This window comes from Anabrus simplex, chromosome 6 (genome assembly GCF_040414725.1).
Source record: "Anabrus simplex isolate iqAnaSimp1 chromosome 6, ASM4041472v1, whole genome shotgun sequence".
NCBI lineage: Eukaryota > Metazoa > Arthropoda > Insecta > Orthoptera > Tettigoniidae > Anabrus > Anabrus simplex.
The window spans coordinates 15,347,624-15,419,712 of record NC_090270.1 but is presented as its reverse complement, the minus strand read 5'-3'; positions in this window follow the sequence as shown (position 1 = coordinate 15,419,712).

Here is a 72,089-nt window from a genome sequence, read left to right as displayed (position 1 = left end):
GAGTGACTTATTCTCGTAGATAACTTGTCCTTCTCCACTCACCTCACATAATCCTACTACCGAAGCTGAATAAATACCTATTCAAATGAATTTAATTACGTCACAACTGAAGTTGTGTCCGGTTTCAATTTAAGTCTAACCTCACCCACAAGTGAGGATGAATAAGCTGGTTACTATCTGATCTACCACTAAAAATGTATGTTGGACCCTCAGCAAAATCTGCCATAACTAGCCTAGATGTCAGTGAAGAGGCATACTAGTGAAGTAGTTTCCAGTTGCTTTCCTCACTGGACCAGTAGTATAGTACGTGAGATTGAATCAAGGTGCAGTAAGGCTAATGCAGTGAGCTCGCAGTTGCGATCAACAATATTCTGTGAGAAGGAAGTCAGCTTCCGGACTAAACTATCTTTACATCGGTCTGTTTACATGAAAACTTTGCTTTACGGGAGCGAAAGCTGGGTCGACTCAGGATATCTTATTCGTAAGTGAGAAGTAACAGATATTAAAGTAGCGAGAATAACAAACATGTGGGAACAATGGTAGGAGGTTAGTCGGAATGAGGAGATAAAGGCTAAGTTAGAAATGAACTCGAGGGATGAAGCTGTACACATAACGGGCTTCAGTGGTGCGGTCACGTGATGCAAATGGAGGAGGATAGGTTACCTAGGAGAATCATGGACTCTGTTATGGAGGATAAGATATGTAGAGGGAGACGAAGACGACGATGCTTAGACTCAGTCTCTAACGATTTAAAGATAATAGAGGAATGTGGTGACGTTTAGTAAATTCGCAGAGGCTTGCAAACTGAACCCTGAAAGGCATAACGGTCTATAATGATGATGCATGTATGTATGTTTTTATTATTAATATCCCTGGAAAATTTTCCAATTTCCTGGAGTCAGCAGGTCTGTCTATATAAATATCATCCATTTTTAAGACCGGATGCCCTTCCCGACGCCAACCTATGCAAGAGGATTTATTGACTAATGTGTGTTTCGGTGAAATTGATGCGATTGGTCTGGTTGATGATATATAACCCAAATAAACAAAAACACCTAGTCCCAGAACCATACGAATAAACGATATACAGTTTGAAGCTCGAATCAGCCAAAAATCTAACCCCTGCCCTCTGAAAGGAAGGCCTCTACGCTGACCATCACCCAAGCATTATTATTATTATTATTATTATTATTATTATTATTATTATTATTATTATTATTATTATTATTATTATTTATTATTATTATTATTATTATTATTATTATTATTATTATTATTATTATTATTATTATTATTATTATTATTATTTATAATTCGCTGGGGCCATCAAGGACCACGTGAAGTCTTGTTGCATTTGACACTGAACTTGGCTTTCCCTCATTCTTTGTGAGTGGGCCTGCTTGCGCTCCTCTGTCCAAGGGGCACCGTGTCTTCTCTTCGGTTGCTCGTCTCGGTTTAGCCCGTTCGTCAATATTTTCTTGCGAAGAGATCTCTGTTAAGGGCGTCTTCAGCTGAGATATGTAGAATTTGCAGGTCTTCTTTGGTATTTCTAAACCAGGGAATTGTGGTTTTGGGGTTTGAATCAAAAAAGTGAAAGATTTCTTTAGTTAACTTTCTTCCGTCCATTCTTTTCAGATGACCGTAAAATCGTGCCCGTCTTTTTATGATTGTGTCAGTAATTTTCTCTATTTTGTTGTAGACTTCCTTGTTGGATCTCTTTTGATGGATTCCATTTCTGTACTTTGATCCCAAGATTCCTCTCACAATTTTGCGTTCTCTTTTCTCCAGTTCTTCAAGGAGTCCTTTGTTGGCATCTAGAGACAGGGTTTCGGCTGCATATAGAACTACTTGCTTCAGAACTGTTTCATAATGACGTATCTAGGTGTTTTGGGAAAGGCATTTTTTGTTGTAGATTGTGCGGGATGTTTGGTAGGCTATTTCCAGATTGCGTACTCGTTCCTGAAGTGCTTCTTTGTCCAGTCCATTTTTAATGATGATCTCACCCAGGTATTATTATTATTATTATTATTATTATTATTATTATTATTATTATTATTATTATTATTATTATTATTATTATTATTATTATTATTATTGTCCCGAGGTATCTGTGGAACAGCAGAGGTGAAAGAAGGTGCGGGGGTGAACAGGTCCCAAAATACGAAATTAAAGTTAAGATCAAATTTAACAAGGTTATATTTTCTTTTAAAGATTAAGAAATAAAAATAGAACCGGTACTCAGTAGCCGAAACACAATTCGAAAATGAACAATTACAATGATTACAGGATTTTGGCTCCGAGAGCCAGACACACAATTCTTTAGCTATAAGCCCAACCTTACGATATACAGAATTCAACAAAGGGGCAGAAGACCCCAATCATGCCTAGGAGCACTTGCTCCTCTGTAGACGGTAAAGCCTCCTCGAGGCATACAACAACTCAATTTCAAGAAAGAGCAACTCGCTCTCAAAATTTAAGCCTATCAAAGGCCACACCAAACTCCACATTCAAGTTGTCCTCCAAGGACATGAAAACAGGGGTAAAAATACCCAACCTACTGAGGCCTATCAAGTAAAGAAACAGAAATATTACATGGCCTCGACAATACCAATTTGAAAGGAGGCGAAGCTGCACTCCTAATACATTTTGTTTAAAACCTACTTGGTACTAGGCCGTTAATGCAAGGGCTAATCCCATACTAAAGAGGTGACTTATATGAGAAGACAATTTACATTACGCTAGACTGGAAGAAACGGTTGAGAAAATAAGTTCACCTCAAAGCAATATGAGTGGGAGCTCGAGAGGGTTAAGCACTCTCTATCCCAATATGTAGTTTAAAAGATAGAATAGATACTAAGTGTCTTTACATTTTAAGGGAAAGTTACATGGTAAGGCTTCGGACCTGCCCCGAGAGTTAAACTGCTGAGCTAGCAAGAAAAGAAGTTATTAAAAGGCCATTACCTTGTGGTTGAACTGCTGCCCGAAGAAAGAGGCGCTTCCCGCCCCCTGCTACGTACTTTACACACTGAAAGATGTTACTGAAGTGGCCCGGAGACCCGAAAATCAGCAGTTTATATACTCTCGCGGAAAGTTCGAGGCGTTTCAGGAATGAGAACACCCTCCCACAAGAATTTTATTGGTTAGGGTTAAGCAACATATCCAAGTTGGAGAAGATACACCTGATTGGTCATAAATTAATTAAAGAAATTCGGGATTGGCTAAATTCAAATCTGGCGGAAAGAAAGGGTTAATATTGCCAACATAAACAATAGCTGAAAGAAATTTAACAAGGAACAAACTTATGAACACAAACTTTCTTCAAAAGCCTGGATCGAAGAATTAGACATTCAATTGTGAAGCACAAGTTGCTTTGTTTCTCAGCTGTAAATATGTATATATGTATATTACTGATTATGTCTGTATAAGCCATACGCTAAATAATAATCTTCAAAAGCACAGTTCTTTCACTTCGCACTAGGGTGCATAATTGTATTTCTTCAGTAGTGCCATCTGGAAGAGAATGTCCACACTTCTTACTACAGGCAAAACAAAAATACATCGACAACGACCCAGTTCAGAAACTTCAAAATTTACAAGTAGTGACATCTTCTGAGAAACTAGAAAATTAACACAGTAGATAAAGTTCAGACTTCCTCCAGTAGAGGAGTTTCAACTGGCGCAAAGTTTGAATTAGCGGCATGGAGGTGTACCACCCGGTACAATTATTATTATTATTATTATTATTATTATTATTATTATTATTATTATTATTATTATTATTATTATTATTATTATTATTATTTATACCGGGCGAGTTGCCGTGCGGTTAGGGGCGCGCTGCTGTGAGCTTGCGTCCGGAAGATAGTGGGTTCGATCCCCACTGTCGTCAGCCCTCATGATGGTTTTCCGTGGTCTCCCTTTTCCATACCAGGCTGTACCTTAAATTTGGCCACAGCCACTTCCTTCCCTCTCCTAGCTCCTAGATCTTCCCTATCCGAGCGTCGCAATAAAACCTATCTGTGTCGGTGGGACGTAGGGTCAATTGAAAAGAAATCGACCTATAGTGATGTCTTGTGGAGATACGCTGAGATCCTTCTTAATAGACTATGAATTTCTAAAGCGTAACTATAGATAGCACTTTCCTGTTTGAGGTTGCCTCCTAGGAACCTATGTTGGAACCTTCATTTACTTAAATTTAGAGAGAAATTCAATATTTATGTGTTGGCACCTCCTTCTCTTTGGTCACTTTCGTGGGTTGCTCCAACTGATCTTTATTCAACCAACCATAGCCGAATCTGCCATTACAAAAGGAAAGGCATGGTAGAGATTATCGTGACTGTGGGATCATCGACCGTAGTTCGCACCTCCCTTAAGACAGCTGGTGTGCTGGGACAACGAGCAAGGTAGGCTTTTTCATACTCTAGAAGAATCTAGTGGCATCGGAAAGATAACAGCGTTCTCTCATAATGTAAAATTTAGGGTTCTGCCGTCACTACTTTAGGTTTAATGTGAGGAATTTATTTCTGTACCATGTAGGCTGTCTAGTTTCCTCCTCAAGTAGCGAATGCAACCACCCTAATGAGTCTAATGCCATAGAAGGATTTTCAAAATGTATCCGTATTGTCGGCTGTTAATTTTCTTTCCTTGTAGTCAGAGGGTAGGATGAGGGTATCTTCTGTTTTACAGGGCCTCGTACCCCTTTAAGTATAACGGTTGTGCGATGCTAGGGGATTGCTCAGTTGCTTAAGCATCCGCCTTCTATGTGTGTGTTGACCTATTTTCCAAATTATCAATTGCTGTTCTTTTATGTAATTGATCTTGTTCTTGGAATATATTTTTAGCATGAGCTTAGCTCGTGATTTGTTGAGCCATCTAGCGTCTCAATGCATAACTATAACAATTACAGAGAAGGCTGATGAAACCGATACGGTGGGATATTTCTTTCTTAATTTTTGAGTCGATACATAGGCTATGTGCCACCAAGAGTACGAATCAATTTCATATCAAAATAAACTGTGCTATGAGACTCGCTTCTGCTGAAACTGCCGCCCTATCTCCATTACAAACTCCACTGGTGACTGTAGTGGACTTAACCACTTTGTTACGGTAGGCCGGCTTGTTCTTTCGCAGATATATAGTTCCTTATCCAATATTAATGAAAATAATATTGTTAGAGGCACTCAGAACACAAGTGATACAAGTCCACTGCAACTGTGAATGGAACAGCCAATGTAATAGGAAAAAGAAATATAATCTGACACATCCATTTGTGTTCTGACATTCTTACCTACACTATAGAGGAATGCATACCCGAGAAAAGTTTCAAGGCTAGAGTTAAATATGGGAAAATAAACTATGGACTTGTATAACTTGTCCACTGAAAATGTTAAAATATGTCACATGGAAATAGGATCAGTATATATTCGAATGCATGAATTTCTCTTCCGATACAATTTGAACAATGAGAAATTATAATCATAATACTCTGTGAACTGTATAAAATGCCATTTTTCTCACAACGTGGAGAATTCTAACAAGCTGTGCCTGTTGGGCATTTGGCACCATGGAGAAGAGATAGTAAACTGGAGGAATGAATGGTAGTAAATCCAGTAGTCTTGTTCCTTTGCCTCACATCACACTGCAAACAAGCGCTACATGTTTTACGAAGCAGGTGACCGAGAAAATGCAACCGGTACGATAGATGCAGAAGTACGCTACATCAGAACTCTCAGCATAGAGACACCAAAGGCGCTATTCAGAACTAAAAACTGTTTTCTCAAGACCATTCCAACTGATCAATTCACCAAGGTATTTGAAATCCCTGACGGTCTCTATTTGGTTCCCCCAATTTCAAATATTTTGGAGGATTCTTAATGTTGGTTATTATTTTGGTCATTCCATAGGTGACTTTGAGGCCTGTCTTCTCTGCTTGCTTCAGCAGTTCGATGGGCTGCTCCTTAGCCTTAATTAATGTACAGCCCCAGAATTTGCCTGGTGTGAAAATGGGAAGGCTACCAACGGTGAGGTTTGAACCCACTATCTCCCGAATACTGAATGCTGGCCGCACTTTAAGCGACTGCAGCTATCGAGTTCGGTATATTTATTTCGAGGCAAGTGAAAATGTTTTTGTGTGTCTGTTAAGCTTTTATTTACATAATTGGGTTATTTTCTTTGCTCCGCACTCCTGCAGTATGAGAGTAAAACAAGGATTATTTTGGGCGTGTGGCCTCCAGAGTGTCCAGGTGCACGTCTCCCAGAATGGGGCTCTAAGTATGATGAATTTTAATGCTAAAAACGATATACACACCCAAAACCTGAGCCAATAACGAAGTCGAGAATTGAACCAAGGGCGCCTGGACCAAAGGCCAGAATGCTAATTATTTAGCCATGCAGTCGGACAGCAAAGAAATACATATATATTAAAGAAATTATAACAGTAAATATCTAAATTAGTAACCTCTAAATTTTTACTAGAGTTAAGATGGTGCTTTAAACTAGTTTCGAAAACGAGTAGTGAAGACTTTTTCCTCCTAATATTCTGGCTGTTTATTGCACAGACCAACAGAATAATGCCAAAATGAATTACTTTAATATTCATTTGAAACGCTAACTGCGCAGTGGATATTATTCACATCTCCTGTATTAAACTTGCGAATTACTGAATTTATTTTACACTTGTTAGTACAGAGCTCTTCTCAGGCACTTTATCGATAGTTTACACTGTTATCTGTGTGAAGTTAATTTTTTATATTTATTTATTGTGGTGTGGATTCATATTTTACGAATCCGTTGGTAAATGTACATTTATTTCTATCTGTCTCTTTCAGGTTTGAGATTATATAATTTCGGGTTAAACTGCACCCTTGTGGCGGCCCAGATTGTCTTGGAAGTAGCTGATCCTTTCAAATACAAACAAGTTTAAACTTGCAAGCATAGTTCTGTACACGTTTCCCTCTGTCGTTGAGACTTTCACCAGTCAGCTCAAAGACCTAGAAAACTGTGCCTTCAACACGAATGTCGGTCATTTTGGACATTTCCCTCTTCACAATTTCCCAAACCCTATAGAGATGTAGGTTGAACGTGGATTTAAACGCCATCTAGAGTGACACAATTCATGTCAGCGACCCCGAGAACTATGGATTCGACACTAATATGAGTCGTTTTTAACTTTTACATGTCAACCCCTCCCCAACGAGTGTATGGGGGTGTCTTACGTACCCCTCTCACTCCCCCCCCCCAGTATTTTCTTCAGATAGTAAATAGATGTATACCAATATTGGTTTAAAGCTATGTTGGAACATTGACACATACATACATACATACATACATACATACATACATACATACATACATACATACATACATACATACATACATACGTACTGTACCACGAAAGCCTAGGACCTGGTCCATAGTTATCAAAAGAAATGTTGTTCCAGCATATAAGATCCGTCCGACGTACGAACATCTAAGTAAAAGAATGTTCCAGTATGTAGCAGACTCCACGAGTGCGCTAGGCGGAGTCAAGTGACGTCACCTGTCGTTCAAAGCTCACCTCCCCTAGAGATATTTCTCGAAAATATCTTTCTTTTCACAAGTTTTCAACGCCTGTACTAATTTTAATGGAACAAACGCTAAATTGTAGCGGACGTCATGAAAACTAACCTCTATAAATTCCAAATTAATCCATCCTATGGTTGCTGAGTTACAATGATTTAAAATCTAACAGAAATTACGCACTCACGGTCACATGACCGAGAGAAACTACCCCTCCCAGCGCCAGCTATATATGCCACTGGGTCAAGGCTAACAGGTAGTTGTGTGTTGAGTTGAGTTCAGTTCATTGCAAGCAGTCCAGTCTAGCAGTGCAGTATGTGTATGAGTAAGAGAGAGGGGAGACTGGCCCTCACATAGTATGTTCGTGCAGTCTCGAAGACAGTACTTTTCGTCGTGTTTCGCGGAGACGAAATTACGGGCTAGTAAATCGCCATCGTACTTGAAAAAAAAAGACGTCGCACCGTAAGTAATCTATTGTGCCGCGACTACGATATAACTTACAGACATTTCAAAGTATACCACGTACGAAATCAGTGAAGTTCGAAGTTATATATTGGACATTCACAACATGACGTGTGGACTTAATTAATTGCACACAAAATTAAATTACCAACAGAAACTGTCGTGTACAGTAACTTTTACTACCCTAGAACTTATTTTCTAACATAGCACATCCTTGGACTATGTCTTTTTATTTATGTGCCATATTAGGACATGACGTGTTACAGTGATAAACTTAGTGAAAGTTAAGAACTTTTCTAAAATAAGATAGTCCTATCAACATTAGAGAATCAGTGTTATCTGTCAGGACAACGATTTAAAGACTGTGGTTAGAGACGGTCATGAGAAATATTACGTGTTTGCACTGTGTTGGACGTTCTCAGTGACAGTTTAAAATAGTGGGGTTTTTTTGCAACAAGGACTGTGATCACTCATTGGACGTCCTAAAATTAACATAGTATCTGTAAATACTACTTGCATGTTCCGTGTGTTAAGATCATTTCCACGAGCAGCAGAAATCCTCAGAAAATTCTACAAGATCCAACTACCTTCAACATCATTTCATCTATGACGTCATCGTGGTTTCTTCGTGGAACTTCAAGTTCGAGTCATCCTCCGCACCCGCGGAATGTTCCAGAATCTCATCAGTATTCGTAAGCCAAGTTTTTTAATAAGTGAGTAGTCGCAAACTGACTTTCTATTTGTTTCCTTTCTTTACCAATCGTGAACAGTGGTTTACCCAGTACTGCGTGTGACGATACTTCTTGGTTTTCCACCATTACTCAAAATTCATCTTTTAATGATAAATCTATTTCACATAAGAAAGACTCTAGGAAGTGTTCTATGTTTCAAGGCTCACAAACTGAGAAACTCTCAACAGAAGTTCAAATTCTTATTTTCAATTATAAGTGTGTTCATGTCATGTCATAATACTTAGAAAGACTTTAGGTGAAAAACTGATACTTTAAGTTTTCGCAAAAGACTATTGGATCTGTGAGATTTATTTATTTTCACAAATTGCAATCAAGAAGATTTACGTTAACCCTTTTGATTTCAACAAATTATTTGCATTCTATATCGACATTGCAGGGTGGTGAATTGATTAACATTATTAATAAATTGTTTGAAAAAGGGTATAACCATCTGTTATTCGCCCTGCGAGTCTATCATGCTCTGTACCGGCTCCAAAAACCAACGTCTACCACCTGAGATCCTTCTCATGCCTTACGCCCCGAACTTTTACATACATACTGAAGCATACAGTTCATGGACCAATAGTATGGATTTTAGTATTAGATATTGGGATTACCTGAGGCTACCAAGGAAGTCATTGTCTTATAGTTTATTTCATAAAAGATTCCAGAAGAAGCGTTCTCGTGGGAAGAGAGCTAGAGCATCATTATGAAAATTTCCAGAGACTCATTAAGGTAATATATGGCCCAAGCGAAGCCTCTTAAGGGAGATCGGGGACGCTCCCCAGATCGCGGCAAATAAACCTTTGGAGGGAAGAAGGAATTAATTTAATAGCTCTGGCTACGGGAGAGATGCATTTGATCTGATACAAGAATTGCAACCTGCATAATTTATGCTAAATTTTGATATGCAACATGGCTGTAATCATAAATGCATTCGTTAAGTAGTGTACTTGACGTGCTTTGTGCGGGAGAACTTCGAGTCGCGGGCGCGCGTATCCTACGCGCGATCAAGCGACGTGGCTACGCCAACCTGATTATAAATGCAGGTCCGCCTGGCACGTCAGCCTCATTCTCTGACCGTAAGGCTGCTTGAACGAGGTCGTCACGCTGCGAGTCGGCATCGAGAACAACGTCTTATCTTCGAGCTGCACATACAGCTGGCACTACTGAATCGGGAAGAAATTACCCCTGCATCAAGCCAGTACGAGCTTCTATATAATCATTGCGAGGAAGCCACAACGGGAGCTGAAGCTGGCACGACGTCGGGAATCGATCCAGGAACGTTGGGCGTACCTGATCAGCGCGACGTCGAAGGGTTCATCTTCCAACCGTCTAAGGAGCTTCAAGAAGGATTCACGCCAGATAGACTGTCTCCAATCGTCCGCCGGTATCTGCTGCAAGCGTCGCAGATTCTCATGATGTGGTAAATTGAGTTGTCCACAGGAAGGGCCGCTCCGTCATGTCTTCAATCATATAAGGTCAGAGCTTTCCGATTCTGTTTCAAGCATGTCATTTAAATTTAGATAGGAACAGGGGGGCCGTCAGCCAACAGGTTAGTTTATGGTAGGAAAATTCTTGGTAATAAATAGCTATGCCTCAAGTTCGAACCCAGTACATTAATGTAGGTAGTAGGTTGTATATTCCTTGTTGGTGTGATTAGATTTCATTTCGATAGTATTATATTGGTGTACGTGTAATCTTCATGGGTCAGGTAGAACTCCCTTGGTCATGTTAGGTATGTCTGACAGACAGGCACTGTTTATAGTGTAGCGTTAAGAATATGTCTCTGCAGACGTAGGTTGTGTATTTGAGATCAGGATTTACCCCGTAACTCACCTAGCTTATCCGACAGGGTGGGCGTGTCCGTATGTTTGAGAGATTTGGGCATTATGCATGTAGCTGACTGTATGAATTGATATGAGAGAGCCTCAGCACAGATTAAGAGTGTATTAGATGCATATGAGGTGCCTTATTATGGCTATGTGATGATAGCTTACTGAATTGTGCCTTTGTATTATTAAGGATGAGCCCATTGGAGGCGGAAATGAGATTTGTTGTATTGCTTGTGGCATTGAGATGAGGGCGTGTAGCCCATGGGTATCCACCTAAGTTATCTTTTATGCCCTCATTGCTACCCAGATACCCTGATTCATGTTCTACTGAGCTGCAGATTGTGGATACGCCCCGCGAGGTAAGACATGTGCTGTACATACATCTTTTCTTGGATGAATTGGTCACTATAATGTTCTTGGTTCGAATTCGGCATTTGCCTGACTGGAATCAAAAGCATTATAGGGCACAGTACATACATACATACATACATACATACATACATACATACATACATACATACATACATACATACATACATACATACATACATACATACATACATACATACATACATACATACATACATACATACATACATACATACATACATACATACATACATACATACATACATACATACATACATACATACATACATACATACATACATACATACATACATACATTTTTATTCAGAACATATAGATAAGGTACTTGAATGCACCAGATTATGAATAATTTTGTACCTCATTACCAATGATGACTTCTGGCGTAGGTTATCAACTGAAATAACATTACATAGCCTATATAATGGGTCAGAAGGCAATTTCGAAGGTATTTGCAGTGAAACAACTTAAGCAAATAGTAATTTAATTTCGTGTGGCTATTTCTAGCCGAGTGCAGCCCTTGTAAGGCAGACCCTCCGATGAGGGTGGGCGGCATCTGCCATTTGTACGTAACTGCGTGTTATTGTGGTGGAGGATAGTGTTTTGTGTGGTGTGTGAGTTGCAGGGATGTTGGGGACAGCACAAACACCCAGCCCCCGGGCCATTGGAATTAACCAATTAAGGTTAAAATCCCCGACCTGGCCGGGAATCGAACCCGGGACCCTCTGAACCGAAGGCCAGTACGCTGACCATTCAGCCAACGAGTCGGAGAAGCAAATAGTTATTTAGTTCAACACGCCCTTTCATGATATTACTTATCATATAAGTAATATAGCTCGTAATGTGTGCATGGAAAGCACCTTTCAATAAATCACATGAATACTTATATTTCAGTCTGTTTTGGGCCGTTACCTGTGATCGGTTTGTCACAGATAGATTCGACCTGATTATTCCATTGTCATTGATCCATCTATAAAAGGCCCAATAAATTTACTTGCCTTAAGTCGAGGTATTAACTGTCCAAAAATGTAAATTGTGAATCTAACTAAATAATCAACTTAGGTTTATGAAATAATACTGTATATAATTGTTTTGTCAAATTAAATGCTAGTCGATTTATAGGGAGCTATATTTCAATTAAACTGCGACATGATTCATATTTTGTTCGCGTTCTTGAATGTCATGGGTATGGAATATATTGAGGACATCAGGTAAATATGATAATCTACCTCCATAATACAAGTTACCAATATTGTTAGTAAGGATACAAAATGAATGGCCCTAACACTGAACCCTGCGGGACGCCGAATGAGACAGTTTGGTAAAACTATTAGTGTTCGGGTGTTCATATAATTGGCAACCAAACTATTGTGATAGGTGTTTGGCATCACGTAACAGTGATCTGTACATTAATCAAGGACAAGGCGTCAACCTTTCCAGTCCTCGTAATTTCCTATCACATCATCGCCAAAAGACTTTACTGAGAACCTTACATTCTGACAGCCTCACTTATAACAACAATAAAATGAATTGCAATGATGAATGCGTTTCTGAACCGATGTTTCGAAGAATACCAAATGAAAATAAAAAATTGCATCTACGTTGACTCTTAAGTTTGAGCGGCATATGATGTAATTTCTCTGTGACTCACTTATTAACACCTAAACCGATAAACAACATAGCCACATGCCGCTTTTTCACAGTGATAACATCATTTGAACAGAATTTTAAATGACTGGTGGTCATTATAATGACGTGCAGTGCAATATGCTTCATTTGTTCGCCTCAACGCTGGTCGATATCACACAGACTGACAACTCCACTGGAGGTCGCTACATTACAGCCTCAGTTTGCGTAAAGTAAACCCACTGTGGTTGGTGACATATAATACACTCACGGTAACTTCTCCAGGCAGCCTGAACGCGGGATAACAAGCAAGGGCCCATAACAAACTCTCTGACTGCTTATGCAGAACGTTGCATTAAGGAAGAGAACGAAACAAATCCGAACACTGTGTATGTAAATAGTTCATAAATTCAAGTTGTTAGAGGTGCGAACATCACTGTCAACTCTGAAATGTACCCTATCCGTGTCCGGCTCGATGGCTAAATGGTCAGCGTGCTAGCCTTTGATCAAAAGGTCCCGGGTCCGATTCCCGGCAGGTTTGGGAATTTTGACTATAATTCGTTACTTCCCATGGCATGGAGGCTGGGTGTATGTGTCGTCTTCATCTTCATTTTACCGGGCGAGTTGGCCGTGCGCGAAGAGGCGCGCGGCTGTGAGCTTGCATCCGGGAGATAGTAGGTTCGAATCCCACTATCGGCAGCCCTGAAAATGGTTTTTCGTGGTTTGCCATTTTCACACCAGGCAAATGCTGGGGCTGTACCTTAATTAAGGCCACGGCCGCTTCCTTACAACTCCTCGGCCTTTCCTATCCCATCGTCGCCATAAGACCTATCTGTGTCGGTGCGACGTAAAGCCCCTAGCAAAAAAATAGCATCTTCATTTTATCCTTAGCATGACGTGCAGGTCGCCTACGGGAAACTAATAAAAAGGACCTGCATCTGGAGAGCCGAACTTGTCCTCTCACACTCTCATGCCGAAATGCAAATATTTTCCCCTCTTCTACCACAATCCTAGACAGCGTTTTACAGGCTATGGTAGAAAAAACTTCATTGCACCACGGTAACTAGTTCCCCTGATAAACTGCGTGTGAACACTGAGTCCGTGACAAGTGCTCTAGATCCAGATCAGACTGCTAACACGGTTGTGAGGATATTGTCCACATGATGAACACAGTGAACTGTGACGTACCCCATGTAATTGTGTAAGCTTTGGTCTTGAGTTCACGTTAACTTGTTACCTTTCAGTTGCTGTAACACGCTGCACTTGCTTGTATCTTGTTTCCTGTCCGACCAGCCTTGATCGGCTCTGGTTCTCTTCCCCCACGAGACCGAGACGATCGTAAAAGGCGATTAAAAAGTGCCCCAGTCGCTCTGAACTTTGAACCATGAGGTTCTTAGCTGAGTCCTGGCATTTTCTACTTACTTGTGCCAGGCTCCTCACTTTCATCTATCCTATCCGATCCCACATGGTCAACTCTTCTTCTTTTCCTACCCCGACGGTATTAGGTTTCCGAGGCCTAGGGAGTCTTTCATTTTCACCCCCTTCTTGGCCCTTATCCTTCTTTGGCCGATACCTTCATTTTTCGAAGTGTCGGACCCCTTCCATTACTTCTGTCAGATTAGTTTTCTATAGAAAATTCTTGCGTAGATGTATTTCCTCTTAAAACAATAATCACCACCACCACCACCACCACCGATATGTTCTTCGGCTGACATCTATCTGGAATTAGCGCCATCGATTTAGCGTAGACAATTTTGTGTATACAGAAATCCGACACCGTGATAACCAGTGTTTGTCATCCTCTTCTTCTATATACAGTAGGTACAAATGGCGCCGAGTTGTAAACGAGTCTCCACTCTCTAACTGGCGTTTTGTCTACGCCACAGCAAAGCTCCTTACACACGCTAACGTCACCGAAGGCTGCATACGTTTTCTCATAGTACGTATCTTGCGAATATTCATTGCCATAAAATTATTTGCTAAATCAACAACCATTTTGGTGGACGTAAACCTTAATAGTTATGGCTATCTTGTGACACGGCATGGGAATGTTGTGTGCTCGATAAGCTGCCATATTGTTGGACGTAGATCTTGTTAGGTAGGGCCATCCTGTGACGCGGCATGGGAATGTTGTGTGCTCGAGAAGCTGCCATAGTTTTGGACGTAGAACTTGTTAGGTATGGTCACCTTGTGACACGGCATGGGAATGTTGTGTGCTCGATCAGCTGCCATATTGTTGGACGTAGATCGTGATAGGTAGGGCCATCCTGTGACGCGGCATGGGAATGCTGTGTGCTCGATAAGCTGCCATATTGTTGGACGTAGATCTTGATAGGTAGGGTCATCTTGTGACACGGCATGGGAATGTTGTGTGCTCGATCAGCTGCCATATTGTTGGACGTAGATCTTGTTAGGTAGGGTCATCTTGTGACACGGCATGGGAATGTTGTATGCTCGATCAGCTGCCATATTGTTGGACGTAGATCTTGTTAGGTAGGGCCATCCTGTGACGCGGCATGGGAATGCTGTGTGCTCGATAAGCTGCCATATTGTTTGACGTAGATCTTGATAGGTAAGGCCATCCTGTGACGTGGCATGGGAATGCTGTGTGCTCGATAAGCTGCCATATTGTTGGACGTAGATCTTGTTAGGTATGGTCACCTTGTGACACGGCATGGGAATGTTGTGTGCTCGATCAGCTGCCATATTGTTGGACGTAGATCGTGATAGGTAGGGCCATCCTGTGACGCGGCATGGGAATGTTGTGTGCTCGATAAGCTGCCATATTGTTGGACGTAGATCTTGTTAGGTAGGGCAATCCTGTGACGCGGCATGGGAATGTTGTGTGCTCGATAAGCTGCCATATTGTTGGATGTAGATCTTGTTAGGTAGGGTCATCTTGTGACACGGCATGGGAATGTTGTATGCTCGATCAGCTGCCATATTGTTGGACGGAGTTCTTGATGCTACATATTTCTTTTGATACATCTGGTCTGTGGGTGGAGTGAATGGATGCATTGTCTGTACCCGTTACATGTCTTCAGAGGGTACTAAGAGGGGAACAACGAAAGAAAATGTATCCGCTGTCTGGATTTCTAAGCCCAAAAACCCAGCTAATACAACTGTTTCCTCACCTTGGTGTGCTTTGCCGACACCTTCGTTCTTCAATCGTCGGAACTCTTCCTTGTACTCATTCGAATTAATAAGAAACGGATGCGTGCTCCAGCTTATTCTTATTCTTCTTCCTGCACATTTTAAAACTAAGTACACCTTACAAGTCTGCCACACACGTTCGTTAAGTAATGTAATGACGTTTTGTTCCCGAGGCCGTGGCAATCACTCTTCAATAATAAGCAGTACATTTGATGTAAATGGACCATTGCGTTAATCGATCTTTCGCAGGTAATGTTATGACGCTGACGGCATAAATCCACGGGGGAAGGGATGACTGCGCCATGACCGCTGATTTCGAAAGGTTTGTGTGCAAACAACAAGGTAAATAATAAAATAACAAAGATTGTGACCTTATAACAAAAATGAATATATTCTTTGCGGGTTACAAGCCAAATCGGCGATTTTACCACCGAAATATTAATACCGACACCCCCACCCCCAGGTGTGGGCCACCGTTATAAAGTTGTCTCCATGACAGACGCTTTAATACCACAAGGATAGCAATACGACACTGAGGGACACTGCTGTACGGGAAGAAAGTATGAGAACATTTTATTCTGCTTCGTATCGACTTCTGAATGTAACTTCTGGCCCGTCATTGCAGATAGATTATTTTCCCCGTGATAACGGTATCATTGCCGTAAACTTAGCATAATTAACGGAGAAGACACATGATTTTTGACTTATGTAAGCACAAACTGGAACGGAACGACACAAAATGCACTCTGGGGGTACATAACTTAGTTAAATAGTAATTTAGTTCACAGTTGCGGAGTTCGATACAGTTTTTATGTTGAAATCATTTCTTGGCAGACAAAGTAAGGGTCCCCATACCACGAAAAACCTAAATTGAACCAATTTCCTCAACTGTACTGAAAGCTGAAGGGATGAAGGGCCCAGAAGGTCTTGGATAGCTCTAACTAACTTAAAAAAACCTTTCGAAAAATCACTTACGTCCTGAATGCAGTTCCGGAAAAACAAAGTAAAATAGCTTGTTTCTTTACTCGTTTTGTTACCGACTCAAATCTAAGACTAAGTAACTAATTTACATAAATCTTTCTATAATGTGTTCCTTGGTTCAATACCCTCAGGCGATTTTTAATTTTTGAAAAATATTCGCACCGAGTTATAAGGGCTTAAGTGAAACTCTGCATTAACTCACATTAGAGCTCGTAGTGGTAGAAAATGCAAACGGCTAATATTCGTCCGGATAACGATGATTATGAAAAGGATTGTAATTTTTAGGAATAAATAAATAATAATTATATCATCATATTTTTTTAAAATTTTACGCCCACATTGGAGCACTGAAATCAGTCTATATACCGTCAAGTCTTATGAATATTGGTTACAAATTTGGTTGATGTTTCTTCTTTTGTTCCCAGAAATGTTTCATTCTCTCTGACCTGGCTGCCCGTTCTCCATCAGTCATGTTGTGCTGTTTGCGTGTATAGGTCTTCAGTTTAAGTCTCACGTCGTTATTTCTCAGGATCCTCTTCTCTTCTCTGTTTTCAGTTTGTTGAATTGTCAAGCCTAATTCATTTAAATCCTCTTGGACTTCCTTGAACCAGTGATTTTTAGTTTTACTATTCCAAAAGTAGTTGAATAAATGTTTGAGTATCCTAGTTTCTGGTAGTCGTAATATGTGACAGAAAAAAGTAACTCTTTTTTCCCCGCATTGTATCTATTATGGACTCAGTCTTCTGGTATACAACTTCATTAGGTAGTAATCGCCATTGTCCATCTACTTGGTGTTTTTTGTTTAGAATTGTTCTAATGATTCGTCTATCTATTTTCTGTAATTTATATTTAGTTGATTTCGTATTCAAATTGAATAAGGTTTCACTAGCATGGGTTGTTTCAGGCTTAATAAGGGAGTTATAGTGTTTAAATTTTGCATTTATCGAGAGATATTTCTTATTGTAGGTTGGCCAAGTAATGTGTTGTGTTTGTTTCAATGTGGTAATTCTATTTTCAACTGATTTTTTCTCTTTCATATTTCAAGTTATAATCTCTCCAAGATATTTAAATGTATTAATAATAATCGTATGGCCTCAGCTACCGTTTGCAGACATTTCGAATTGACGCCATCTGGCTGTCTGCTCGTCAATTTCGACGTTCCGGTTTACTCTGTGTGCCATCTAGCGGACCTACAGTAAACCGGATCTCTCTTGGGCGTCTATGGCTGAGATTTAATTAATTTTGTCGGGTAAATACCAAATGTATCACCAGAGATCTTTTACATGCCGACATCGTACGACATGGAGTGTCGAATGGACTTTTTTCCGCCCTTCAAAAATCCGACTACCTCTGCCGGGTTTGAACCCGCTATCTTGGGATCCGGAGGCCTACACTCTACCACGGATCCACAGAGGCAGCTATTTAAATGTATTAATAACCTTAATTTGTTTGTTATTAGTCAGTGTGGTAGGTGATGTTTCCACTTTGAAGGATGGCGTCATTTCCGTCTTTTCAAAGTTGATTTGTAATCCAATTGTTGCTGCTATTCGTTCAAATTCTTCAGTTTGGAGTTTAGCCTCTTCCACACTACATGCAAATATCGCAAGGTCATCTGCAAATGCTAGACAGTTGAATTTGATATTTTTGCCAGTCTTGATGTTTGGCTGACATTTCTTAGACCATTCTCGCATGACTTTCTCCAATGCACAGTTAAACAGTATTGGTGAGAGACCATCCCCCTGTCGAAGTCCAGTCCGGATTTCAAATGATTCAGACAACTCTCCTCGGAATTTAACTTTTGCTCTAATGTTCTTAAGGGTAACACCAACGAGATTAATGAGTTTGTGGTGTAACCCAAATTCTTTAAGGATTTTAAGTAATGACTCACGATGAATACTGTCATATGCTTTCTTGAAGTCAACAAAAGTGCTAACTAGCTTTTAGTTTCTCATTCTTTGATTGTTCACAATCTACTTAAGACTAATGATTTGGTCAGGACAACTTCTTCCAGGTCGAAATACCCCCTGACACTTTCCAAGTTCTTGGTCGAGCTGTGCCTGACTTCTCGTGAGCATAATTCTAGACAGGATCTTAAATGTGAATCATCATATTTTATTACATTTTATTTACCTAACCTTAGTAGCTCATATCCCTGGGATGTTTTCAACACTGAGTTTCTTGTCTGAAGGGCTGGAACTGTGTTTTATCCCGAGCCTTTGCTCATCCAATACTTTCCCTCAGTATATCCTGTTTCGTCCGCCTCTGTGGTGTAGTGGTTAGCGTGATTAGCTGCCACCCCCGGAGGCCCGGGTTCGATTCCCGGCTCTGCCACGAAATTTGAAAAAGTGGTACGAGGGCTGGAACGGGGTCCACTCAGCCTCGGGAGGTCAACTGAGTAGAGGTGGGTTCGATTCCCACCTCAGCCATCCTGGAAGTGGTTTTCCGTGGTTTCCCACTTCTCCTCCAGGCGAATGCCGGGATGGTACCTAACTTAAGGCCACGGCCGCTTCCTTCCCTCTTCCTTGCCTATCCCTTCCAATCTTCCCATCCCTCCACAAGGCCCCTGTTCAGCATAGCAGGTGAGGCCGCCTGGGCGAGGTACTGGTCATACTCCCCAGTTGTATCCCCCGACCAAGAGTCTGAAGCTCCAGGACACTGCCCTTGAGGCGGTAGAGGTGGGATCCCTCGCTAAGTCCGAGGGAAAAACCGAACCTGGAGGGTAAACAGATGATGATGATGATGATGATATCCTGTTTCATTTTCTAGATTCCTTGATGTTGATGGTTAAAGAGTGCTTCCGGGAAAACAAATTCGGTTTTGTTGATTTATTTTTGTGGACATTGCAAGTGATTGTGCAGCCTATACGCATTTTTTTCTTCGTGGCTATTGTAGGCTACACTTTCGTTGCCAGTGTAATAATTTCTCACAAGTACTTGAAGTAATAATCGTGTATGATTCTGGCGCGCTTGGTTGTAAGCGATCCACGTTTGGATTCTTGCAATTCATGTACTGCGTTTTATTCATCTTCGGCACAAGACTCCGTGGCTCAAGCGCCAGTGTGCCTGCCTCTCACCACTGGGTTCCGTGGTTAAACCCCCATGTGAGTTTTGTGCTGGAAAAAGTGGAGCTGGGCGAGGTTTCCTCCGGGTACTCCGGTCTTCCCTGACATCTCCCACTCCAAAACACTCTCCAGTATCATTTCATTCCATGCAGCAGTCATTAATCATAGCCCCAGAGGAGTGCGACATGTTCGGCAGCCGACACAATTCATGTCCTCACCGCTATATGGTGCTTCATTCATTCAGTTTCTCATCCGGTTGAATGAATGGAAACAGACTGTGGATTTTCGTTATTCTTATTATTAATCCCCTTATATTATTATTATTATTATTATTATTATTATTATTATTATTATTATTATTATTATTATTATTATTATTATTATTAGTTTATAATTGTTAGGCTCATCATTCTTCCGAAACTAATGTTGAATAAATAAATTTATAAACTGTCAGAAAGAGAAGACGAATGGCACACAACTTCAAGATCCGATTGTAACAACTACTATAAAAACTTTCAGTAGCAATAGTCAGAAACCACCTGTGTGGACGTCACAACACTTGAAACTTCATCTAAAACCTATGGTTTTAATTGTAATACAAATGCAGGTAAATAATTTATGAATTATTCTGTGTGTATTGGCAAGCATTTTTTAGTGTCAGATTGAATTATATGAACAGTCCGACTCATTGGCTGAATCAGCGTCCTTCCGTTCAGAGGGCCCGGGTTCAATTCCCGACCGGATCGGGGATTATAATCGCGTCTGTTTAATTCTTCTGGGCCGGGGACTGTAAGTTTTGTTTGTCCCAATACTTTCCTCTTCATATTCAGACAGTACACTACACTACTAACCACCACTGAAAGACGCAATAATAATTACAACCGTCCATAGAGGGTTGGCGTCAGGAAGGGCATTCGGGCGTAAAACATGACCAAATCCACAAGTGCGACACAGCACCCACGACCAAACAGATTTTCAACTTATTCAAAATTAGTTTCGGCAGACTTAAGAAGCTAACAGTTATAAAATAACTGAGTCGAAAATGGAAAGAGATGGTTTCAGATAACACATCTTATTCTTAATGTTGTTAGTATTATTGACATGGCGACATACAGTGCCGAATGAATTTTAACCATGGTTCAAATCTCTCACTACCTCTGCCAGGTTCGAAGCCACGATTTTCGAGTAACGTTACGAAAAAGTAATGACGCTAACATTGAAGCTTGAGGAATGTCGAATGAGGTAGTACGTAATACTATTAGCAGTCAAAAAACCACTGATTCACAGCGGAAGCTGATTACATTCATGACAATTTAGTAACAGCCACGAGTTGTTAAGTCTGTTCCCTCCCTGGAAGTATTCTGCCTGACAGTTGGAGCTCAGGCAGGTCACATCAATATTTAATTGCAGTTCACCGCGCGCATAATTTAGGTGGTGATCACAGAGTATTGTAACAAGAGTTCGCAAGTGTCAAAGTGCGCCCCATTTCAGATTCCATTCTGTTGGCTTTCACCATTAGTCTGTCGTCATAACGTGCACTTATAATTACTGCTGCCTCAGAGATAATTAAATGGTGCAATCATTTGCATACGAAACAACCCCCCGGCAGCTGATGAATGTGGGCCGGGTGAAGCAGAGCTTGTACAAGATCGACGGCTTCAGAATTCCTTCCACCGTGTAGAGGGGGAGTGGCTGCTGTGAAAGGGGGATGTGTAAAGCTCAGAGACAGGATTCCCGTGGAGGGTTTGTAAAGAACCACGGATTATCGCAGATTTTTTTAATCAGTCCATGTGAGACTAGGGAGGTGCTCATTGAGATTCACAGCTTTTATTAATTTTCTCTTGGGGTTCTTAAATTGGGGGTGCAGGTACGTGACCCTCACCTTGGCCAATAATTCTTCTTCCCTTCGAACAAGGATCGTATCATGAAGCCCTTCCTACCGCTTCTCTATTTTTTGCCGATATCCTTATTCGTCGAAGGACCGGATCTCTAAAAAAATCCCTTTCCCATTATGTTAAGATGGGGATATTATCTAGTTTTACTTTCCCTTAAAACAACAACAGTATCGGGCGAGTTGGTCGTGCGGTTAGGGGCGCGCTGCTGTAAGCTTGCATCCGGAGGATAGTGGGTTCAAATCCCACAGTCGGGAGCCCTGAAAGTGGTTTACCGTGGTATTCTATTTTCATAGCAGGCAAATGCAGGGGCTGTACCTTAATTGAGGCCAGCTTCCTTCCCACTCCTACACCTTTCCAGTCCTATCATCGTCATTGGACATTTCTGTGTCGGTGCGACGTAAAGCAAGTTGTAAGGAAACAACCACAGTTTATCGACAATTGTGAGTTTAGTTCTGTGACATGGACGTAAATCCTACTCGGAGTAGTATCCGTTCAGTAGTTTGTTATCTAAGAATACACATTTTATTCAAAACGGTAAATGCTAGGGAATACGCTAAAACTAAATATTTATGAGCATTCACTCAATAACGAATGACTAGCAGGTCTGAGTGGCTCCGACGGTTGAGGCGCTGGCCTTCTTAGCCCAACTTGGCAGATCCCATTCTTACTCAGTTCGGTGGTATTTGGAGGTGCCAAATACGACAGTCTCGTGTCGGTAGATTTACTGGTACGCAAAAGAACTCCTTTGGGACTAAATTCCTCAACCTCTCGGCCTCTCCGAAGATCGTAAAAGTAGTTAGTGGGACATACAGCCAATAAAATTATTATTATTATTATTATTATTATTATTATTATTATTATTATTATTATTATTATTATTATTATTATTATTACAGTATTATTATTTTACCGGGAGGTCCACCCACCCCCTTCATTTAAATGAAGCGCCTTGGAGAATGCCAACTACAATCTAAAATTCGCAACAACTACAAGAAGTTTGGATATTTCCCTACAGATGACTCTACAATAAACTTATGTTATGGTGCGAAGATCGACTGTTAAAATTGTAAAGTAAATTTTTATTCTAAGATTTCCTAAACGGAATTGATTATTCTTTGTTTTTTTGGTGTGTTAAAGTTTACATGAATTTGATCTCTTCAAGCCGACTTTGGATGTTGGACAATAGAAAATTTTGTGTATTTATTTTCCATCCAATCAACTGTGCCCGGTATTTATTTAATTACGCAATCAAAATGGTGGGTGTGACTGGCCTTAGCCCAGAGATTTCTGGAACTTTCCTCTCGGGGATAAACGCTAGCACATTTTCAGACTAGGTTGTTTTGTTGATCGCTCCAGTCTACAGACTGTGTGTGTATAATGGAGGCGAGGGTGCCTCGTCCATCGTCGAGTGCTAATGTTAGTCCTGATTTGACTAAGCGATGGTCTTTGAAAGCTAGCTCGACGGGAAGGTTTCAAATCAAATTTTCTAAGATGTGAATTCAAAAATTTAAATGCAAATTTCGAAGAAGCCTGAGGAACTTTGCCGAAATCAGGGAATAGAGAGTGAGCTGCCCTCTCGTGTTCCCTATCAACTTGATTTTGTCCGCCTCCTCACCATTTTGATTTTTGGTCCAGTAATTTTAACCTATTTTCTTTCACAAAGGCCTTTTAGAAGGGGTACTGATAACCCTGTTAAACTTTTTCCGTTCCTTTTATGTAAAGATGTTAGACTGTTGATCATCTAAGACAGTGAATACTGTTTGAATTGTTAAATGTAGGTTGTGCCTTAGATAGGCCTGGAAATAGGTTCCTAAGTGTAAATTTTGTAGAGCATAGATAATATTTCTATTAAGGTGAAGGTGTTAATGTAAATGTTTAATGGTGCCTTTGGAAGGCTGGAATGGTGTAATGCTTGGAGTGTAAGTCTCCTAGCTCTTGTCATTACTTCTATATCTCATTATTGTACCTGAAATCTTGTTTTCACTAAGCGAATTGTTTGCTAATATCAAACATCTGAAAAGAAACCAAAACTAGGAGAGAAATAAATATAGCTCTAATTTTAAAGTTTTGAATTAATCTTCTGATTGTCTTATATCGACCAATTCATGCCCGCACCTTCTTTCACCTCTGTGATACACACAAACACGGCAACAATTATTCTTCTTCTTATTATTATTATTAGTATAAGAATGACTAAACAAACTTGTTTCGGCAATGCTACCAGTGTAACAATGAATTATATTTTATGCATAACTGCAGTCTTCTGTGTATCACAGACGTACCAACATTGGGCAAATATTAACCTCGCAAATATATAGAGCGTGTACTTAGATTGTGATTCCTAACAAATTGTGCTCCAGCTTATTCTAAGAATTGTACTTCCCTTTTCCGAAGTATTTGCTGTTTTTGGATTCAAAATATAGGCACGGAAATAAGATTTTGTTAGTACTAGATATTCCAAACTTTACAGTCATGCCATTTTTAAGATCCTGGGAACCTAGTGAGGCCGTGCGGTTAAGGGAGCGAAGCTGTGTGCTTGCATTCAGGTAATAGTGGATTTGAACGGCATTGTCAGGAGACCTGATGATGGTTTTCTGTAGTTTCTAATTTTCACACCAGACAAATGCTGGGACCGTACCTTAAATCTAACCACGGCCACTTCCTCCTCACTCCTAGCCATTTTCTGTCCCATCGTCGCCATATGACCCATCTGTGACTGTGTACGTATAGCAAATTGTAAAAAAAAATGTAAAGTAAATAAAAATATCCCGAGAATACCAGTAAATCGAACTTGAAGCTTCGAATGTTTTCAGAATGTCCGTATTTTGAGTTTTAGGATATAATTTAAGTACAATTCATTCTAATTATAATCATTAGAGTTTTCGTAGGGACAGAGGGAGAAAAAGAACTGGTATTTCATGTTTAACTATTGACAAACGATGAGATAAGCCTCCTAATTTCAGTAATCATAAAAGGGAATCGGGGCCTTCGTTCAGTGTAAGTTACTCTCAAGAGAGATTTCCCAGAATTCAAATTCATCCTCCCGCAACACTTATAAACCCACTGCACACATACAAAATTAAAAAAAATCATATTTTAATAACAGTTGGTAAATTTCAGAAATATTTTGTGTTAAAATATGAAAAATTCAAATTCGAATCGGGCAATAACACATATTAAAAGAAATATTTTTAAAATATAAGGATTACATTGAAGGAGGCAGAAGCAGTACTGCAGTTTACTCCAATAAATTTTCTACAGTAGCCTACGTAACTATATTCCAGTATCAATAATGATAATATACTTTCACAATTTCCTTTACGTCCCACAGACAGAACAGAAAAGGCCTACGAATGGGAAGAAAGTGGCCGTGGCATTAATTAAGGTGTAAAAATGGGAATAATAACATTGATATTTATTTTACGTCTTTCTAAGTGGTATTGCAGATTTCGGAGGCGTTGAGGTGGCGGAATTTGATGCCACAGGAATTCCTTAACTTGCCAGTGAATCTACCGACACCAGCCTGACGTGTGTACCTTTAAATACCACCGGATACAGCAGTGATCGGACCCGTCAACTTGAGTTCAGAAGGCCAGCGTTCTACCACCCGAGCTATTGAGAGCGGCAGGATGATGAAATGTACTGCTATACCAGGAATATTTCTAAAATGGACAAAACTTTCTGACGTAAATATGCCTTAAGGCTGGCGGTCAAGTGAATTTTGGCGTTGTGGAGGGAACGTGACGGAAGTGTAACTTTAGCAACTGTTCAGGCTGTGATGTAAGGAGCGGATGAATCACAAAACTATGTTAGCTAGCAACCGTGCAGGCTGTGATGTAAGGTATGCATGAATCGCCAGACTATGTTAGCTAGGAACCGTGCAGGATGTGATGTAAGGTATGCATGGATCGCCAGACAATGTTATCTAGCAACCGTGCAGGCTGTGATGTAAGGTACGGATGGATGGTCAGACAATGTTAACTAGCAATCGTGCCGGCTGTGATGTAAGGTATGCATGAATCGCCAGAGTATGTTAGCTAGGAACCGTGCAACATGTGATGTAGGGTATGCATGTATCGCCAGAATAAGTTAGGTAGCAAACATGCAGGCTGTGATGTAATGTGCAGACGGATGGTCAGACAATGTTACCAGACAACCGTTCAGGCTGTGATGAAACGTACGGATGCATGGCCAGAGAACGAATGATGTGGGTAGATTTTGCAGTTGGAAGAATTAGGATGAGATTGTCTTAGTGTATTCACTATGTGAGGGTGCAGATGAGAATGAAGTTGAGAAGTTTTATGAAGCATTGGGTGTTATCGTAGTCAGGGCCAACAGCAAAGATAGGATAGTGCTAATGGGTGATTTCAATGCGAGAGTCGGAAAAATAATTGAAGGATACGAAAAGGTGTTTGGTAAATGTGGGGAAGATATGGAAGCTAATACAAATGGGAAGCGTTTACTGGACTTCTGTGCTGGTATGGGCTTAGCAGTTACGAATAGATTCTTTAAGCATAAGGCTGTTCACCGCTACACATGGGAGTGTAGGGGTACCAGATTCATAATATACTATATCTTAATCGACTTCGAATTCAGTAAATCTGTTAGGAATGTAAGGTTCTTCCGGGGATTTTTCGATGATACATTCCACTATCTGATCTGTAGTGAACTAAGTATCTCTAGTCCTAGAATAGAGAAAGTAAAATCTGTCTGCAAACTAATAAGGGTAGAAAATCTCCAGTGCGGGTAAATTAGACAGAAGTACATGTATATGATTAGTGAGAAGTTCCGAACAGAGGTCAGTAAACAGATTCAGGATATAGAAATAGAATGCATGACATACAGGGATGCTGTAGTAGAAAGAGGAAGGGAATACCTACGAACAACTGTTTCTAAAGATAGGAAAAAGCAAACAACTTGGTGGACTGATGAATTGAGAGCAGCTTTTAAACGAGGCTTGTAAAGGAGGCTTGCCAAAAATGGCTCCAAACAAGGGCTGATGTAGACAGGGAATAGTACGTAGATGAAAGTAACAGAGCGAAACAGATATTGTTGAATCCAAAATGAAGTCGTGGGAAGATTTTAGTAATAACCTGGAAAGGCTACGTCTAGCAGCAGGAAAACCGTTCTGGACACTAATAAAGAATCTTTGGAAGGGAGAGAATAAAGAAATGAACAGTGTGTTGCGTAATTCCGATGAACTAGAGTAGATCCCAGGGAATCAGTGGACATGTGGAGGGAATATTTTGAACATCTTCTTGATGTAAAACGAAATCTTCCAAGGTGGTGTCACGAACAACCGAGCTCATTAGGGGCGGGAATGATGTTGGTGAAATTACTCTTGAGGAAGTGAAAAGGTTGTTAAATGAATTCCATTGTCATAAAGCAGCAGGAACGGATGGAGTTAGACCTGAAATTGTGAAGTTTATTGGAAGGCAGGGATGAAATAGCTTCATAGAGTAATATGATTAGCATGGGGTGTTGGTAACGTACCTTCAGATTGGACAAAAGCAGTAATAACACCTATCTATATGCAAGGGAACAGGAAAGACTGCAACAACTATTGAGGTATCTCATTGATTAGTATACCAGGCAAAGTATTCACTGGCATCTTGGAAGGGAGGGTGCGATAGTGGTTGGGAGTAAGATGGATAAAAGCCAGTGTGATTTCAGACCACAGACGGGCTATCAGGATCAGATTTCAGTTTGCGCCAGGTAATTGAATAATGCTACGAGAGGAATGGGCAGTCATGTTTACGTTTCGTACATCTAGAGAGATCATATGACAGGGTACCGAGGGAAAAGTTCGTCGCCATACTGGGGGAGTATGCGTTTAAGTGGAGATTATTAAAATCAATCGAAGGCATTTATGTTGACAATCGGGTTGCAGTGAGCATTAATGACAGAATGAGTTCTTCGTTCAGGGTACTTGCAGGGGTTAGACAAGGCTGTAATCTTTCACCTTTGTTTTTCGCAGTTAACATGGATCATCTACTGAAAGGTATACAGTGGCAGGGCTGGATTCAGTAAAAATGCGAAAACCCGGAAAACCATCATTAGAGCTGCCGATAGTGGGGTTCGAACCCACTATCCCTCGGATGCAAATTCCCAGCTACTCACTATTCCTCGGATGCAAGCTCTCACCTGGTCGCTCCTAACCGCACGTCGAACTCGCCCGGGCAGTTAGGAATGAACTCAATGGTTGAAGCTATACAATACGCATAAACCGGTTTCGGTGGTGGGTTCATGTGAGGCGAATGGAGGAGAATAATTTACCTAGGGGAAGAATGGACTCTGTTATGGGGGTTCATGTGAGGCGAATGGAGGAGGATAATTTACCTGGGAGAAGAATGGACTCTGTTATGGGGGGTAAGAGAAGTAGATTGAGACCAAGACGAATATATATAGACTAACTTAAAGTTAAGAAATATAGAACTAAACGAGCCCCAGCATCAGTTGCAAATAGATGATTGTGGTAACGTTTAGTAAGTTCATAGAGGCTTGCAGACTGGACGCTGAAAGGCATAACGGTCTTTAATGATCATATATGTATGTGTGTAAAAATGCTTACATATCTTCAGAACCGATTTCGTAATCATTTTTCACCACTGATACACTTATCGGCTAAGGACCCTTCCGATAATCCTCCTTTCGGTGAGGGTAGTAGAAACATTTCCGCGATATACCCTGCATGTCGTAAGAGGCGTCTGAAAGGGGCCCCCGGTTCCCTTAACTAGGGAGTGTGGGTTGGCTACCACGGGGTCCTTAGGTGAGTCCTGGCCTTGCTTCAACTTACTTGTGCCAGGCTCCTTGTTTTCATCTATCCTATCCGACCTCCCTTGGTCAACTCTTGTTATTTTCCAACCCCTACGTTATTAGAGCATTCGAGGCCTGTGCAGCTTTTCATTTTCACGCCCTTAGTGGCCCTTGTCTTTCTTTGGACGATACATTCATTTTTCTCTCTGATTAGTGTCAATAGAGGATGGTTGCCTAGTTGTCCGGCTCCATGGCTAAATGGTTAGCGCGCTGGCCTATGGTCACAGGGGTCCTGGGTTCAATTCCCGGCAGGGTCGAGAATTTAACCATAATTGGTTAATTCCCCTGGCACGGGGACTGGGTGTATGTGTCGTCTTCATAATAATTTCACCCTCTTCACGAGGCGCAGGTCGCCTGCGGGAGTCAATCAAAAGACCTGCATCTGGCGAGCCGAACTTGTCCTCGGATACTCCCGGCACTTACGCCATTTAATTTATTTGGTTGCCCTGCTCTTAAAACAATAAACATCGCCGCCCTCCGATAAGATTTTTGGCACTCGGCACTGATGATTTTGGAATTTTGGAATTCTCGCAAATACGGTTTGACAATTGAGGACCAATGCAAAAACAGGACAAATATTTTTTTAATTAAGGGATGTGTTAGCCATGCCGCATATGGTGGTGAATGGTCCATGTCCCAAAGGTCATTATTTTATTTGCTATGAAGCTCAACAGGTAGAGCCACAGTACAATTTCTGAGCCACATAATTAAAGAAATGAAAATGTCAAAAGGAAAATATTGTTATGTAATGATGTTATTAAATTTATTTGATGTGGTATTCTTGCACTTCGCAGACCGTAAGGTAATTATTATTCCTGGTCTCCTTTGGTAGAAAAGGTGAAAGTACTAGTTTGCAAGGGAACTCTTTTATTCTTCGCTTTTACTAAAAAAACCCATGTTTTTGGCACTTTCACTATTTTTCATATTAGGTCCACTATTATAAATCTATTTATTTTCAATATGTCACGCATTTTTCTGAAGATTTCTTCGGAGTTTTTCTCACCACAACGTTGTCAAATATACTTTATTTGATTGTACTTTTCCCTGTACTTGTAGAGACGAATCAAACGACAGCTCATTCGAAGTGCTACTATATCGGAGTCTTGTTAACAGCGTGGCGATGTGAATGTTTAGTATGTGATAATTACCGCATAACGTTACACCAGGACCAGTTTCTTAATGTTATGTAGGTTCTTCCACTTTTACAATGAGATAGCGGACACTGTCTTCCCATCTCTTGTCTAAAACTTGGTTCGATTCTAAAATTTCTACATTTATGTAAAACTCACCGTTGAGAGTAAAAATTCCAAAATTCGTCAAAAATACCTCAATTCTCAATTTTTTTACCAATTGTTATTTGGTAATTTAGTTTTGTTTCATCTATTGTTCCTAGAATCTTCAATGCTGAATTTTGTTAAGCTTATTACATATGAATTTCAATAAAGTCTCCCCTTACACCTATTATCAAATCCACCGCGATTTCAGCAATTTAACTTTCTTGAGTGCCAACAAATTACATTGAAAATTCAATCCAGAAACCTTGAATGTAGGAGTGGATCCCCACTCAACGCATCAATGTACGGAGATCTGTTGGAATGTGAACTGGAGACTGGATTATTCTGAATGCAGATAACATGGAATTTCGCTTAATGTGAGTGATGCATTCAAGTCGTCGCAGTAAAGAACACTTGAAGAACGAGTAGCGTACAGTCTGGTATATAGAGTTTGGGGGAGTATATTGTCAAGATTTGCATTACGACAGTAATTAGCACGCATTAGATGCACCCTCCCTAGTTAAGCCTTTATTGGGAGCTAGATACAGCAGCCAGTAATTAATTTCAACTCACTATTCATGCGCTCTTGTCATCCCTGGGAACCTTGTACTAGTCCTTAAGCTTGTCTCTGATGGAACAAGATTCCTTCAAGAGATTACTTCGCTCGGGAGTTCAGAATATACAGCAGGGTAAGCTGCTGGTGCCAACTGTGTTTTGAAGACAAAACAACGAGATAGTCGTCAGTTATTAGCTCTAATCTCTGCTGATATAATGAATATGAAAATGTGTTTGGATGGTTGTCAAACTATCACGTCTTAAAAATCTGTTCAATTCCATCTATTGTAGATTTAGAAGAAAGATGTAATGAACCTCTCACGATCAGGACTTTTGTACTTTTTAAACTATTGGCAAAGTTATTGTCACATATTCGCCATGGTGACGTAGGTACCCAGCCATATCTATCGGCATGTGTTCGAACTACTTACATCCTGACTTCTATTGCCTTCCACGGATATATTGAGAAAACTTGAACGTGTGAAAGAATGAATGTTGGGCCGGTACCAATTATGGGTTACTATGGGTTAGCAAGATTGAATACCATTCGTAGAAAATGTTTTCGCTATCAGGATGTTGGTCGGCAGAGTAGGAGAGTTTGTGTTGTACAATTTCTAATCACTAGAATGTATGCCAAAAGCCTGGATTAAATTCCAAACCTCTCCACAGTACTTATATGGATTGAGGGAGAATAGCGCTGCTGATGGTGATTGGTTTTGGACAGTAACTTTCTCAAGAGTTCGCAGATTCCTAGACGTCAAAGTTCAACTCAATATGGTTTGTAAGGATTTAGTGGTTAGTGGGATTAGCTGCCATCCCTGGAGGACTGGCTTCCATTCCCAGCTATGCCATGAAATTTGAAAAGTAGTTCGAGGGCCGGAACGGGGTCCACTCGGTCTCGGGAGATCATGTGACCTGATGAAGGTTCGATTCCCTCCTCTAATTGGTTTTACGAGGTTTCCCAAATCTCCTCCAGGCAAATGCGGTGATGGTACCTAACTTTAGGCTACGGCCGCTTCCTTCCCTCGTCCTTGTCTAAGAAAGGAAACACAACAATGCCTGTTTTGATATCATTCGAATTCCGTATGAACCTGGAAAGCGTAACTTATATTCATAGGGTTTATTAATGGTTCATTTAGAATTTCCAATTACTTTATAGATTGTAATTTCGACTGTCGGATAGTGAAATCCCAACTTGGAAGACAGCAAATTTTTTTTACAGATGCTTACGTTATAGTGTTCTAAGCGTAATAATTCGTCTTTAGACGGACTTAATAAAATGATTTAAAATCGGAATTATTAAAAAGATCTTTCGGAAAGTACGAAAATATAAATTATTGACGATTCTTCTTCTTCTGCGATCTCCTAAACGGATTTCGGTTGTCATCAGGGCGTTCTGATTCTTATTCTGACCAAGTCGGAAAAGAGTAGGGGTGCCATTATCATGGACTCCGTAGCCGAGATAATCTTCTTCGACTTCTCCTTCTTTCAATTTTACCTTGTAAGGAAAGCTAAAGGAGTATATACTTATAATTTAAAATTTCGAATGATATGCTTGTTGATGTTGTGCATGACATGTAGCACTTTGTTCAGATGTTGGAATACTGCAGTGTTACGTATTATGTCAAATATTTGAGCAGGTGTCTGCAGCACTACACCTCACAGAATCGATGTCTTTTGGCATGTTCTCTGTTAGGGTCTCGTGGCTGTGAGCTTGTATCCGGGAGATAGTGGGTACGAACCCCACTGTCGCCAGCCCTGAAAGTGGTTTCCCGTGGTTTCCAATTTTCAGACCAGGCAAATGCTGGGGCTGTACCTTAATTAAGGCCATGGCCACTTCCTTTCCACTCCTAGTCCTTTCCTATCCCATCGTCGCTATAAGACCTATCTGCGTCGGTGCAACGTAAAACAGATTAAAAAGGGATTCTATGATCACTGTGACAGTTAATGGTCAAGATCCGGATCACAATCCCCTCGGGGTTAAGCCATTAACTATATTCTTCTTCTTATTACTATTATTCTCCTCAACTCTAAGCTTTGTGGTAACACGCATGTCTTCCAAGCGTTTTCGTTCTTTGGCCAACAGCTCCAAGCAGCAACAGGTGTGCTTGCCTTTAATCTTGTCGATAAATTGCACTCTAGGTCTTCCTTCGATGCTTCTTCCTTCAAGTTTCCCTTAAGACATGATGGTGCGTCAGTCAGAATGATGAAGCAAGTGGCGAACGAAGGATATTTCTTGATTAACGTGCGTGTCACTCTTACTCTTTAGAGAACGTTCTCGTTTGTGATTATCAGTCCAAGGTATTCTTACGACTTGACGCCAGCACCACAATTCAAAGGACTTGAGTTTCAGCACTTGCGCTTTTCTCACAGCCCATGTTTCTGAGCCGTAGCTTACAACACTCCAACTTTTCACGAAGTCTTTTCGTACCTCCTTTATAGATGACAGCAGAGATTTCCGCTCCCTTCACCTGTGCAATCCGGGCGTTTACTTCTCTCGTACATTTCCCGTCAAATGTGATCAGACTTCCTCCACTTGATTTAGTTTTCCTCCAACCCTCAGCACGTAGGAAACTTGATAATTTTCCCTTGTACAGGACATTTTTGTTTGTTCTCATGCCGCGCCTCTCTTTTAGCAATTCGTTCATATCATTTAGTGCCTTTTCAATATCTCATTTTCATTTTCAGTTATCATCTGCAAATCATATTGTTACAAAAAATTTCATCTGTTTCATCTGTAATTGATTTCACAGGATGACCCGATTAGTACACACACATATACACCACACACGCACAATTCTAACCAGTTATGAATGGCCACACTTACTAATTACTGTCCATTTACAAATTGCTCTTCCTTATGGCACAGCAGGCGGTCTAGCCCGTTCCTCTACCTGGAAACGCTTAATCCTCACTTTCAGTCACCCAAGTCCAGTAACCTCATACAGCAGCTGTGTGTAGACAACAGGATCTGAACACAGGGTCACGGGCCATTCGACAAACGACGACTCTTCGTTGGTTCGACTCCACAGACAATCCAGTAATTCATACAGTCACATGCAGTGAACAACTAAACAGCTCAACAGTGTTCAACAGCAAGACGATACTCACAACAGCGGACATTAACGCAGGTCCATTTACCCTCACACTCACGGTGATCCTCAGTCAACAGACATACACAGCGCTCACAGTACAGTCTTGACAGCTCCTCGTTCAGACCTCGGTGGGACACTAGCGACAGCCAACACCTCTGTCGACCTCAGCCCTACCACCGAACCCTAACTCAGTGAGTCTATCACTGACTGACTGTCCGCGGCTAGCCTCCCTTTTTATAACTCGGGTGATTTGAGCTAAAATTTCCGCGAGGTGTATAGAGGCAGAATATTCCCGTTGAATTTCTAAGAAACTCACAGGTAAGCCGGCCGTCGAGAACAATACACGGAAAGGCCGGCCCTATCCCACAAGTCGGCTGGGAGATCCCAGGTCATCTGAGTCACCAGCCCCTTTCTGGAAGTTCCGAAAGGGACTACCAGGGGCTCGCACGTAACAGTATGGTACTGTGCAGTTTGCCGTTAACATGTCGGCTAAAATTCCTTTAAAGTTTCTTCTAAATAGGCGAAAAATAATGTTCTTGCTTGAATCATCAGTCCATAGAGTGGTTTTGATGCAGCTTCCATGCCACCCTATCCTGTGCAAACCATTTCATTTCTACATAGTTGCTGCATCCGACATCTGCTATAATCTGCTTGTCATGTTCGTACCTTGATCTACGCCTACCGTGCTTACCCATACAATTCCCTCAAAAAACAACTGAACAAGTCCTGGATGCCTTAAGATGTGTGCTATCATCCTATCTCTTCTTCTCGTCAAATTTAACCACAACGATCTCCTCTCACGAATTCGATTCAGTATCTCTTCATTCGTGATTCGACCTAGGCATGTTAACTTCAGCATCCTCCTGTAACAAAATATTTCGAAAGCGTCTGTTCTCTTTCCTTTTCGAGTTTCATTTCCATACAATACCACGCTCCATATGAAACACTTCAGAAACACATTTTTAAGTCCTTTGAGCCTTCCTTGATGTGCTAGCCTGCATTTTATATCCTCCTTAATTCTGCCTCCGTTAGTTTCTTTACTACCGGAGTAACAATATTCATCTAATTCCTTTAAGACTTCATTTCCTAATCCAATATTACCTGCATCGCCTGACTTCGCTCGACTGCACCCCATTACTTTTGTTTAGGACTTGTACTCCTTACCCAAGACTCCATCCGTACCATACAGTAATTTCTCCAGATCTTCTGCGGTCTCAGATAAAATAACAATATCATCGGCAAATCTCAGGGTTTTGATTTCCTCTCCTGGTATTGTTATTCCCTTTCCAAACTCCTCTTTTGTTGTTCTTACTGCCTCTTCTGCATAAACACTGAAGAGGAGGGGGGACAAATCGCAGCCTTACCTCACTCGTTCTTGGTTTGGCGCTTCTTTTTCAAAGCCCTCGATTATTATCACTGCAGACTGTTTCTTATACAGATTGTAGATAATACTTCGTTCTCGATATTTGATCGCGATCGCCTGAAATGATAATGGTGATTAATCCACATTCTTTTCTTACGCTTTCTCTATTATTTGCTTCCACTCCTTGTTTGCCTACCAATGTTGTCTGGTTCTTTTACAGGTGGTAGAGTATTTTTTTCTCCCTGTAGTCTACTTTAAGCTTTTCTTGGGATATCATTAACTATGTCAGCCTGCTATTATTACGCACCGAAGACACCAAGAGTAATGTTACTGATTTCATGGCCCACCAACTCCTTTTCACGATTAAGGATTTCTGGGACACAGAGCAAGTAGTTACCGGGGGAGTGGAAGTAAACTCGTGTCCTCACCCTGAGGTGCTGCAGCTCTTTCTCCGCCATGGAGGTGAGCTGCTCGTACAATATTAACCACATAACAAACCCAAAACAGTACCCTCGTCGGGGTTCGAACTCGCACCACTCACCGAAAGCCTAACGGCCAACACTCTCTGTTAATTATGTACTACAACTGTCTCCAGCTGAACCACTCAGTGCTGAGTGTCATAACCCCACCCAATACAGCCCTTGTAGTGATCGACACCACCCTGGCTGCCCCTTCTTCAAGAGCGCTAATAAGTCGCATTATGTTCGCCATCAACTAAATTCAAGACTCCAACCAGTCTCTCAACAATCCCCGTCTCTACTAAGCCTCAAACTCCCAACCCTGAATAACAACAAACCAAGTCACACAGCCTCACCATAACATAGAACTTTTATAGCCACTTCTCTCTCTCCTGACAAATACATGCTAATTTCAGACCCCTCCCCGCCCCCTGCTCTTTAAACACTGCATACATGTAGTTGGGCTCACGAGAGTTGAAGTCTGATGTTCAGCGCCACCGGCGAGAAAAAGTTGACTGACGCTGCTCGAAAATGGTCTGTTGCTATGGCAACGAAAGCAGCGATGCCACATTTAAGAATGTTATCTTCACGTAGGTTGGCTTGGTCTCAGTCGCTTTTCTGATATTATTCGGAGTGGTACTGTGTTAGTTGTTACTGGTTTATGTAATAATTTAAGGGGAGTTTGAAAGGCAAAAATGTGAATTTTTTGACATTTTCCAAAATAAGTCCTACAATATTATTTAGTGTTTCATAAATAATATGGTGTATAATTTATCTCTGTGTGATTGCTAGAAGTATTTTATTTTTAATTTTATAACATTGCTTGCATATCAATCAGGCTGGTTGATTTCGGGCATGCATCTCTTTATTTACGAATATCTCTGAAACTACTGCACATAGAAGGTTGTGGTTTTCGCCTATCGATATAGAATACTAGGCGCTCAATTTTGGTTACACTTCTATTTCAAATATGTTTGCCACTATGCTTGTTTTTGTGTAAAGAATGTTGTATTTTGTGTGAATTAGTGTCTCTGGAAGTGCATCCGTGTAGTTTGATTGCACTTATTTTGGTAAACAAAGTATAAATATGCCTAGAAGTTTTGGGGACCCCAAAGAACAAGACAGTGAAAGTGAACCTAAATTAGGTAATCATTTTGAAGAACTGGGATCCGGAAGGCTGAAGTTTTTTGAGCACAATAATTCTATACCTGAAGCAGTTATGGAAGCTATCAAGCCAATCTACAGAGACCTAGCTCATCCAGGCCTTCCCAGAAAGTGTCTACATGGGCGCACTCAGAATCCCAGTGAGTCTTTCAACAATGTTATCTGGACTCAAGTGCCAAAAATGTATTAATTTTTGAGGTTAAGAACTTTGAAATGGGGAGTCAGTGATGCTGTATTAACATTTAATGGTGGGAACATCGGAAGAGTAAAGAGTGTTATTGCATCTCAACATTAACCCTGGCCGTCATACTATGAAGGGAGTGCAACATTTAGACAAATTAAGAATTGCCAAGGCGCAGCATGCAGCAGAGTTCACCAAAGCAGCAAGCCCATCGTGAAGGAAAAGGTTTTTAGAGGAGGGGTACCAGGAAGAGGATACAGACTATACTGCAGGGTGCTTTTGAGCCTTAATTAAAAAATCTGAGTGAGTTCTGATAATTTCAAGTTTTAAACCTGATTTTCTCAAAATGACCTTTTTTACAATTAATGTTCCTGTATCTGATAAACTACTTGTGATACATACATGGAACTTTGTGAGATGCTTTATTATATCTTACTGTCCTCACTGAAGCAGAATAATAGCACAGATTTCCATAGATACGAAGTAAGGGGTGTCCATCTTCAAATATTATGTGTAAAAAAATGGCACTTTAAAAAAAATTATATATCTCGTTCTTTTGGTTTCTATATTTTATTTCTGCTTCAGTCAACATAAATAATATAGAAATGTCAGCTGTAAAAAATTCATAGTCGTACCTTCATTGGTTCCAAAAATATAGGAACATAATCTTGGCATATTTAACATTGGCAGGATAGGCCTTTCAAACTCCCCTTAAGTGTTTGTTTCCTGAATATTATTTTCGTTGTTGGTTTATTTTTTGTAAGTTAATCAGTAGCTAGTTGTACAGTTCTATTCTCTATTTAACATGTGCATTTTTCAGTCTAGTGAATATAAAATCTCATATTTACCGAAGATGTGTTCTGTCTTAAATGTCGGAATTATTAGCACGGGCTTAGGAACGTGTCAAACTTTATAGAATTGTATTGGGCCAACGTAAGTTCAGCCTGTATGAAAGAGTGATGTGTCACAGATTGAGGTAACTATGACAACGCAGCTTACTTCGTAGTTACTGCTTTCGCCGCTCAGATGTCAGACTTCATCTCTTGTGGGTCCAACCATAAACAAAAGCCTGATATCCCACACAGTCTCTCATATCCCTCATAAACGAGCAAGTACAGGTGGCACATCCCTTCGTGAGTCATGCTCTAAAGTCTCCATGGCACATTTCCTCCTAAAACCCTCGTCATGATCATTGGTAGAAATTCGCCTCCAACACCATATCTCATCTGATCCTACCCTTACTAATCACCGGAAGCTTAGGACAAAATTTCGGCACCATCAAGATAGTTAATTCGCCAGAACTTCATCCAATGAAATAATCACTCTTCCAAACCGTCGTCGTGGGACATAGGATCCTTCCTTGATATAGGCGGTCCCGACTTTCAACACCACTTGTGTGCAGTGGCACAAGCGAGTTTGGATTTAGCCCAGCCCGGCTGCTATTCTTAGATTTCTGGCAGTACTACGAATCGAACACAGGTCACTCAGGACGGCAGCTAATAGTGTTACATTACGGAGGTGGGCATCAGGGGAGTTAAAAGTCTCGAGAGTGGTAAAAATAGTAGGAATCAATGTGAGGCATACTTACAAGCTACGCGGTCACTAACTCATTTGAAAACCTCTGATAACTTATCCCTTTTAGTTTCCTCATTCCACTTTTCCTGGAGTTCACCAAGAAATTATTCTACCCTTCAGAGGTTCAAATATTTCATTGTACTATAATTTCTATCGCCGTATTTCCCCCTTACTTTGTCTTACAAACTTCTTGTTTTAATGAAATATTTCCCCCTTCCGCTCCTGATTTATGATTAAATTTTAATTGACTCGCGAATGCACTCACCAACGCACTTGACATACGAAGGTTTGCTTGTGTGGTGCTATTGATTTTCCAGGCCCTCTTGAACCATGTCTTTCCCTATAGACCACGTCTAATTGCTTTAAAAGGGCACTCGTTGGTACATCTTGTATTTCTGACTCCCGTTCGGTTCTATTTTAAAATTATAATTACCTGTCAGACCAAAGTGGTGTTCAAGAAAAGGATTTGCCTGGAAGAATACGCTCGTCTCTTCCCCCTCTTAACAAAGTTTTCCAAGCCAACAGAGACCTAATTGTGAAGCGTACCGTCTCGTAACGACAATTCACACTTTCCTTTTTAAAGTTCCTCTCCCAATAAAATAATTATCCGAGCCAAAGCTCAGTGAGAAGGTTCGTGAGGAGGGGTGTGGAGTTGATGGGTTGAGAGAATGCCCCTGAGGGAAGCTAAAAACTTTCCTCCCCCAGTTAAAGTAAACCCTACTTCTAATCTATCCTTCGGAAAGGGTTTGCAATGGCTTCGATATGAAGAAGATCACTTCCTTTCAGAACTTCTTCGGAGACGAGGCGGAGAAAAGAATGATAGAAGAATGGAGAAATCTTTCCTCAGAAAGTAAGTGGCTTAGAGCAAGGTAGAAAACGCCAAACTTAATTATGACGAAATTAGCGAAGGAATACAGTTACTAAAGGACCTTATTATTTTCGTCTATTCGTACTATATTATTATTCTTGTCCTCTCTTCTGGAAACCGTGTGGGTGTGGGTGTGGGTGGTAGAATGCATCCACGGTAACCCCTGCCCATAGACTAAAATGGAACGCAGATGCTTTCAACTTGGGAGCGTAGTTTAGCAACCATAAGTCCCATTGCTTGCACTTATTTGTGTTAGATTCCTGAGAATCCTGTTTATATCATCATCTTAGGTTGTGTAACTCACTGCTCAGCGTCACGACCTCATTTGAATTCACACAATATTCTCGACTAAGATTTGCTAACTCTGAAGGCTCTCTTAAAGCCTGCTGAAGAGTCAGGCCGGTGGTGTGCATGACTTGATCAATCCAAATTTTCGGTGTCCTTCCTCGTGCAACAAACTTGTTTTCGATGATACACTACTCCAGATTTTCACCATCCCTTCTTACTATATGCCCAAAGAAATGGACGATGCTCCTTATGACGCGAGAAGAGAGACGTTCGGATTTATTCCGTTCTTGTCACAGTCTTGGTTACAGGTACTTGCGCCGCAGAGACTGTAGCGGCCATGACACGTTTACATCCTGAGTGGTGCCAGCACTAGCTCGCAAGGGTTCAAACATCAATGCTTACCTGTATGACTGACCATCTATTGGACTAACATTTTAAATTTGTCTTTCCAAATTTCATTCACCCAATCAGTGTTGATTCGTTATACATTCTTGAGAACTGAATTTATAACGCCACTCATATATAACCAGAGTGACTTGAATTTATTTGTTAATGAAGTCCGGCAATATAGCAAGCAGCCTTTCAGTTTTGTCTTCCTAATAATAACAACTATTTGCAAAACGATATAATCATTCGGAATATTGTTATAACCTTGTTAAAATCCTAAAGCTAATATTTACATTTTATATTTACAATATATTCACAATCATCCAAACAGTAGATCAGCTATGGGCTGTTCAGACTATAGATATAGTACAAATTGAGGATTTAAGACACATTCCTTACAAATTTGTTTATGTCGCTACTTGAAAAATGAATCGTGGTTGGTCTCAAGATTCTTTCAAATTTTGTATAACATTTATTCCCCATTTTCCCCCCTACATTCAGTTCATTTTTGACGATTTTAGAAACTGAACTTTCCGATTCTGGGTTCATGCAGAGAATGAGGTCTTTCACTCTTGGGTGGGTCTCGTTATGTTGTTCTTTATGATGTGTGGTGCCTCACCCCCGCCCCCAGTTGCATTTGATGATGTGCGGTATCTTGCATGGCTGGCAGTTCCATATTTCTCATCGTACAACAGGAATTTCAAGCTATCATTAAACAAAATAATTGAACAAATCGACAACACTTGGGTCCTCTCGAGTCTTACTCCCTCGGCCATATCTCCGGCTTCAAGAAGGTATGTACTCCGCAGTTCCTCACTTCTTCACGTCCTTTGTACATTGCCGTTAGCCCGATTTCCTGTACCGTTCTGCAAAGAATGGAAAATCTCCTTGGATATCGGTTTTCAGAAAGAATTATTGCAATATTCGAAACGCATGCGCTGTCGCACACTAACTAGATGATCATTTTGAATCGCCACCTTCCATTTACACACTTTGTTCTCGCCAATACACGCATGCAACAGAACTGTTTGTATTTGTCCTTCGTTTCCCACAACGGAAACGCGCGAAAACTCCAAATTCTCGTGCGGAGAACGGGTATAAATGCTAATAATAATAATAATAATAATAATAATAATAATAATAATAATAATAATAATAATAATAATAATAATAATAATAATAATAATAATAATAATAATAATAATCATTAGGGAAATATTAGAAGCAATTTATACCCAAGAAAGTTACAGGTTACAACGAATCAAAACAACAGAAATGTTCTTAAACATCGAAATTGACATAAGGATAACACGACTGGAATTCCTTGGTCCTCTAACGAGATTATCAAAAATCAATTGACAAGAACTCAACACTCTGGGTTTACGAACTTCAAAAGGTCCTAAAAATAGCGAATATAAGTTCAACAGACATTCTAGAAAGAGACATATTTAGACACAAAGTAGGCAATTGGGAAGCTTCAACCACAACAAGAACAGTACAGACCAAAGTGGTCGGGAGAATGTAAACAAGCCTTCCCGGGAAGAATGAAAACCAATTGGAAGTTAATAATAATGTTATTGGCTTTACGTCCCACTAACTACTTCTACGGTTTTCGGATACGCTGAGGCGCCGGAATTTAGTCGCAGGAGTTCTTTTACGTGCCAGTAAATATTCCGGCACGAGGCTGACGTATTTGAGCACCTTCAAATACAATCAGACTGAGCGAGTGTCGAACCTGCCAATTTGGTGTCAGAAGGCCAGTGCCTCAACCGTCTGAGCCAGACAGACCAACCCTATTGGAAAAACAAGAAGAACCCACAGAAGAATTGATTGAGTTATTTGCTTAACGTCTTCCAATATTGGGAGAAATCGCAACTAATATTAACAAAACCAACAATCCCTTGGGGTATTTATACAGTGCTATTCAACACCTAAAACTTGCCGAATTATTCAGGCAAATGTGCTCTTAAAATGAGCTGAATGACACAAAAAAGGGAAATTATGACCAAACGTCCATCGAATGTTTTTCCTACTAGTTCCTTTATATTAAATTCATTTGCAATCTTATTGCATTACTTCAATTCTTTCCTTACTACATCCACGTAGCGGTACTTCGCTGGAAGATTGAACATTGAGAAGACGAACAACTCTGTGAATTAGTTTCCAAAGTCTTCCTTGTACACTATATACTGTGCTCAATCCACCTGGCGTTAAACCAAGGAGGTCACTTCTGTTACTGACTCTTGACATAGAACCCGCTGTGGCGGTAGAATAACATCTGCGGTATCCCCTGCCTGTAGTAAGAGACAACTAAAAGGGGCCCAAAGGGCTCTAATCTTGAGAGCGTAGGTTGACGGCCACGGGGTACTTAGTAGACCCCAGCCATTGCTTCCGCTTACTTGTGTCATGCTCCTCACTTTCATCTATCCTATTCCACCTCCCTTGGTCAACTCTTTTCTGACCCCGACGGTGTTAGAGCATTCGAGTCCCAGGGACTTTCATTTCCACGCCCTTCGTACCCCACCGCCTTTCTTTGAACGATACCTTCATCATTATTTGATTCAGAAGTCGTGTCCGAGCTCATGAGAGGAATAGAAATTATATTATGCACTACTCGCTGTGTCAGGAATTCACACACACACTATACTATAGTGAGTATAATTTAGCAAAGGACTCCTTTTTGTCTATGATCAGCCCATTTATTGCTTTGGCTATGCAGCATTTTCAGGAAGAAACGTTTGTATGACTACCATGCATTATTTTTCCAATGTGGTTCCCAAATTGTATTGTCTAATTACTATCAACATACATTCCCGTCTTAAAATATTTCATCTCAAAAGATGACCTATTATGGTTCCCAGGAACTGCGACTGTGGGATGCTGTTGTCAACATCGGGACCTTTCACTCACTCTATTCAATTGTGCATTAGTGGCTCCTCTCTTTTTCCTTAATTAATTCGTCAGCGAGCAGTGTGTTATTAGGTAGGTTTGAAAGACCAAAGGAGTATACTCTTCACGGCTGCGTAGATTACCGTACTTGGTTAGATTCTCGCTTCTCTGCTAGCAATGCAATAAGATTGCAAAATGAATTTAATATAAAAGAACTGGTAGGAAAAACATTCGATGGAAGTTTGGTCATAATTTCCAGGCTTTGGGTAATTCAGCTCTATGCTCAAAAGAAGTGGAATCACATCCCGCTGAATGGTTGGCGTTTAAGACTCGTGTCCGTGGATTTGTAGGCGTGTTGGGGAACTTTCATTCAGGTCAAAATACTGGCACTCCAACATCTCGTTTAATGGATACTGTTTACTGCTACTATTACTACTACTACTACTACTACTACTACTACTACTACTACTACTACTACTACTTACCTGGTATATTACATAATTACAAAGCGGTGATGGTGGTGATGATTACTGTTTTAAGAGGAAGTATAACTTGACACCTATCCTCTACGAGTATTAACACTAACCAAAGGGAAAATGAAAAAGCTAAGACGCTTTGCAGAATTAAGGTATCAGCAAAATGAAAGAGACGGCCACGAAGGGCGAGAAAATGAAAGGCTCTCAAGACTTCACAGATGAAAGAATTAAGATACAACGATGAACTCGACTTAAATAAACAAAATTATTAGTGCTGATAATATTCTTCAGAAGAGGTACATATGTACATATGAGCAACTATCCTCATAACTATGCTAACACCGATATTCCACATTCCACCACCCTTTATCATATGAACCATCACATTCAAACTTTATTACACGCTCAGGATATTAGCCTTGATGTTAAAATCTTAATCTAATTAATAATGGAAAATAATTGAAATGGAGTGTATCTTCCCAATAAAATTGTGATAAAGATTGCAACTGTATCATAGGAAGAATTCAAAAATATCCATGATCATTGTTGGAGGTAACAATATACTTCAACGGGAGAATTTGGACTGCCTAACTAAGATACAATTATACAAGAGATTTTCCCTTTGTCTACATGACTGAAAAGTTTAAATGATGAGGCATAGCACTTTGGTTTCCTGCTCCACCAGCGAACACGTAAGCAAACCACGAAGTTCGTCATGTTGACGCAAATCGAATTAAGCATTTATCTATAATTGAAATTGCTCATCTACGAACGAAACTACTATTTTGTGAACTTGAAGCTTATCCTCACCCCGACACTCATATGTTACTCGATAAGATGTATCACACAAATGATACCGCTAGGTGGAGACTTGTCCCCTGTGTGGTCCGCACTCAGCAGATATAAGATGCATATCCAATACTATCGCTAGCGGAGGCGATTATGAGATCCATCAACGAGCCGAGAACTTAGATGCAGAGCTTTCCGTAGCGGCTGTTAAGGTGAGCTCTCGCCCGAAGGCCGATCCGAGTTCTGACACGAGCCAGCAATATTCTCTCGACTGAGGGGAGCGTGTCATGCGTACAATATTGTACTGCATCATGAATTCTCCCTTTCTTCGAGAGATAATTCGTTGCCTCGTGCCAGAACTGCGCGTCGTATGTTTCGAGTGGTTGGTGAATCTCTCCTTGTGGTTGATCGCCACGGACTTGGAGCCTCCTGACCAACACCAGATGGGGCTCTGGGCGTTCAGTGTAGTACGAATGTTTTGTGCAGTGTGTATCATAGAAAAACATCAAGATATCGTACCGTCAACGTGCACGTAAAGTGCAAAGTGCAGCAAATAAAAAGTACATTAATATTATGTTCTTGTCTCATTGAATAGGTAGCTAAATTGTCCACCTCAAATATCTAATGATTCGTTAAAGATCTGGACGTTCTGTTGCCACATTCTTAAATTGTAATAAAGAGATCATAAAACGATCCGGAACAGTAACTTATTTTTCAAATAATGTCGGTCCCAAACGGCGTGTTTAATAGCTCCACATGCTTGTATGCATAAGATACGTCCGACGGTTTATGTTCAGTCAAGGGTACGATGACATCAAAGTCATCAAATGTTCACGTTATTTCTTTCACTTCACTGAATAGAAAGAGTTCTTCTCAGTTGGGACGTATATAATACGTGTAATTACATGCAATAAAAGTGAAGTTCACATAGTAATTTATACAGGGTGTTAGGTGTATACCTGCAGATATTTCTTCTAGCAATAGAGAACGATGTGACGAACCACTATATATCAAACTTTTAGAAATTCTCGGAAGTTATTTTCGAGAGCAAAGAGACACGATGTTTTTAGAATAGGTAGTATGCCTTGTTCTTGTGAATGAATAGCTTCCCTTTGAGAACAGGCGAGTCACGCGCCATGCGTGCCAAACTGGTTTCTGTTTATGTTTACGTACAACAGCTGAACGCTTCCTATGCAGTGCACGAGATGTTACGTAACATACTTGTCAAACTGGTTTTATGTTTAAGAGCAACTGAGCTACGATAACAGCTGAAGGTGGCTACTACAGTAGCGTATGCCTTGTTACGTTACATTCTCGCCAGAGTGGTTTCGTAGTTGTCAGTATTCAGTTTCCGTCTTAGGGGCTTCAGACAACCCTGGTCATCGGTTTCGGACCCTGGATGTTCCGAATTCTCAGCGTTAATACTGGTTCATTTGCTGTTATGTCCTTTACGGGATTGGGATATGTGTGGTCATCAGCCCCGTGGTCTAGCGAGTATGGAAATGACCTGAAAACCTGAATCCGTGCGGGACCTGTACGAGCGTGTGATATAATTATTGGTTGGTATAGGCGCGCCGGGACGTGAAATACAGTAGATCCCCGTTGTGCATTGCGTAAAGGTACAAGAAAGATGGCAGGTCCTTACGCCAACGAAAGCAGTTATGGGATGCCCAAGTGAGTAGCATCGGAATTGAATTATCGAAACACATCGAACGTTTAGTTTCAAAGGAATATTGGACATGTTATACAACTAAATAAATTAAACGTACCTACATTTCATGCCTCCTTCCGGGCTGAGTTGCTCAGACGGTTGAGGTGCAGGCCTTTTGATTCCAACTTTACAGGTTCGAACCTGGCCCAGTCCGGTGGTATTTGAAGGTGCTCAAATACTGTAGGTCAGCCTCGTGTCGGCAGATTTACTGGTACATAAAAAGAACTGTGCGGGACTAAATTCGGGCGCCTCAGCGTCTCAGAAAACCGTAGAAGTAGTTAGTGGGACGTAAAGCACTTAACGTTATTATTATTATTATTATTATTATTATTATTATTATTATTATTATTATTATTATTATTAGTATTATTATTATTAGGTCATTAAAAGCTGAAATACGTGGAAGAAAATAGTAAAATATGCGTGGTTTAAGAGGAAACAAGATGAAATGTATGTCACGTGAGTTAGCATCGGTCGCAGTAGTTACCTACAGATTACTATGCGTAAAGCGAGAACCAGGTCAAGCTCGTGGGGATGAGTCAGCTGTAATCTCGTATTGTGTATAAACATCAAACATACACATCAACAAATATAAGAAACATAAACAAGGTTACACGTTAGAGACATGTAGTTATTAACCTGAACGCCAGGCCGACGGTCGCTTTCATGAGTACAGATGAGTTATCAAATTATACACAATCCACAGATGTCGAACTTATCTAAGAAGATTCCGCCACAACTATATTACATTTTACTATGATGGTGCTAATAACAAATCGCAGCAGCAATTGGCTTTACGTCGCACCTACACAGATAGGCATTATGGCGACGATGGGACTGGAACGGGCTAGGACAGGGAAGGAAGCGGCCGTGGCCTTAATGGTACAGCACCAGCATTTGTCTGATGTGAGAATGGGAAACCACGGAAAACCATCTTCTGGGCTGCCGAGAGTGGGGTTCGAACCCACTATCTCCCGAATAATGGATACTGGCCACACTGAAGTGAAATGTCGTATGGCTTTTAGTGCCGGGAGTGTCCGAGGATAAGTTCGGCTCGCCAGATGCAGGTCTTTTGATTTGACTCCCGTAGGCGACCTGCGCGTCGTGATGAGGATGAAATGATGATGAAGATGGCACATACACCCAGTTCCCGTGCCAGCAAATTTAACCAATTAAGGTTAAATTTCCGACCCTCCCGGGAATCGAACACGGTACCCCTGTGACCAAAGGCCAGCACGCTAACCATTTAGCCATGGAGCCGGACTTAAGCGACTGCAGCTATCGAGCTCGGTAAATCGCAGCAGATTACGCTACTGCGTGTTGAGATGATGTCGGTAGAATACAGTATACCTGTTAAGACATAAGGCTGCAGTAGAAGAAGAGGAAGAAGAAGGTAACGAGAGCCACATAGTCAAGCAGCACACAGCTGAACAAAGTGCACATTAGTGACACAGACATAAGAGTGGCGTGGTCGCGGGTACTACAGTCGCATTCGTAACACTCTGTTGTAGAAAAATAATGAACTAACATACAGTACGGGCTCCGTAATTCCAGGTGGACGGTAACAAGACTATCTCGAATAGAAAAGTACGGATTTACGAACGTACACGAAAACGCCTGTGAACAACATAATATACCTATGTTAAACATTACAGTACAACAGTTTAGAAAACAAAACATACAGATTGCATTAAAAGAAATGTTAAACTTTCCTTTATAAATTAACAAAACACTCTAGGCAATCTTCTTAAGTTAAATGTTAACTTATAGTTCCTATTTCAGTAATGATGAATATAAAACGATTATTTTATTATTTTATTGAATATTTATTCGTGACGATGATGATGATGATGATGATAATTGCTGTCTTAATGTCATCGGCCCTTAAAACGCAAAGCACGGACGATAATTCGCATCTCTGACAGCTGTTATTCAGGTCAAGGTCAGACAGACCGGTTTCATGTAGGGGTGGGGAACCCGTCCAGCGACATCCCCGTCGCTAAGAACAGCAGACAACCAGCATGTGACAGGTCTAGTGCTTTTGTCGAACTGCTTACGTGGAATATTCTCCCACAGTGCGATTTCAATATCATGGTCTTTTGGGAGTCCTACTCGCCGTATGCAGAAACAACCCGTGTTGACGTGTACGTAAATAAAGTTTATTACGTAAACGAAAGAATGCATGGGATAGAATTTCAAAGTGAGTAGTATCGGAATTGAAATGTCAAAACACATCGAACGTTTTACTTCATACCAGTAAGGGACATGTTATAAACATAAATTAATTAAACGTACCTTCCTTTCGTGCTTCCAACCGAAGAGAACATGTTTAAATGTAAATGAGAACCTTCTAGCTTACTGCTGATTTTGCAGTGCCTATTCAACGTATCAAAATAAACGTTGCCAGGCTGAGTGGCACTGGTTTCATGAACTTAGCAGGCTCGATCTTGGCTCAGTCCGCTGGTATTTGAAGGTGCTCAAATACGACCGCTTCTGATCGGTAGATTTACGGGCACGTTACAGAATACCAGTGGGCTAAATTCCGACACCGCGCGTCTCCATTGGCACGTGAAGATTTATTATTATTATTATTATTATTATTATTATTATTATTATTATTATTATTATTATTATTATTATTATTATTATTATTATTGGGCGAGTTGGCCGTGCGATTAGCTTGCATCCGTCGAAAAGCCACTAACAATATTATTATAAAAACTGTGTTAGTCTATTATTACTGACTATTATGAAAATAAAAGTTAATCGCCCCACTCAAACTTCGTAGCTCGTAATCTGTCAGAAAACACTAAAGAAAATAGTGAACTTTTAACATGTCCGAATTATTATTAATAATATAATTGCAGACATGTCTCCGAAATTACCGAAGCATGTACTTACAAATTGTTTTACGTCGCACCGACACAAATAGGTCTTACGGCGACAGTGGGAGAGAAAACGGATACAAGTGGGAAGGAAGCGTTCGAAGTCTAATAAAGGTACAGTTCCAGCATTTCCCTGATGTGAAAATGGGAAACTACGGAAAACCATCTTCCCGGCTACCGACAGTGGAGTTCGAACCCACTATCACCAGAATACAAGCTCACAGCTGCGCGCCCCTAACCGCAGGATCAACTTACTCTAAGCCCCAATGCCGGTCTGCGTAGCTCGGACGATAGAGCGCTGGTCTTCTGATCCCACCTTGGCAGGTTCGATGGCGGCTGAGTTCGGTGGTATTTGAAGGTGCTGAAATACGCCAGTCTCGTGTCTGTGGATTTACTTGCATTTAAAAACGTACTGCTTTACAAAATTCTGGCACTTCAGTGTCTTCGAAAACCGTGAAAATTAGTTAGTGGAACGTAAAGATAGTAGTAGTAGTAGTAGTAGTAGTAGTAGTAGTAGTAGTAGTAGTAGTAGTAGTAGTAGTAGTAGTAGTAACATTATTATTACGGACGTTTTAATTAAACGGGTCCATTACATTACCTATCGGCACTTACTGCCCGGTAATTAGCCTTCTGTCCACCTCTGTGGTATAGTGGTTAGTGTGATTAGCTGCCAACCCCCGGAGGCCCGTGTTCCATTCCCAGCTCCGCCACGAAATTTGAAAAGTGGTACGAGGGCTGGAACGGAGTCCACTAAGCCTCGGGAGGTCAAGTGGGTAGAGGTGGTTCGATTCCCACCTCAGCCATCCTGAAAGTGTTTTCCCGTAGTTTCGCACTTCTCCAGGCAAATGCCGGGATGGTACCTAACTTAAGGCCGCGGCCGCTTCCTTCCCTCTTCCTTGTCTATCCCTTCCAATCTCCCCATTCCGCCGCAAGGCCTACACAAGACCCCTGTTCAGCATAGAAGGTGAGGCCGCCTGGGCGAGGTACTGGTCATTCTCCCCAGTTGTATCCCCGACCCAATGTCTCACGCTCCAGGACACTGCCCTTCAGGCGGTAGAGGTGGGATCCCTCGCTGAGTCCGAGGGAAAACCAACCCTGGAATGTAAACAGATTAGGAAAAAGAAGAATAAGCCTTCTATTAGAAATGCCCGGTGGCAATTCCATAGTAGACCGAGCTCGATAGCTGCAGTTGCTTAACTGCGGCCAGTATCCAGTATTCGGGAGATAGCAGGTTTGAACCCCACTGTCGGCGGCCGTGAAGATGATTTTCCGTGGTTTCCCATTTTCACACCAGGCAAATGCTGGGGCTGTACCTTAATTAAGGCCACGGCCGCTTCCTTCCCACTCCTAGCCCTTTCCTGTCCCATCGTCGCCATAAGACCTATTTGTGTCGGTGCGACGTAAAGCATCTAGCAAAAGAAATCCACAGTAGCTATTGTTCCTTCGAGCAATGTTCACGCATGGCTGCAACTACGGTTTTTGAAATCTGTCTCATTAATAACAATATGACTGAATGCTTACAGCCTTTTCTTTCAGTGTCCATCGTCCTTTCATTGACCTGAAAAGTTTATGAATAAGCATAGACAACTCGCATTGTTTATTGTCAGAAATTCATCGTAGACTGTCGCAATAACAGCACAGAAATGTTGCGCTCATTTTTCATTTACTTATTAACTATTTCCTTTCATTTTGTCAGGTTGGATCACTGAGTAATGCCATTGACGTCTTATAAATCACACACAACTACACAATACTTTATTCGCACGTATGTGCTGGTGCGTATCTTCGAGGTCACTGTAAGGATTCTGTGTACATTTCACACAGAGTACCCTAGACCGGTTTACAAGTACAGCAAGTGGCCTGGCACGTGAGTCATCCTCTGCTACTTGCCAAGCCTTTAGGGGAAGTGCACAACAACATGTGTTGGCCTGCGATAAGAAACAGGTTCAACAAGCCCTAGACTCTGCTACTGTACTTCCACTACGCGTGGACAGAATGACGTAACCGGCATATCCTGCTACAGCCGTTCAAAACACATTAGGTCCTGAAATATTTGGCTCAGTTATGGGCAAACTAATAGGACAAGATAAAAAGTACATAGCATATATTGTGAGATGTCTTTTTCTTAGCCGACTAGCTTAATATCTGCACGTATACACCTAACACCCTGTATATGGCGGCACCACAGTACAAAATAGTAACCATACTCATAAGTCAATAAACATCGATAATTCAGATTACACCACTCTTTTTCATTTGAATCACCAAATTCAAACTTTATTTCACGCTCAGGCTCGTAGCCTTATTGTTAACGCCGCTATCAGTTCCAAGCAGCAGCTTAAAGTAATTGATAATTGAAAATAGTCGAAATGGGGTATATTTACAAAATAAATAATATTTGTGTTCGAGATTGCAACTGTACCTTAGGAACAATTAAAAAATAGCCGTGATCATTGCAAAAATGAAAATCCACAGCCTGTTTCCAGTCATACGACCGGTTCTGGAAGGGAATGAATGAAGCCCCCATCCAGTGGCCATTATACGAAATTTATCGGCCGCAGAAGCCTGTTGCACTCCTCTGGGGCAATGATAAATGTCTGACAGATGAAATGAAATATTAATGGAGAGTTTTTCTGGAATAGAAGATGACAGGAAAACCGCAGTACGCGGAGAAAATCCTGTCCCGCCTCTGCTTTGTCCAGCACAAACCTCACATGGAGTGACCGAGATATGTACCACGGTGTCCTGCGGTGAGAGGCCGGCGCTCTGCCGCCTGAGCCACGGAGGCTCCCGCGATCACTGTACGAGGTAATAATATCCTTCAGCCACAACTGGACAGTCTGGAACTGTCTAAACACAGTATAATACAAGAGGACTTCCTTTAGACTAAATAATTGCTCCAGGTTTAAATGATGAGACATAGCACTCTGGCTTTCTGCCCCACGATTGAAAGCGAAAACAAACCACGGAGTTCGTCATGTTGACGAATACAGCATAGCGTGTTAAGTATCCCAAGTTCTACGGCCGGAACTAGGATTTTGTGAACTTGAGACTTATCCTCACCCCGACACTCTTATGTTACTCGATAAGATGAAGCAGAAATGCTGACATCGCACGAATGATGCCGCTAGGTAAATTGTCCTTATATTTTATGGTTTATTGACTTTTGATCCCCCTGTGGATGGGGACGGTAGACTAACACCCAAGGTATCTCTTGACTGTCGTCAGAGGCGACTAAAAGGGCCCCATGGCCTCTGAACTTTGGAGCGTGGGTTGGTGACCACGGGACCTTTTGCTGAGTCCTGACATTGCTTAGACTTATTTGTGCGAGGCTCCTCACTTTCATTTATACTATCTGACCTCCCTTGGCCAACTCATGTTCTTATCCGACCCCGAGTGTATTAGAGCACTTGAGGCCTAGGGAGTCATTCATTCCCATGCCCGTCATGGCCCTTGTCTACGTTTGGCCAATACCTTCATTTTTCGAAGTGTCGGACCCCTTCCATTCTTCCTCTCTGATTAATGCTCTATAGAGAATGGTTGCCGAGTTTACTTCCTCTTGAAACAGTAATCACCACCATTACCACCTGTATTGAATTTTGAAATTCATTTGTCGTACTAATGAAGACGTCGAGATGCCGGATATTTTCTCACATTGGAGTTGTTCTTCGTGCCGGTGTACCTACCAGTACCACCGGACTGAGCCTGGATAGGACCCTGTCACTTTGAACTCTCTACTATCGTATCCACTCATGGTTAGCTTTCTAGCACGTTTCGACAGAGAGTGGTCACAAGCAAAATGAATTTTTGTGTTGTTTCCGGAGAGTAAACCATCTAAAGTTTTCTGTGTCATCCAGTTTTCCCCGTAATTGAGGGAAGAGGATCAAACCGTAGTATCGAACCAGATAGTTTTTCTATTCTGAGCTAGCAAGTTACTCTGCATTTCCTTTTTGATGTGTTCCTGTGAGGCTTCTCCATAGTACAAAAACCTTCTTCTTATTTTTAAAATAGTTATCACCACCACCTCGTTCACTGGAGCTAGAGGGCGGATAATACATAGCCACGTGATCATCTGCCTCTGATTTTGTTGACTTTGATCTTCGACACCTGCGCGTGCTCCTCGTCGAATATGAGGAAGTCTGATACCACCTGGACAGTATTTATTTCTCTAGTGATGCAAATAGGTTCTTACTACTACTAAACCGTTTCCATTCCTCCCCAGAAGTGGGAGGCGGCCTCTTAGACGGTAACGCCGTCTCTCAGGCCGGGAGATTTGTTACGGTGAAGGAGATGCTCGGAGAAGTTTAGGGTTGGCGGCCGTGGCCTCTACTGGTACTGTTCCGGCATTCGCCTTAGTATAGCAGAATGGAAAATCACAGAAAACCATTCTCAGGACAGCTGATGGTTAGGGCCAGCCGTGAGGTCCAGCCCTGTCCCATCTCCCAAATGCAGAGACGTAGATCCACGGTGGAGCCGTGGCCACCACTCCTCTGCTCGCTTGGTCGGTCAGAGTGCAGAGCTGTTGGACCACGGACCAGCCGTGGGCACTTATGGGCCGAGACCCACTCTGCGTCTACCGACCATAGCTTCATATACTTGTGTGCGTAAGATATGTCTGGTAATATTTGTTCACTTAAGGGTGCGATGATCTGTAAGTCATCTTGTTTTCTTCATTTCAGTTAATAGAGAGAATTTTCCTGAATTCGCAAGTTACCCGCGGGTTCGCTCACGTGGATTCCAAGGAAACGTGCAGGAAAATAAACCGTGCGTCCTGATCTGGTGACGGTCTGGGATACTCCAAACAGGCCTACCAATTTCCACATCCCTAACATCTCCAGTTCTTGACATATGAGTACTCTCATTAAAACAATTCGAACACTTTTTCAATTCATTTCATCCCCTTAAGTGGATTTTCTGAAAACATAAAAAATATGGTTCTTTGTTTTTGAAGGAGATTCCAAATACCAACTTTCACGTATGTAACCTATGAATGTTTCAAGATATAGATATACCCAATTAAAGAATTCACCTTTTTTTTTACCCCCTTAACGATGGAATATCCAAGAATCCTCTCTTAGCGTGCACCTTCGCTGTAATATTAATGCAAACCCAAAATTTCATTTCTTTATGTCCAATAGTTTTAGTTCGGCGTTATTTTATGTAATACTAGCAAATGTACTCATGTTTAGCTACGGTATTCCACCTTGTACACGGATTTCTACATAATTTGCTGTATACGCAGAATGTAAAAATTGCATCTCTTAGCGTTATCAGGGGAACACCACGGGAAGAACTCTATATGTTGTTTCCGATGTAATGTGCGCGTTGGGGAGTTTTGATGGTAATGACAGCCTACGTTTCACACAATCATTCACAATCGATATGGGCAGTTTTCAATGTAAAGAATCGAGTTGGAGAGATTTGATTATAATATAGAAATGCATCCCTTTGTAACATATAAGTGATCGAGATAAGACAAAATAATCATAGGACCAAAGTTGTAGATCCCTCCACACCGAGTGGCGATTGTGTCATCTGTTTTATGATATGACTTACCGTTTAACCAGCAAATGTCTTGAAATGAAGGTCTGCACCGTTATTAAAGTTTCCTCCATGCTTCGATATTTTTGGAGACCAAAATAATATACACTTGAACAGCTCAGAATGTTTCCTCAAACGAAAAGATCTGGGTTTCGGGATTTGCTCTCGCATACATACGAAGAAATTGATGAATAAATGAACTGAAAACTGGATAATAAATGAGGGCGGCTGGATAGGACAAATATGTAAATTCCAAGTTGATGTATTCATCATCATCATCCACGTGTTCTGTCTTGTCATGAGCTGAACCACTTCCACTTTTGCTTGTCCTGCACCAAGTTTTTCATGTCCGAATATTCCTCTCCTTTGATAATGTCCAGCATTTGACATATTTTCCTTCCTCTTCCTCGTTTGCCTTTCACCATTCCTTCTATTCCTTCTTTCAGTGAACAGTCCCTCCTCAAACAATAACCGATCCAGTTCATTTTTCTCCTTCTAATGATTTGCAACATACTTCGTTCTTCTCTAACTCGTCGTAGTACCTCGTCATTCCTTACCAGGTCTTCAATTTTTCTCTTAAAGACTTCTTTTTCCATGACAGTCCTTTTCTTAATTTCTGTCTTGCAGTAGCCTACATATCATCTCTGATCATACTTCCCAAATACTTAAAATTACTGACCACCATCACCACCTGCATTGATTTTTGAAATTCATTTGTCGTACGAATCAAGACGTCGAGATGCCGGATACTTTCTCACATTGGAGTTGTTCTACGTGCCAGTATACCTACCAATACCACCGGAAATAAAGGAAGAAAGTTTATGTATTGAAAAGTTAAATATCCCTCACTAAACTGTGATTATATGAGTTACTGATTTAAGAAAGCAGTAACAGAGGGGATATTAAGGCGCAGGGATTCTTTGGTAAACAGGTTAGAAGATGACGTATGGTGTTATTACTTAGGCGTAAAGAGGCAAGGCATGGCCAATAAATTAAAGCAAATGCTATAAAACATTTTACGGTGTGAAATAATGGGTTGCACTCCGCGGTATTGTCGAAATATTATCAGCCACCTTTAGTGTTATTCGAAGGCTATTGTAACTTCCAAAGCTATCCCGTAAATACCCAGCAGAATGGCAGCTTGACGGCTTCCTCGCATTCTATCCAATGAATAAGCTCGAGTTTACAGGAATAATGACGAAATTGCCATTACGTTACTTCCATGCTGGCAAGCAGCCAGAGACGCCATGGTAACAGGTAGATTCGTTGTCGGCCTACGTGGGTGTCCGTCGCTCAATGCAGGGCATGAAAATCGCAGAATATAGTATTTTTTTCCGTCATTTGAAGATTAAGGAAATTATGTACAAAACAAAATTTGTTTAAAATGAAGGGAAGTTTGACATATAGCCTACGGATTTTACAGAAAATAGATAGTATAAACTTAAGAAAATACAGAAGAAACCTGTTCTGGTTTTCCTATAAAACCCCAGTCTATTAAATCATATGTATATCTCAAGTTGCTCCGGGATGATTATACTCTAAACATGAAGTTTGGTGAAGATCTATCCAGAGTTTCGCGGTGATGGTTGAATACCGAGAGGCGGACACGAAGGCTAGAAACCACTGATACGGTCTTCAGTTGACCTTAAACGGATAAATAACTGAAGAATTGTCAAAAACAAACGAAATTACCGACAGCGAACCCCCTACAACTTTATTCATGTAGATTCAAAATTCGTAGATATTATGGCTGTATTTTATTTTTAGTAACAAAGTTTAAAAGAACCATCCACTGTATCAATTATTAAACTTTCTCGAATTAATAAAAGCTGGGGAAGGACCTTGGAACCCATGGACGTATCCAGTGGAATATATCAGTCTATAGCACCCTGCTGCTACTACTACTAAATGTTTTCATTCCTCCTCTGAAGGGGGAGGCGGACCTCCTAGACGGTGACGCCGTCTCTCAGGCCAGAAGATTTGGATAGGAGAAGGAGATGTGCGGAGAATGTGAGAGGGTTGGTGGCCGTGGCCTTTACTGTGAATTCGCCTCAGTGCAGGAGAATGGAAAACCACGGGGAACTATTCTCTGAACAGCCGACAGTAGGGACCAGCCCCTCCCCGTCTTACGAATGCAGAAGCGAGAGCCACGGTAGAGCCCTCATACCCTCTGTTTTGTTAAAGACCGATAAATCAGCGTAAGAGTGGCACGAGTAATACAGAACTGTTATGTGTCGGTTATCAGGCACGAATATAAATTCTCGCTGGCGCAAGTCAAACACGACTCCTCCCACTCGCCATTGCTTGCGAACCACCACCCTTAGACTGTTCTTTCTTTCTTCTCATTTTCTCACGAGGCTGCCTGACCCAATACTGTAGAGCACTGTGCCTATATGACGGTAACGACATCTGCCACCACAAATTGAATAGCCGAGGCTGGATAAGTTTGGAGGAATTCTCGGGTAAACGGTACTTCACCACTTTACTTCCTCCCGTACAAAGAATACATTAACACTTTTCGAAGATACCAGATTTCTTGTTGACGTGGATATCCACGACGCATGCGCATTATCTCTTTCTTCCAATAACGACACTCGTACTAAAGTCGTAATACTGAAAGATGCGTTTCGATAGTTCTTAGAGGGAAGTCCGTGGGTAGAAGGGAGTGGAGGATATGGTTTCCATGGAAATGAGGACGGACTCACTGCGGTTGCCATGGAGATAAACCTGCTGCTTGCAGTTGCCAAACCTCTCACTTCTTAGATGCGTACAACAGAACACAGCGGTCTGAACTAAGGAACAAGTGAGACGGAAGCGGAGGGAAGGAGAAAGGAATACAGCAATGTCACAGCACTGTGCAGTGTCACGAGCAGTGTTCCTCCTTCCAGCCTTATCTGTCATAATACTTCTTTCAATATTAGGGTGTCCGACTCGTTGGCTGAATGGTCAGCGTAGTGGCCTTCGGTTCAGAGGGCCACGGGTTCGATTCCCGTCCAGGTCGGGGATTTTAACCTTCATTGATTAATTCCAGTGGCCCGGGGGCTGGGTGTTTGTGCTGTCCCCAACATCCCTGCAACTCATACACCACACATAACACTATCCTCCACCAAAATAACACGCAGTTACATGGCGGATGCCGCCCACCTTCGTCGGAGGGTCTGCTTTACAAGGACTGCACTCGGCTAGAAATAGCCACACAGAATTATTGTTATTAATATTGGGGTATATATTAAATGGGAAACCCATATACAAGACATTCGGCTGTGTTTTAGGAGTTATTTATCGTTGTTGTAACGCTCCATTACCTCTTTTCCTTTACACCGCCTCCAATTATTAAGTTTTCTGATGCGTATAATGCTTCAGGTTTAATTACCGTGTTGCAGTGTTTTAATTTAGTGCCCGGATATACTGAGTTTCGTTGTACCTGTATATTCTATTATTATTAATATTATTTTCTTATTTCCTTTCACCTTCTTTGGGGTGCATTGTTTCAATCATTTCCCTGTTACTTGTTCGTTTCTTAGTGGCCAGTATTTCTTCACTCCTTCCGATCTTCGTTTCCTCTCCTCTTCCGAGCTGGTTTTAATGTAGATTTGTCTTGGAACCTTACAGTTTAGTCTTTTGGTATTACTTCAGCTGTTAGATCGAGTAGTGAATTTTCTGTAATGTTTAAACCTACTTGGTCATCTTCACTTTCTTTGTTATGTGTGGTTTTATTTTGCGATTACGGAATAAGTCAAAGATTTGTTTAGTTAATCCATTACAGTTCGTCCTGAGGATATGACCGCAAATGTTTACTCTTTTTTCCGCATTGTATCTGAACGTGTTTATCAATTTTCTTGTACAGTGTTTCATTCTTGATTTTTGTCCTATGATCTTTCTTAAATTTTTCTTTCTTTCAGCTCGAGTTTCTCTATCTGGCCTTTGAAATTCATGTTTAGTGTTTCTCCTGCTACAGTGCTTCTGGTTTAATCACTGTTTTATAATGTTTAATTTTGGACGCCAATGAAAGGGATGTCTTGTTGTATGTATCTTTTGTTTGTCGGAAGGCCTATTATTATTATTATTATTATTATTATTATTATTATTATTATTATTATTATTATTATTATTATTATTATTATTATTCCTCACAGAGTAGTTTTCCTGCGGATTCCGAGCGTGTTCAGTGGTCTGGGATCGAAGTCATCACCTAGGGCTGACAAACCCAGTGCTCCATCCTCTGAGCTACTCGACCCGTGAATTGTTAAAGCAATGGACGATAGAGATCTTTAGAAACAATGAGGTAAGAATGACGTCTTTTGAATCTGAAATGCGAGAATGTTATAGAAATAGCAGGAAAGCAATCCCCATCGTCAAATATATAAGGGATTAATGAAATATGAAGTAATGTTTCTGTACCGAAATTTTGACCGATAGGAGTTCTTTTATGTTCTAGTAACTCTGCCGACACGACGTTGGCATATTTGAACATCTACAAACTTCACCTAAATCCACTAGCTTTGGCTAACAAAATGACTTTTACTTCGATGGAAGCTACATTTTGTTCTGGCCTGTGTCAAGAGACTGGCAGAGAAATCCCATTAAGAAAGGTGACTGGCTAACCCCATCCTTTAGTGTTATATAACGACTGCGTTTGTAAAATTTCAAGGTATGGCAACTCATAAGTGGGGAGCATGTTGATTGGTATATATAGAGAATATGGTGTAATTGATTCCTCCGTCGCCCTAGGTTATACCTGACGATAGAAGCTCACATGTCAAGCACACACTCCAGTGATCGATAAATCAAGTGCCACTGTTAGTCAATAGGTAACCAAGTACTGTAATAGAAATCTGTAGTCAAAGTTAGATTGATAACCAATTGAACCAAAAATATCATGCATCTAATGTAACGTCGATCAAGAGAAAAAAATAGATCATCCAACTGCAAACTTCTTCAAAACCGCATACATTTTAAAGAATATCACAGTCTGACATGGATTGATAAGTCTTTGGTGTTCATGTAATTTGGACTGTATATCGATATTTCAATTTGGTGTATTTGTGTGCACTTAGTATTATGTTCTTTGTGTTAAATACAAGATTAAGTTGGTGTTTTAGTGTTAAGAGTGTTGTTGTTATTTAACTCCCGGCACAAAGTCATTGGATTGCTAGTGGGTTGCACCGGTATCAATCCAAAATTATTTCAACATTTTTGTTACCTCTTATATCTTGGAAATAATCTGTATACAGTAATGACGTGGAATTATTATTCTTACGGGGCTCTCTTCAACTTGAAAGGAATCTTCTTTCTAACCAGCAATAATGTCTTGGTAAAAATTGCGTAATCTTCCTAAATGTACAGTATAATGTAACATGTTTACAGACTTCTGTACTGTAGTAACATACTTTGTGTGGTATACTTTGTACTGTGGTAACCCACGAATTGTGCATTATGAATAATAAATAAATAAATAAATAAATAAATAAATAATAAATAATATTTATTATTTATTTACATATTTTACAGCCACATTCAACCACTTAATGAAAACATATTCATCTAAGTCCTCAGAGAATTAAGAGAGTAATTTAGCCTTCATCATCATCCTCCTCTCCCAAAACTTTTCCTTCTTTCCAACTTGGCTGCCCTTTCTTCATCACATTTGACATACTGCTTTTCTTGCAAATTTTTAAATTTAAATCTTAAATGTTTGTTCTTCAGAATCCTTTTCTGTTCTATGTTTGCAATTATTATTATTATTATTATTATTATTCTGCACGAAAGGAGCACGCGGGATCAACACTTGTTGAACTTCCCTCCTTGCCAAACGATTATTGTAGTTTCTGTTCCTCCGACCAAGTACGTCGTGTTGGTTTCTTCTCGTCTTCCTCAAATTCTCTTGCGTGAACAATTTTCCTGATTACATTTCTCTCCTGCAGCTTTAGTGATCCTAATTCTCTACTTTCTTATACCATTTCGATCTCGTACGTTTGTTTTGAAAAAAATGTGTATTTTTTCACTAAGTCTGTTGTTATTCATTCTTTCCAATTTCCTTATAAACTTAATTCCTCTCAGTCTCATTTTATCAGTAAGTTTATCTATTTCCAAATATATTCCGAGCTGGCCCTAAGAGTTTTCTCGCGATTTTCTTTTATTTAATCTCTAGTTGTTCCTTTAAACTTTTGTGCTGTATATAGAACGCTTCTGAAGCATAAAGAGCTTCATGTTTTATTACAGTTAAGTAATGACGAATTTTACTGTTCCAAGACATGCATTGTGTGTGTTGAAAAGCAATTTCCATTTTATGAATTCTTGAAGCTACTGATTTATTTGTCATTGCCATTTTTAGTGATCAATTCGCCTAAGTACTTAAAGTCCTTTATTCTTGCAATTTTGTTCACATCAACCGTAAGTTCAGCTGGAACACTTATGATATTTGTCAAGAATTTAGTCTTTTCATATGAAATTCTAAACTTTCTTCTTTGCTCTTTGCTCTTCCAGTGTAGTAATCTGTTTCTGTGCATCAGAGATGTCTTTGGCAATTAGTGCCATATCATCAGCTAACGCCAGACGTTATATGTCAAAACCCTTAATTTTTGGTCCAAGTAGGTGGCATGGTGCAGCTGCTTTTTTCCACTCTCTGAGAACATTTTCAGGAGCACAGTTAAACAGTAAAGAGGAGAGCCCATCACTTTGACTTACATTTTTATTATTATTATTATTATTATTATTATTATTATTATTATTATTATTATTATTATTATTATTATTATTATTATTATTATTATTATTAGCCTCTATTACAAAGAGAATATGGGCAGATCAAACGAGTTCCATACTTTAAATACCTCGGTGAGATCCTCGAACCAACAGAGTTTGGAAAAGGAAGCACAGAAAGTTCGATTACAAAAACTCAAAAGAACACATTGGAGAACCCGTGACATCTACAACAAGAAGTGCATGTCCATACATACAAACATTATAACACGGTGATTAAACCTGAAGTGCTGTATGTAAGTGAAGTCTTGGTACTTAATAATAAAAGTGATCTGGAAAACATCCTGAAGGAGGAAAGGAAGATCTTGAACAAAATTCTGGGCCAGTGAGAAAAGAAGAAGGGTATAGACTCAAATCGCGCAAAGTAACGAAGGGCTGTCCAACCTTGCCGCAGACATCAGGAAACGAAGACTGAAATTGTATGGACACGTTTACAGACTTTCGTCTTCATCGCTAACCTACAAGATTTTGACATATACTGAAAAACTGAACGCACCATGGATACAAGATGTTAAAAATGACCTGGAAAAGACCCAGAAACACTGAACGGAAACGTTTATCGTCAGAAGATAAATAGATGGGTAGTAAAGCCAGAGAATGAAGTCCCTAAAAGACCGGGGACTAAGTGGTTAGAGGAAAGAAAACAAGCACACAGTGCAATATGGTCTGTTGGAAAGGCAAATCATAAATGAAATGATGTAGTGCTCCAACAGGGTCCATACCCAAATAATAATTATCTGTCTCTTTTGATAAATAGTGACAGAAGTGGTTTTTAGTTCAGATGGTTCTAAGTTCAACTCCCAGTCGGACTGGGGATTTTACCATCGAGTGGTTATTATTCGTGTTAGTCCACGTAAGTGTTAACACACTGCTATCCCGCCCTCCTGCAGGCGGGGGCGTACAACAAACCTGAACTTACCATTGGTATAAACAAAATTGCAAGAGTAAAGGAAATTAAGTATCTAAGTGAATGGATCACGTGACAACGCCTTACTCTGCAGACTGCATGCATGGGAAGTTGGTGTTACGGAATACAATTTATTTACTGTTGCTAACGAACTGTAAGTATATTATTTGATATTGTGATATCTCTAGGGAACGGAAGACCTACTGATGCAACCTCTCCGCGCAGAGACCTCGTGCTTTGAAGCAGTGGATTATGCGGGGATAGGCGCTGCACCACAGTGTCAGTTCAGCTTCTTAAGCACTGGAAAGCAAATAAAGCACGTCGGAAAATTCGACCGTAATTTCCTATGAAACGGTGTAGTGCAGGGATGGCGAACCTATGCCACGCGTATCACTAGGTGACACGCGAACATGATTTCGGTGGCACGCCACATGAACATAATATTTTATATATACGTCTTGTACTACAGTCTTGTACTATAGTGTTTCACGTGTAAGAAATAAATATCGAAAATCTCAATACTAGTTCCATTCGGACGTGCAATATGGCAACTGCTACACTGATAGGTCCGGATATCAAGTGAGATAGTGTCGTTTTCTGGTGGGTTTGTATACGGACATCGCAAACATGTTTTCGGTACCAAAAAGAACAGAAACTTAACAAAGGTGGTGACCGTATTTTTTTTTTTCAAGAACTCTGGCCAAGGGAATTCGCACTGATAAACTTATGTGTTGCCTGTGTTCGAAAACAATTGTATCAACCACATTTAATGTAAAGCGCAATTTCGAGACTGGTCATTCAAATGTTTGTTGCATTTCAAATGAAGAAAGAAGAGAGTTTGTTTCACAAAATATCCAACATTACACAAAACAAACTAGTTCTTTTGTATCACCTTTCCGGCCAAGGAATAATATCAGCACGGCTGTTTCCATCTCTCACTGCATAGTAGAGCATGCATGGGAAACAGATTTCTGACGGTGAATTGTTGAAAGAAAGTTTCTTATTAACGTTTGACACATTATTTGAAAATTTCCCTAACAAACAAGTAATAATTAACAGAATTAAAGAATGCCACCCAGCTGAACTGCTGTCAAGGATAGAATAATAAGAATGAGTGAAGAAGTTTCGGAGCAGTTGAAAGCTAATTTGGATAACTCCCACATGTATGCAGTATGTTTTGATGAAAGCATGAATGTGACCTTACAAACAAGGATGGCTGATTTTTTTTTTTTTTCTTATGGAAATATGATGAAGAAGAAATTGGTTCAATTGTTGAGCGTACGAACTACAATATGGAAAGATAATGAAGCTAATGGAGGAAGTGATGTCCATTCTCAGTATTAGTACTTCTGATTTTTATATCTAATAATTTGTTTTACGTGCACCAACACAGATAAGTCTTGTGACGACGATGGGATAGGAGAGCCTTAGGAGTGGGGAAACCGCCGCGGCCATAAATGAGGTACAGCCCCACGGAACATGTAATCAAATGTATTTAAAAGATATATGTATAATAAATAAATACATGATTGAATCAGTAAATGAATAAATAACATATTGTGAAACATAAAAACATAATCCGCAATTTAGAAAGGAAGTCGCGGGGTGGGAGTTGTATGTTGTAGACATCCCGTAATGGAAATAAAAAAACAAGTGGCACAGTCAACAGATAAGAATAATAAACCAGAGTTAAAATGGCACACTAGTTGGAAAAGGTTCGCCATCCCTGGTCTAGTGCTTCACTAAGCGAAGTTTCTGGGAGATCAGGTCGTCACACTCGGCGTGTTCCCCTCGTAACACTTTAACATGTGCTGGTCTCGTTTCCTGTGACAGTAAAAATCTACAGAAATGTATTTAAAATGACGTTTGACCGTCTAAGTTTCGATTGCGACCCCCTCTTTGAAAAACTATGAGGAGTCTCACTCTGAGCGAGAGGTGATTCCTTCAACCCTGGGGGAAGAAGTTTACTGGGGTCAAAAATGTGTTTATTTCTTAATTTCCTTCTTATCGAGTTTCGAACATAAATCTCTAATCCTGCGTGTATTACTGAATATAAAATATTGCGGCCAACACAACGGTATCATTATTACGACAATTAGGGCGGAAGATACACGACGTACGGTATTTTGAAAATTACCAAATATATTGGAACATATACCGGGGCTGCGACACACAGGCGTAAGTGGAGTATAATCAGTTACTGCCACAGGACGAAGTATACCACACAAAGTGTATTACTACAGTATAAAAGTCTGTAAGCCAGTTACAGAACAAGTAACATAACTACGAAGGTGAATCAAAAAGTAGGTTACATGTCTAATTTATGGCCATTTATGAAACAAACTACACATGAAACACGGACGTCACTACATATAATGCAAGTTCACTTTTCCGCATAGTCCGCAAGAGACATTTCTCGGAACTGTCAACCAACTTTTCGATTCCAGATGAGTAGAAATCATCTCCACCGCTATCTAACCAGCTGGATACAGCTGCTTTCATCTCCTCGCTGTCCATCGGGATCTTTCTTCGGCTTACCGAACACTTGGTAATCGTATGGCTCTACTGTAAGTCTGTTGCCATACCTCCCACTGCAGGAGTTCGGACGTTTGGCGGGCCGTGTGAGGTGTTGCGTTATCACACCGGCGCTCAATTTTCCCCACCACTTTTCTTTAATTGCCTTACGCAACCAGTTCAGCGTTTGACAACAGGAAGCCGAGTTGACTGTCGTGCCATTCGGCATAAATTCCACGTGCACCACACCCTCCATGTCAAAGACTCGCATCCGTGACATCCGTGCACCAGGCGTCACTTGACAATACCTGGGCGAGAAATTGCACGCTCACCATATACGGCAGTGATTTCACGATGAATGTAAATGCAATTGAGCCGTTTAGACCATAGAAATCTGATCGTTGCACGCAGCTCCAATTTGGAGTGAACATCCAGTTGACGCGGCATGGAGCCTAGGCCGCTCTGCACACACAACACGACGGGATACCGCACCAAACTTCCTATCGGACGTGTCAGCAGATATTGTAGTTTGCTTCGCATTGGTCACGTTCACGACACACAGCCTGCTTTCCCGTCGAGCTAGTAAAACTTACTTTTTGATTCACCCTCGTAGTTACAAATAGAGAATTGTGGCAGCGTTTAGTAAATTCGATGAGGCTTGCAGACTGAACGCTGAAAGGCACACCAGTCTATACTAAAGATTTATTTATTTATTTATTTATTTATTTATTTATTTATTTATTTATTTATTTATTTATTTATTTATTTATTTATTAAATCATGTATTTATTTATTTATTTATTTATTTATTTATTTATTTATTTATTTATTTATTTATTTATTTATTTATGGACGCGATGATTCTCCACTACGATGCCATTCATCTCTTACTCTAGTTATCATGGGCCACTTGCAGATGGTGACAATGACACGAAAACCCACGGGAAGTGTCCCTCACCTGACCCCAGCCCCCCAATCTTATTTATTAGGCGCATGTTTAAAGTTCGTGTGGTTATTGCTATCCAGGTGCAACGCTGTAAAAGCAGGCCCTGCGGCGACGGTGCTTGGCACTGCCGTATAAGGGAAAGGGCGTGCTAGTTTAGTTGAGAATGTTGCTGTGTGCCGTCTGTGAGTTATAGGGATATTATGGAGCACAAACGCCCACTCCCAAAGACAGGAGAATTAAACAGTTAGGAATAACATTTCTATTCGATGCGTCGAGAACTGAAGGAAAATAAGTACCGTGTCTACTTAGTCAGAGGCAAGTATAAATAATATCTCAATTTAAAAGCACAAGAATATCTCTCTATTTAGGCAAGCAGGGATCAAGGCTGTCAGATCGGCGCTTCTGCTGCGACCTACAAAATAGAGCACTTACCGCTAGTAATTGAGTAATGGGCTCGTGACACTTAACCTGGACGTTGTCACCACGTGATAAATTAAATGTGTTTACTGGTCATGTACGGCGCGAGGGAAATGTCGTTCAACGTTAGCTATAACATGGCAGTACGACCTGCTATAACTTCTAGAGGCCTGCAAGATTTATTGGATCAAATTCTATCAACTTAATTCTTCTGTAACACATAGGCCACGATTCTTTTCGAATAACATAGCAAACTATTGCCGTCCTAGTGTGGGTCATGACCAATGTTGAAACATTAATCTTCTAAAAGTATACTAGCGGACCTGCAGCATTTGATATGTCTATAGTAGTCATATTGTTTTCGCTTTTTAAGTTTATTTATTGTCGCTTTAACTTAAAAAGTCATATCGCGACATTCATAGTTATACATACAGGATTAGGCTATTACATAGATTTACAATTGCAAAAATAACAATAGTACATATTGATCAGATAGTGATTACATGTCATTGAATAGATTTGTTTGTCTAAAAACGTAATGATGCTTTTACACTGAGTATCTTTGTTGAAGATGTCACATACACTATAATGCTGGTTTAAATTACACAATTGTCTTTGTTGATCGTATAGATGGCATTCTAGTAATATGTGGTCAACAGTCTTTCTTTTTGACAGGTGTCACATATTGGTGGAGGTTTCTTAGAGAAGATATGTGCATGAGTCAGTTTGCTGTGGCCTATACGTATTCTAGTAATGAGCACTTGTTCTCGACGCTGAACGAATGAAACATCAAATTTTTCTGTAGATCCACGCCTGATGTCATAGTCTTGTGGGTTGTTCCCGTGTCCACTCAGTTAACCATTGTTTTTGGATCCTTGTAGTAAGAGGAGCAACATCGGTGTAGGGGATTAGAAAGTTTGGATCATGTACAGGAAGACGAGTTGCTTCTGTAGCTGATATGTCAGCTTGTTCGTTGCCATTTATTCCTTTATGTGAGGGAATCCATATTATGGTAACTTGCTGTCCTTTATTTTTCGCAGTATTGTAAGTCTGCAGTATGTCTTCGGCTAATGTATTTGAGGATGATTAATTTTGAATGAGTTTTACTGTTGATATAGAATCACTAAGGATTAAAAAAGGTTATTTTTGGGGGGAACTCCTTATGGTTTCCATAGCTTTTAGGATAGCATACAGTTCACATATGAATATGGAGCATGTAGCTGGTAGTGCATACTTCATTGTATGATCGGGATGTACAACAGCACATCCGCTACCATATTCGGTTTTGAGCCATCAGTGTATATAAGAGTGTGTCTGGGCAGACTTTCACACTTTTCAGATAGCATTCGTTTAAATACGGTACTGTCTGTTGTTTCTTTATTGAATTCGCTTAAATCTAGTGTTATTGGTGGTGGTTCAGCTTTCCATGGAGGGAATGTGATGTCTTTTTTAGTTCTTGAAGCAATCGGGTGAACTGAAGAATTAATTTCCTGTAAGTATTGCGTAAACCTAATGTGGAACGGTATATGTATCTTTTGTTGCGAGGAATAGCGTTGAGGCTGATAGCGTGAGAAAACATAACCATATGCTCTGGAGTGAGGAGAGCCTGCTATCTCTACTGCGTAGTTGATAGTCATTTGTTTTCTGCAAGTCCGAAGCTGGGGTTCATTAGCTTCTATTAATAAACTTGAGATCGGGCTAGTTTTGAATGCACCCAAGGTAATTCTGAGAGACGTGTTTTGAATCGGATCAAGCATTTTCAGTGAGGATGCTGTAGTTAATTGTATATAATAAAACCCTAATCCAGTTTGGTGCGAATTATAGATTTGTAAGTGCGCATTTATACCTGAAAATCTGCTCCCCAATTGTTAGCTGCCAATGATTTGAGTACATTAATTCGATGCAAGCAATCTTTTTTTTACAGTTTTTAGATGAGAGTTCCATGTTAATTTTCTGTCGAAGGTCATTCCTAGTACTTTTATTCCATTTACTATCTCAATTTTATTTCCCTTGAGGTACAATTCTGGACAGTTACTATCACTCTTTTGTTTGGAGAATAAGGTGCATTTAGTTTTGGTTGAAGAAAAAGTAAAGGCTGTGTGTTTTCCCCATTTGGCAATATCTTAAAGAGAATTTTGTATAATGTTTTGGGTGGTTGACAGGTTGGGACCAGTACAAAAAATAGTCATGTCGTCAGCAAAGAGGCAGGTCTTTACAGGAGGGTTAACGCATGACGTGATGCCATTTATAGCTACTAAGAATAGTGTTACACTCAGAACTGAGCCTTGTGGGACACCATTTTCTGAACTGACTTCTTGGGACAGGATACCATTAGCTCGAACATGAAGGTATAGATAAAACTGATCATATTTCCCTTAATATTATGTTGCAGTAGAGTTTTAATAACGTGAGTTTTCCACACCATATCATACGCTTTATGAATATCTAGGCAGACTGGAAGGAGATGTTGTCCGTAATGAAAGGCATCCAGGATTTCTGACTCTAATACTACTAAGGTGTCAGCTGTTGAGTGAAACTGTCGGAATCCACACTGTTCTGCGGTGAAGAAATTCTGTTTTTCTAGAACCCATTTTAGTCTTTTATTTATTATTCCTTCCATTAATTTGCACATAGTGCAGGTTAGGGCTATTGGTCGATAGTTATCTGGTAACATGTGGTCGCAGCCAGGGTTAGGTATTGGAATTGCTATAGCTTTCCTCCAAGCTACAGGAAATACTTTCTGTGACCAAATGAAATTAAATATTTCAGTGAGGAATGCTAGGCCTTCAGAAGGAAGTTCTTTCAAGAAGTCATATATAATATCATCAGGACCTGGGCTCGTACTGTGACAGCTACTAAGCTCAAGTAGTACTTCAGTAATACTGATATTATCGTTGTAGCATTGGTCAGCACTTAGGTGGATGTGTGACTGTAAATCAGGACAATCTTCACGAGAGGATAAAAATTCTTGTTCATAGATGGAATCACTTGAAATTTTTGCAAAGTTCTGTGCTAACTCATTTGCAATATCTTGATGTGTAGTTGTAACTGATCCAGTCGTTTTATTGAGGGCTATGATACGTGAGGGTTTTTAAGCCCTCTTATTTTTCGTGGGTGTTCCCAAATTGTATTTTGTGGGGTCTGATGAGAAAAAGATGACACATACTTCAGCCAAGATGCTCGTTTACTCTCTTTTATGACTTTTCGGGCTGCAGCACGACTTTCTTGGAACCATAATTTGTTTTGTAAAGTGGGATGGCGTTTATACTTGTAGAATGCCTGGTTTTTCTATTTAATTATATCTTTGCAGAAATCATTCCACCAAGGAACTGATTTTCTGTCAGTTGTATTGTTGGTCCTTGGAACAGAATTTTCTGCGGCTTTAAGTATGGTGAATTCTCTTACGATATAGTCAATGTTGTAATTATTGAAATGGGTACGTGTTGGTAATCTGTATAACTCCGCCTTAATATTTTCTTTGTATTATTGCCAATTAGCATGTTAAGTATTCCATTTATTTGTGCGTACACGTAGGTGGGGCTTGTTGTTTCCATTTATTATGGTAGGAAAATGATCACTTCCGAAAAGAGTTTTGCTAGCTGGTGATGTATATATCGTTGCTGAATCTGGAGTGCTTAGGCACAGATCTATAGTACTAAAAGTTCCGTGCTGGATATCATCATGTGTAGGACCATTAGAGTCTATTAGGATCAAATTTTCAGAATCTAGCAACGATTCAATTATTCTTCCTCTTGTGTTAGTGTAGAGACAGTTCCATAGGGTGTTAAGGGAGTTAAACTCTCCTAAGAGGAGGAATGGTTTAGAAAGTTGATTTGTCAGATCTACTAATTCATTTAAATCCATGTTCTGGTTGCTGGGCAAATAAATATTACAGATGCATAGGGAAAATGTTAGAAATACTGTAACCGCTACTGCTTCGAAACTGGTTTTAGGGGTATTTCTTTTTGGGAAACATTGTCACGTACGTAGACCTCCACTTGCATGAATGGGATTGTTGGGGTTTTTGTGATCTGCTGTGATTAGCTACGTAGTCATGTCGAAAATTAGTTTCTTGTAAGCAGATTATTTCGTGTTGGTGTTCATTAATAAGTTCTTGTAGATATTCGTATTGAGGATAAAATCCGTTCATATTCTACTGCAGTATCCAAGAATTCATGATGGCTTTTAAGAAATGTATTTACTAGATTTAACCCTTATCAGTTATTGGGATTGTCTGATGTGGTACAGGCCTATTGCTTTCTCCGTTTATGGCAGTAAGTAGTTTCTTAAGAAGTCTGGTACTCTGGTTTTTAATCTTTTTGTCCTGATATTAGGGGTATAGTTTATGCAGGTCTCGATGAGATCTTCAACTTGGGAAGTGTAAGATAATGCAATAGGTAAGATATTTGTTACTGATGTTCCTTTAGTATTTTCAAATAAACTTTTGAGTTGTATGAAATTAAGAATAAAATTTGAGGGATTAGCTTCTATTACTTCCTTAACGGGAAGTAGTTGTTCTTCAAGACTGAGGGGATTTAATACCATTAGTTTCTTCTTAGGCTGTTTAATGTCTTGGGTTTTAGGTGATCCTAGAACAGGAAATTCATCATCTGTTTTATCATCTCCCGAGATAGAAGAATTATCTAATTATTATCAGCCTTGGAAGTGTTATTTGAAGAGTCACTTGAAAGGAAGGGTCGTTTTATTCCTTGAGGTTTAGTTGTGAGTGATTCTTTATTTGCTTCATATATTGGGACTGAACTGTTCAAGTTCAAGGAGACGCCCTGTTGAGGGAGATTTCTAGAGGAAGATGATGTGTCATCAGAATGTTCAATAATTTGCTGAGGGTCAGTAGTTGGCTGAGGATTCATAGTTGCATTTGCTGGGTTGGAGGTATCCTCCTTGGAGGAAATTGAATGTTGATTAGGTGGTTGGTTGTTTTCTTCTAGAGTCTGAGGTAGTGAGGGGTATACTCGGGCCAGGTGGCCTTCTTCTTTGCAAATAAAACAGGTGGGAACGTCTGACGAAGTGTAGATCCAATAACTGGTTCCTTCAAAACATATTTGTAGTGCATTCGGTAGTTTATTGAAATAGTCAGGTTTATCATATAGTTCTCGGCGGAAGCTAAGAATGTGTGTGAATCCCGGAATATTAATTCCAGCCTTTAGATTGGCTATGGATGACATTTGTTTGATACCAAGTTGTTGTAAGTGTTCTTCAATGACTGAGTTGGGTAAAATAGGACATACATTGGATAATATACTCTCTTGTTTGCGACAATTAACGGTTTGAGAGTGAGATCAATATTATTGATTCTAATTACAGGGTGACTGAGTGACAATTCCTGAACAATGTTTGTGTTCGACAAGAATATGCAAATTCTTGAGTTTGAAATACGAGATATATAATGTATGTTAGCTGGATCTGTAATTTTTCCTACAGCAAGGACGTAGTCTCTTATTGGGATTCTGTTGTGAGCATCAATAATAATAGCCTGTTCCTTTTTGGTGTTCACTGCATTACAGAAGCATAACTTATCTGAGACTGCTTAGGTACATTATGTGTAGAACTGTCGGTAAGGTTATGTACGGACTATTTTTCTCGGTAAGAAGCCATTTCTTTGAGGGTGAGGGGCTTCAAAGCCTGAATTACGATGTTCAAGTGTTGGTTATTGATACCCTAACGGTTTTCTACACGTAGAACAGAAAATGATCAATTTCACTCTAATTAAATAAAATTACGTCGAGTCCAGTCCTCGAAGTTTACACTGAGTCGTAATACTCACATTTAGTCCAGTATTTTATTGAGAAAGGACTTGAAGTATGGTTATTTAGATAAAAGCTGGCACACATCAATAACACGTTTGTACTCATTCACTGCCACCTCGATCTCACCCATATTATTTTGCCTGCTCTTTTTCACTAGTTTTATGAACATTTAATACCGGTACATAATAACTGATTCATTCGTGTAGTTTATGACACTTCTTTCATTTAAACTGCTCATTCTTGGAAATGTCCCATTATTAAGAGTATAACAGAACTGAACACCTTTGTTGCGGCACGTCTGCACGAGGATCGCAGGAGATAAAGACCAATAGCCTCCTCGGAGATCACGATGCTCAAAACTGAGGGTGCGACAAGAGAGAGTGAGAGATAAAATCTAGTCCTCTTGAATTCCAAATTTATATACATGTTAAAGCTTATTCGTCTACTTATGTCATTCCACGCCATCTCTCCACTGACAGCTCGGAACATATCACTCAGCCGAGCAGCTCGTCTCCTTTACTCTCAACTCAAGTGAGGGTCCGAATCACTGGAACCAAACTCTAAGCAGTCATGTCCTATACATCCTGACTACAACTCGCAAATACCCTCATAAGCGTCTGAAGAAATCTGTTGTTTCATTTACTTGCAACCTCGTTTATGTGATTATCACAATGGAGATCTTGCATTCGGGAGATAGTGGGTTCGAACCCCACTGTTGGCAGCTCAGAAGATGGTTTTCCGTGATTCCCATTTTCACACCTTAATAAAGGCC